We start from the raw sequence: 51403 nt of genomic DNA on the forward strand, positions 1-51403 counted from the left end.
GTGCCTAAGATGGAACTAGAACTCATGATTGTCTGGTTTCTACCTGATGCCTTAACCATGGCACCAAATTGTCCTTTCGTATTTTACATAATTGTATTTTATAAATATCAATCTGGTATTTTAACAATAGGTTGTTATATATTTTTAAAATGAAGTATATGCTTCTCTTGTTCTTAGGTAGTGGAGTTGCTGCATAGAGGCCAACAATCTCCAGAAATGAAAGAGCTAAGACAACTTCTACAAGGTTCTCACTTCAAGGTGAGCATTGGCCCCTGAAATTCTTCAGCATGGAAGAGAAAGGGCTCCAGTAGAAGATCATTTATTATTAGGATTGTTGTTGAAAGCTGAGCATTGGCACTGACCAGTGATTTCATCACTTTGAGATACAGTAAGTGGTTCTGGGAGCCATGTTTTTTTCCATTCCTGAAGAACATTTTAGCAAAGTAGAGTCCAAACTGGCTCCTTTTATTGGCTAGAGAAGAAACAGTTGCAGGAAGGCATATTTGTCCTTACTTTGCAAAAGGAACCCTGAATTATTACTGACTTTTCCCATGGGCCTGGAGAGCTGAACCGCAGCACACTTCTATGGAAACACTAGCTCTATCCATCAGCCAAAAGAAGCAGAGCCAAAAATTGAGAGACTGAAAAATTCCAAAAGCCATTTTCAAAACAATTAACAGGAGAAATCTGCCCTTTCCTCAGAAAAGAGACAAGTTTTCTCTCTTTTATATAGAAAGCATGCAAGAAAGAGAAGCAAAATCCTCTCACCCTAATTTGTGTAGTTGTAGGTTTTGTATCTAGAGTAGCTGCCGGAACTCTTGTACTATTACTTTTGAACCCTTCCTCCAGGAGTGAAATGTACTTACCTTCTTTACCGGTTCGGAAGTGCATGTACTGTGCCCGTGTGCTTCGCTCTTGCGCGCGCACACAATATGCGCAGGTAGACCTTCTGCACATGCGCAAAACCTTCTGCGCATGCGCAGAAGGTAAAAAACACATTACCTCCTGGTTAAAACCAGGAAGTAATGACTCCCTGGGTGGGTGAGCAGAACTTTGCTCCACCATCGCTACCAGATTGCCAAACTACCAGCCACGATCGCTACCGGATCACACGATCCGGTCCAATCCGGGAGCATTTCACCCCTGCCTTCCTCTAAATGAAATTTCTAATCAGAACTCCGAAGGATTTGTTCTTATGATTAACCAGTCCAGTTCAGGCTGCTTCCAAAAGCAAATTGCTTCAAAGCAAGAATTACAGGAAGGAATATCAGCTCATCTGAATAGCATATCAGTGCTAGCTTGTTGCTCAGCAGCTTCCTCTGGTTTTGACAAAGGAATCTCTATTCTCTCCCTAACACTTTTGTGTCTTTCTGCTTTAACTTACAAATTCTGTCACCCTTTTAAACTATAACAAGGTTAAATCATAGATTAGAATCATTTAAAGTACGCGAAGCAAAAACTTCTAGAATTTTAAATAGTACATATTAACCTTCACCTGCATTTTTGTCTATTCTGCATAATCAAATTATACAAAGATCATTCAGAAAGCTTTTGGGAAAAAGTTCAGCTTGCCTTCTTCTTGCCAATCTACTTTTTTCTATGTAAGAAGCTTTTCAGAAAGGAGAATCTATATTTTTTTCCATCTGCTCTTTAAAATCATACAGTTCTGTGCTTTCTACTTAATGTTTAAATGAGACCTAAGTATGTTTTGAAAAAAGCTTTTTCACACTCCATATGTTGCAGAAGTTGATTTAGAAGTCGCTATGAAAATCTGTCATTCCCTGTTATAAAATGTGAGAGTCTCTTTTGAGGCTATGAAAATCTTTTAGCATAAGGAATGTTTTTTTTCTAACATAAATCCATCATATTGACATTTGAAAAAGGAAATAATACAATAAAACTGGGAGATCTGTTTTCATAATCCAATGTAAGCGGTCTAATGATATTTGAACTTCGTAAGGTTTGTATGCTAGACAAAAAAAAAAACAACCAACCTCAATTTTTGGGGGGCTAAATGGACATATACCCAGAAATAAAAATAAAAATTAATTGTTAGGTTGAATTTATCTTGTAACTCCATCCCCATTAAAAATGACCTGGCATTTATTTACTCCATCTCTGTGTTTAATCTTTCTCACAGGCCTTGTTATTAGCTCATGATACTGTGGCCCAGAAGGATTTTGAACCTACACTTCCACCCCTGACAGAAAACCTCCCTGAAAATGAAGAGGCCATGAGGATTGTCTGTCTGGTGAAAAATAATCAACCTCTTGTAATGTTCAATTTCACTTTATTTTTATTTATATTCATTCAGTTTGTTTGCTGTGTTTCCCTTTGAGGCGTATCTTCCTACGCCTTCAGGGCAACTGGCCATCTTAGAGTAGGGCAAGTTTACAACTCCACAGGGCAGTTCTTATCCCTTCCCCATTCCTTCCTTCTTAGAATTTTTATTTTACTCATTTATGTTTGTTTTAAAATGTGAAAAACTATAGGACACAAGCATGATGCATTGTTGAATTTACAAGAAGAAAACATTTGAAAAGCAGTCTGCCCTGTTTAATGTTTAGTGTAATTCTTTTTTGAGGAAAATATAATTATGGCTAGCATTCTGTTATCTGAGACTAAGACCATAGGTTCAAACACATTTAAGCAGACTTGCATAACAAACTAGTTAGTCAGATTATATCATTTGATTATGTCACCTAAATCAATCCCATTAGTTCCATGAAATAGGAAAACAAGAAAATTTATGGCAAGCCAATCCCATACAGATAGTCCTTGCTTAATGACCAATCTCTCAATGACTGTTCAATAGATGGTTACAATAGACCCTTCAAAAGCTACTAATGATCCAGTTACAGAGTTCCAACAGCTGCATACAATTGGGTAGTAGTCACATGACTGCATTACGGGCACTTGGCAACTGGCTCGTCTTTATTGCCAATTTCAATGTTCCATGGTTATGTGACCTTGATTTATAACATTTTTTGCCCTTTTCTGGCCTTTTGTGATGATTTTTGGCAAAAACACACATAGAATCTGTGGATTCTTTTAACAACCACAGTGTTTGCTTAAGGGCTACCAGATTTACATAACCATGATGATTGCTTAACCATTGCTACCAAAAAGCTATAAAATCAGATCTAGTCATGTCGGTGCTTCAATTTACATTGACTTTACAAGAATAATTTACAAGAAGTTATGACAGAAATTCTGAGCTCTGTTACAGTTATAAATCAAGAACTACTTGTACTGGAATTAATATCAAAAATGACACTGATGGTCTACTAAGTTCCCAGAGTCAAGTTTAACTTTAAGGCACATGAATGAAGTGGAAACTATAATCTTAATATCTTTAACGCAGGGGTGAAATCTACCTACCTTCCTTACCGGTTTACATGCCGCGCACATAAGCAAGCAAAGCAAGCGCACGTACACGCATCACATGCGTGTGCATACCTGTGCATGTGCAAAACCTTCTGCGCATGCGCAGAAGGTAAAAAACACATTACTTCCTGGTTAAAACCAGGAAGTAATGTCGCTACCAGATCGCCAAACCACCAGCCATGATTGCTACTGGATCGCACGATCTGGACTGAACCAGGAGCATTTCACCCCTGCTCTAACGGGCTGTAACTTCCCATATACCACTACTCAACAAGTGTGCACCTTTTTATTCTTTTGTTCAGTAGGAAGTAACTCTTCCTTTTCTTCCTATTCCTCAGGGTGCCACCATTAAACGCCATGAGCTGACAGGTGATATTACAGTAGCAAGAGTAATCCATGGAGGTCTGGCAGATAAAAGTGGTAAGGTGAATTTAATATGTCTAAAAGTTAAAAAATCATTGGAGAGGGGCAGGGAATCATTTTCAATATGTGTTTTGGAAAGTTCTGTACTTGAATGTTCTGAACATGTTTCTTAGTAAATCTTAGTGAAGGTCTTCTAAATTGTTTTATTATGATTAACTTCCTTCTGCTTATCCCAAAATAGCTTTTATGAAACAGGGATTGGGAGATAGCATAAAAGGTTTGGAAGTACTTCTATTGGAGATTGTGTTCCACAGATAGAGAGATGCATTAGGCCAGTGATGGCGAACCTTCAGCGTTTTCGCATGCCGGCTCGCGTGCCAGAAGTGGCACGCAAAACCATCCTGTGCCGAATGTGTGGCTTCACCAGCTCCCGTTGTGTTCCTGTGCTCAAACGCGCGCCGGTCAGCTGGCCATCGCGCGCGCGGTGCCAGTGACCCCGAAAGTGAGACGTCCATTGCGCATGCGCAAGCCGCCAACCCAGAAGGCCAGGTGCCGGCTTGCGCATGCGTGATGGACTGCCGCACTTCCGGAGTTCCTGGCACCGCATGCATGATGGCCAGCTGACTGGTGCGCATTTGAGCACAGAAACTCGACGGGAGCCAGCAGGGCCGCACATTCGGCACGGGACGGTTTCACGTGCTGCTTCTGGCACGCGTGCCATAGGTTCGCCAAACAGCATTAGGCCAACTGTAGCAGTCAGTTTGTTGTGCTCATCACATTCAGAAAAAAAGGGGCTCCAAACAGTGCATGATCTCCTGTCAGTTGCCTCCATGAGGCCAAAATGGAGGAGGAAAGCTATTGAGCTGAAATTTACTCTTCCTTCTATCTTAAACCCTGATTGAAATGACGTTAGGATAGTCAGATGCATAACTGTCTATAATGAATCGTTTTAAACTTGGGAGAGGAGGAATAAAGTCCAGAGGTTTCTTAGAAATGCAGATATTTTTCTTCTCCAGTTCTCTGACCAACTGCTTAATATCGTTACTGATTTTTGCAGCGTTGTTATATGCTGGAGACAAACTTGTAGAAGTGAACGGAATCCCAGTCGAGGGCTTGGAACCAGAGCAAGTCATACACATTCTGGTAATCACAATCAGCCTTCTACTCTTTAAATACCACTTAATGATAGCATGTAATCAATGCAAAAGTTCATGCTTGGAACATAAAGACATCTTCCAAAGTTATGATTTGAATGGCCTGAAGAAAAAAGCTATAAAGAGGGGATGAACATTTTTTACCATTTTTCATAGACCCCCCTCACAACTGTGAAATGTAGTGCCCACAAATTCGTCAGTTCTATTTTTCCTTCTGCAGACTTTTGTTTTGACTGTACCAAAGAGCAAGGAGGCAAATATTCATATTTCTATTTTTCTAGGAAACACTTTATTTTAATTTCAAGGTGCGTGTGAATATTGTTCCCATCACTATCACCACCGCCATTTTCCCCATCTGCTGCTTCTGCCTGCTGCTTGCATGCTAATTTGGGGAAAAAGAAAACCCTTGTGGCAATCAGAAGTAGGGCCTGTGCAATCTAATTTTTTTTTAATTTAATTTTGTCATAACAGTATACATAAACATTGTCATAAGTAAAAACATATCATGAATATATATATATATATATATATATATATATATATATATATATATATATACTGTATAAGTAAAGAATATGCATTAGCTATATTAATTGGATATAATGAAGAGGAACAATAGGACAGGAATGGTAGGCACCTTTGTGCTCTTATGCACGCCCCTTATAGTCCTCTTAAGAATGGGGTGAGGTCAATAGTAGACAGTTTTTGGTTGAAGATTTTTTGATTTTTTGGTTGAAGATAATTGAAGATTTTTTGGTTGAAGATAATTCCTCCTCAGTTGCGACTAACAGCTGCTGCTTTGTTTTTTAAACATGTTTCCTTACTTTTACACAATTTGATAGCTAAAATTTACAGAAGGACAGGCATGTTCATATACTATACAGATAGCCCTTGACTTATAACAGTCATTTACAAGGGCACTGAAAAAAAGTGACTTATGACCATTTCCCACACTTACAACCACTGCAATATTCTCATGGTCAACTGGTTCATATTTATGACTGTTTCAGTGTCCTGGGGTCATGGGATCACCTTCTGTGATCATCTGACAAGCAAAGTCAATGGGAAAGCCAGATTCACTTAACAACCATGTAACTAACTTAACAACTGCAGTGATTCACTTAGCAACTGTGGCAAGAAAGGTCATCAAATGGGGGCAAAGCTCTCTTAACAACTATGGTATTTAATTTAACTGTGGAAATTTTGGGCTCAGTTGTGGTCATAAATCAAAGACTCTATATATACCAAAAACAATATCATCATGAATTTTATCCTTCCTGCCAAAAGGAATAGCTAGTCATAGAATTATTGTATTGTATTGTATTGATGATCAAATTAAGTTTGCAACAAGAATAGGCAAAGTGCATTAGATACTGTTTTTCTGAATTCTTGCAGGCTCTATCCCAAAGCACCATCATGTTCAAGCTGATTCCAGGTTCTGATCGAATCATCAGCAATCAAACAACAGTAAGATGCAATGCATGGATACATTTCCTTTGCTTCAAATGGTTAATACAGGAATCCCTCAGAGTTAGCATTTAGTTAGGATTAAGTTTCTTCATGAGGAAAGGGTTTTTTTTTACTTTACTCATTCTATTATACCTATTGGATCAAATCAAAGATCCATTTTATTTCCATAGTGATCAGTAAGATGCTATAAGCAAGATATTAGGGCCCCTATTCCACAACAGCTAGTACTAATTGATAAGTACCTTGAAGGACCAATATGATACCAATAAAGGAGAATATTTGTAGCTAAGGGTTGAAATGAGGGGTCCTTGGTGCTCTCTGAGCTTGGCTGGTTTTTTCTTGCAGACGTTTCATTACCCAAACTAGGTAACATTATCAGTGCTAGCGCTAGGATCAATATGAACCACTCCACCAAATTGTTATCAGACAGGAATAAGAAGAGAAAAAATAGTCTTCCATCTCTGCCTAGCCAAAACTCTCCTCAGAAATAATTGTCTTGCCTATAGATTGAAATTTCTTTTTACTGTGCAGCTTCTTGCTTACTTAGCCTACTGATCTCCAAGATCATTTTATGCTCTTAATACTGTTTATCAATTAATACCTATTCCGATGTTTTGACAACAGTTATATCTTGGCTTTTTAAAGCTGACTTTTTATTGTTTGCAATTATGAAACTTTTACAAATGTATTTCCTTGTCTTTGGAGTGTAACTTCTGTGATAAAGCTTAAATTTTCAATGTTGTCCTTCCAGCTCTATGTGCGTGCAATGTGGGATTACTGCCCTCGTCAGGACCCTCTCATTCCATGTGTTGATGCAGGGCTGCCCTTTAAAAAAGGAGAGGTTCTTCAGATTGTAGACCAAAAGGACATCCTGTGGTGGCAGGCAAGGAAAGTCTCCAACCTCAAAGCTTGTGCTGGACTCATCCCTTCCAGTCACCTTATGAAGCGGTATGGGAATTGGAATATATTTATTTTTGCTAATGGGTAAGATGTTAGGACCCAACTTATACAAGATGCCCCTATTGTCGTGTCCCACTCCTCCTCTGACGGCTGGATCGGGGAAGTCCATATCAAGCATGGCTGCAAAGCCTCTGCAGCTTTGCCAAAGTTCTGTCAGAGTTCTCAGGGCAGGCAGGAGACCAGGATGTGACTTCAGCAATCCAAGTTAGACTTTGCCTGACTCAAAGAATGCCAGAAAGCAGATCCTTTATATAGGCCATGGGGTGTGGCTCCATGACTCAGCACTTATCCAGGCCTGCCCCTCCCTTCCTTTTGCTGACGTCGCCTCTCCACTCTCCGGAAGCGTGGGTCCCTCCAGCCTCCAGCTGTCGGCAATTCCAGCTCGTGACTGGCTTCACATTCCCCAGGCTCACATGCTGTGGGGGAGTGGCCCAGCTGCTCTGTTTGTCCGGGCATGGTACCAGGACTGGGGGCTGGAGGCATTCAGGCCATTCGTCTTGCTCGGTCTGTCCAAGCATGGTGCCAGGACTGGGGGCTGGAGGCATGCCAGGACATTCTTCTGTACTATCAGTGTCTGGCAGGAGATGAGAGGGGCCTGGCTGCGGAGAGGGGGGCGAGCGAGGCACAACACCTATTAACACAGAGAAAATCAGTGTTAGCACCTGATGCAGTTAAAATAGAACAAAATTATAGGCAGGTTTTCTACACAATACATTGCTGAATAAAAATAGAAAATGTATCTTTTTGTCCATGCAGAAAAGAGTGAAAAATAAGCAATCCCAGTGAATTAACTAAATAATAGTGAATTCCTCTTACGTGGCTGCGAGAAAAATCTAAAACCCCTTTGCAACAGTGGTCCTCTTCTTCCTATCTATAATTCCTTCATAACCCAATGATAGACAATTAATCCTATTCACCATCTATAGTAGCAGAGTGCATCTACTATCTGACCCAAATAGCCTGGGAAAACAGCCATGTCTTCAATGCCTTATGAAAGGCTGACAGGGTTGAGCCATCCAAATCTCCAGGTGGGTGCTGGTCCACAGGGTCAGTGTTGCCACCGAGAAAGGATCAGGGCTAAATTTAGGGTAAGGCCAAGTGGCACAGGCTTAGGGGGGACCAATACCATATTTCCTTCCAAATCAATGTAAAAATGCTAATCTTTGCATCAGCGAGAGGTGGCACCATCAATCAATATGCCCTAAGTGTGTCATGTACCCTTGAGGCAGCACTGGTTAGGATGCAGAGGAATGCCAGGGAAATTTCAGCAAACGAGCCCATTGCTCAAAGAAGGATTACAATCTTCTTTTCATGAACTCTAATAAACTTGGGATGATGAAGATGATGATGATTGGGATGATGGTGGTGGTGACGTGAAAAGGGGGATGTATAATATCTGGCTCTACACTCAACCAGTCAAATGTTTTAGAAGAGACAGTCTTCCTTTCTCCAGGAAATAATTTCTCTTCTAAGGTTTGTGCCCTAGTTAAGAGTGTACATGTAATGGAAATCTGGTTTTGAATCCCTCCCCAGTCATGAAATTCATCACAAGACCATAGAAATTCCAGATTCTGTTGAAATCTTGTTCTAATTCTATAATTTTAGAAAATTTTCCCTTCTGTCTAGGAAACAGCGAGAATTCTGGTGGACTCCTCCCTTCTATCCCCACTCTTGCCTCCAATCAACAAACTGTGAGTATAATAAATTCCTGATGATAAAGTGTGCATGGAACTGTTTCTGTAATTAATATTATTTCTTTACTCAATTATTTCTACAGAGTACAAATTAGGCTACTTAGATTTAGAGCAAAAATGTTATAGTTTGAATTCCAAACCTGCTAACAATCCTGTCAGTCTAGAAACCGGATTATCTAAAACTATTTAGTCTTAAACACAAGGGGAAATTGTTGGGAAATCATTTACTATGGTTTAGTACAGGGGTCTCCAACCCCTGCTCTAATATACAAAGGTATCAACGTTATCAGAATAAACTGTTTCATTTACTTAGAATTGTTCATTCATGTTCCTGATGATGTGTATATATTTTGTTTTTTATGAATTTCCCCTGATTAGTGAATATTGCAGAAGAAGGTCAGTAATGCTCATTGGATTCCATAAACATGAATGTTTGTGTGTGTTTGTGTGTGCGTGTGTGTATTTTCCAAGGTCTCCAAACGAATTCTACCTAAAATGGTTAATCTCTCTCTGAGATGTACTACTCAGAATCCTATAAGAATGTTGGGATAGAATTTGTCTCATAATTGAATGGTCTCTGTTCAGGTACAGGTAGTCTTCAACTTATGACCACAATCAAGCCCAAAATTTCTGTTGCTAAGCAAGACAGTTGTAAGTTTTGTCCCATTTTAGGACCTTTTTTGCCACAGTTGTTAAGTGAATCACTGCAGTTGTTAAGTTAGCAGTTGCTAATTGGATCTGGCTTTCCCACTGAGTTTGCATGTCATTAGAGCACATGATTACATGACTCCAGGACACAGCAACCGTCAAAAATACAAGCCGGTGGCCAAGCATCTGAATTTTGATCCACTGACCACGGGGATGCTGCTACAGTCTTACAGTATGTGTGACCAATGTCATAAGTCACTTTTTTCAGTGCTGTTGTAACTTCAAACAGTCACTAAGTGAACTGTTATAAGTCGAGGGCTACCTGTATATCACTTGGAGGAATATTCTATATTGTATCAGAAGTTTTAAAATTTAAAATTTTAAATTTTTAGATGAATTTTAAGGGTTTTTAGATTTTAAATGTTTTTACTCTCGGCCAATTATATAATAAGTTTTTTAATTTTTGTTTTAATTGTACATTGCTATTGTTTTTATTTTGGCTGTAAACCGCCCTGAGTCCTTCGGGAGAAGGGCGGTATAAAAATCTAATAAATAATAATAAAAATTTAAAAAAAGTTCATTCTTTGCTCTCTAAACAGTATATATACAGTGGCAACCATGTAATTTCAAAAGAATGAAGCACAATTCAAAAAGAGAAAAAAAATTCTTTTCATATCATTTCCATGAATTCTATGAGATATTTTAAAAACTATAGACTTAAAAACTTTCTACAGCCGTATGGAGAGATTTCAGAATAACAGCTTCCACTTCGACTTTCAATAGAGACTTAAAATACATTAACTTAGAAGGTAATGTTTATGCCTTTTAATAAAATGTGTTAGTCAGAAAAGACGCTGCTAGACTCTTCTGATTTTTTTTGTTACCCTACGCTAAGACAGCTTTCTTCCTGCAATGTCCCGAGTTTACCAGTTGATCTCAATCTATTTTCTGCTAAACCCCTGTGTACTATGTTCTTCTCCCTGTCTATAATCCATTTTAATGTATGGGATCTGTGTGTGTGTACTACTGAACACTTATTTTATTAATATATGCACAAAATAAGTAAGTTTGCTCTCTGTGCATTACCTATTTCATAGTGTCTTAACATCCCTGAAACTGATAAGAATGCATATTCAAACCCAAAATGTTGATTTTAACAATAGTTTTACAGACACATGACATAATTTTATAACAGCTAACAAATATCCAGCATGAAATTAAATGCTTCATCAGGCAGCTTTAGAAATATGAAGTATAAAAAAAATGTATAGCTGTATTATTTTCTCTAGCGTTTTCGAGAGCAAATGGATTTGTCCTCCATATACAGGCAGTTCTTGCTTAATGACTGCTCTGTTTAGTGACTATTCAAAGTTATGCCAGAGCTGAAAAAGTAACTTTATAACTGGTTCATGCACTTATGAACCTGTGGTCTGAGGTCACCATTTGCACACCTCAACTTCCAACAAGCAGAATCAATGAAGAAGCCAATGGTAAAATTGCATGGTGCAGTGATGTAATAATTCACTTAACAATTGTGAATGACTCATTTAACCATAGTGGAAGTGAGGTTGTATGGTCACAGGATCTCTCACTGAACAACATGTTGCTTAGCAATGGAGTTGCTGGCCCCAATTATGGTTGTTAATACACAATCACACATATACACACACAACTGTGTGAAAGTGTCTTTTTACCAGCACTCTTGGACAATATTGTCTGTGAAATGAAGCAACCAAGTAGGCCAAGCCATCCTTATGGTTCTTCCCTCAGTAGCTTCTTTATTCACCCGTAGGACTGCATTTAGCAATACCAAGTTGGAAGTCTTCTTTGACAACAAAATTCCCTCTTGCTGTCTTCCTCCTTCACCATTCTGTCCACCCATCTGCTCTGACACTTCCACTGAAAGAGATCAAGGGAATAGAGGACAAGATAACTCACCTTTTCTAGAAATGGAGAAGCTGAGATTGGCTTATGATGGTAGAGACTGAACATTTTTTTATAACTACCCCAGGGACAACAGATCCCATTGCGCTGCAAGGAGGCATCAACCATCTTCTTTAACCATGGGGCTACTATTATTACATCCAGGCTCATGTAATCAATAAACTGTTCTGGTTCTTCCTTCAACATCTTGGTGAAGGTGCAAAAAAAGTAAGGAAGGTAGAGTAGTTAATACATTTTGCTCCTTTCAGCTTTGGAGTTTTTAAATGGGGATCATTCTGATGATCCTCATTCTGTTTTTGATCTTTTCCATGAAAGAGTTCTTCCACACATATTCCAGCTGACGGCCATCAAAATACAGTAATCTTTGCTTTAATAAAAAGAAAATCATTGTAGAATATTGTATATCATGGTACTATATGAAATAGTAGATAAAATATGATTTAAAAAGTAATGGGGTAGATAAGTTATTGCTTCTATCTTTATATGAGTTCTCTGAAAATTATGAGAGCCTGACATGTATTTCCTTTCCCTTGTCTACAACATACAAGAAGATGACATGCAGATCGATGAGAAGTGCGTAGAAACAGGTAATCACTTCTAGTTTAGATGCATAGAAATTATGTCTTTCGTTACTGCCGTTTGAACTGGCCAAAATCCCAGTATGTGTAACCCAGAGGCCAAAAAGAAGATTCATTTGTAAGAAACGTTGAACAAAATGGCCTCTAGTAACATTGCAAAAATGTTAACATTATGTGTATGTTGAGAGAGCTATAAACACAGGCATAAGTCCAGTCATATCAGCTGTTGCTTCAGCTAGAGAGAATCATCAGTGTAGAAATCTGCATTTGTGTAGTCTGGTTATGCAGTTCCTTCCTTAGACACATTTGATGCTGAATTTAGAGAGCTCACTATGCCACATTTTGACCTAATTCATGGAGCCATTTCCTGCAGTTTTTCTTCTGACTTTTTTTTATCATGATCCTAATTTATGGTTTTAACTTTTATAATTTTGAACAATTTTATTGCTTGGTGTTAGGATTTTTTAATGGAAAGGCTAAAATAAGATATAAATAACAATGTTAAAATCTAGCATTGTGGTTTTTAATTACTTTTGTAACAGTTGCACAAAGAATGTTCTTGAGCTAATAATAAAGCCATTTTTGTAAACACAGTCCTATTTTTCATGTTTCAATAAAAATCTGAAATAAGAAATGCGGAGGAAGTGAATTAGGTCTCCCCTCCTACCAGATGCCTCTGTCATCATCCAGTTTGGAATTCATTCCACGGCACAAATACTTTTAAATAAATACCAAAATCAATCATGGATTTGCCCCATGAATGTGTAATTTGATTTTACAAAAGGAGATTACAAGAGGATCTCATTGTACCTTCCAATTGCTGCCGCAATGGGAAATTGTTTCTGATGTGTTGGATTGTGATTATATTTAACAAAAATATCACTAAAATAAAATTTATTTTTGCTCCCTGGGTGACTTTAAAAGATGAAGAGACTTTTGAGTCTGGTAAGTTCCTGCAATGTCCTTTGCTAATGATAAGAATCTCAGAATTACGTAACATAGAGATTAAAGAAATGCTCCATTTTTGTGTCTGTATGATAGGTATGTGTTTATGATAGATATTTTTTCAGCCTGTCTGTGTATTTTTATAACCAAGTCTAGGAAATGTGAAACAAATTGGCTTCTTTTTCCCAAATAATCATTCAAATTTGAATTACAATAAAAATTGTAGGGCTATGCAAGAGACAGAGAAGACATCTGGAAGTTAATGAGATTACACTGCATAAGCGTAATTGAGTGGCTAATCTACTTTATTATTCTTGATGATTAAGAAGTATCCACGTTGGTGCTTCCTTACCAAGATATTTTTGTATGTTAAAATCCAAAATAGTACAGACCAGAGGCATATCTGTCTGCACCCTGAGAAATTAGCCTTAAAATAGTTTGAAATACCAGCAATAGTTACCTTTTTAAAGAAATTCTTTAAAAAGCAACTGCCTTTCTGTTGTGAATTATCTCTTGAAGATTCCCCCCCACCCTTTCACGTTGTGCAGGTAGATTGAAGTGATGTATGTCAATCATTCTTGTGAATTTTCAGCTTTTGTGTTAGCTCAGGCTGGTAAGAAGCCTGTTATTAGAACACAGCAGCCTGCAATTACTGCAGGTTCAAGCCCGGCCCAAGGTTGACTCAGCCTTCCATCCTTTATAAGGTAGGTAAAATGAGGACCCAGATTGCTGGGGGGGCAATAAGTTGACTTTGTAAATATATAAATAGAATGAGACTATTGCCTTATACACTGTAAGCCGCCCTGAGTCTTCGGAGAAGGGCGGGATATAAATGTAAATAAATTAATTAAAAAACCTCCAAAGGGCTAGCACGAAGGAAAATCTAAATTTCTTAAAAGCTTTGAAATGCCAGAAGATTAAAATTGCTGTAGCTAGCCTTGAAAATGATTAACTTGTTTCAATTTGAAAGGACTTGTGGGGAAAGTTAAGATAAAAAGACTGACTCTTGGTAATGAAGTTATTTTTAAATGCGCAGACCATGGACAAAGAATGAACTGAAATCTGGAATAAAAAGGCATGTATCTGACAGGATGTAAGTTGAGAAGGTCTGCTTGGGCTGATGCTGATGCTTAAGTTGAAGTCCTGGGGAAACCAAAGATGGACGCATGCACTAGTTTTGTAGGCACTTATAAACACGTGTTGAAGTCTCTGCTGAAAATATGGACCGGGACTCGTTATGCACGGTCACTCATGCCCTCGTCACTTCCCGTCTGGATTGCTGCAATGCTCTCTACATGGGGCTCCCCTTGAGGAGCACCCGGAGTCTCCAACTGGTACAGAATGCGGCCGCACGGGGGATTGAGGGAGCTCCCCGTAGCTCCCATGTAACACCTCTCCTGCACAGGCTGCACTGGTTGCCGGTGGTCTTCCGGGTGCATTTCAAGGTGTTGGTTATCACCTTCAAAGCGCTCCATGGCATTGGACCGGGATATTTACGGGACCACCTGCTGCCGCCAGTTACCTCCCATTGTCCGGTGCATCCAATGCGCTCTCACAGGGAGGGCCTTCTTAGGGTGTCGTCAGCTAGCCAATGTCGGCTGGCGGCCCCCAGGGGAAGAGTGTTCTCTGTGGGGGCCCCGGCTCTATGGAATGAGCTGCCGGTGGGACTCCGTCTTCTCCCTGATCTCCGGACCTTTAAATGCGAGCTCAAGACTTTCTTTTTTCACCAAGTGGGGCTGTCCTGATTGATTTTAATATGCGGGGGTTTAGAGGGTTTTTAACAGGGTTTTAGTTTTTGTAAAAAAAATTTAGCTAATATTTTAAGTATATAGCAGTTGAATTAGATTTTTAAACTTGTTATAGTATTTTAATTTGTTTTGGATTTTTGTTGTTTTATTTGCTGTACACCGCCCTGAGTCTTCGGAGAAGGGCGGGATATAAATGTAAATAAATTAATTAAAAAACCTCCAAAGGGCTAGCACGAAGGAAAATCTAAATTTCTTAAAAGCTTTGAAATGCCAGAAGATTAAAATTGCTGTAGCTAGCCTTGAAAATGATTAACTTGTTTCAATTTGAAAGGACTTGTGGGGAAAGTTAAGATAAAAAGACTGACTCTTGGTAATGAAGTTATTTTTAAATGCGCAGACCATGGACAAAGAATGAACTGAAATCTGGAATAAAAAGGCATGTATCTGACAGGATGTAAGTTGAGAAGGTCTGCTTGGGCTGATGCTGATGCTTAAGTTGAAGTCCTGGGGAAACCAAAGATGGACGCATGCACTAGTTTTGTAGGCACTTATAAACACGTGTTGAAGTCTCTGCTGAAAATATGGACCGGGACTCGTTATGCACGGTCACTCATGCCCTCGTCACTTCCTGTCTGGATTACTGCAATGCTCTCTACATGGGGCTCCCCTTGAGGAGCACCCGGAGGCTCCAACTGGTACAGAATGCGGCCACGCAGGGGATTGAGGGAGCTCCCCGTAGCTCCCATGTAACACCTCTCCTGCACAGCCTGCACTGGTTGCCGGTGGTCTTCCGGGTGCGCTTCAAGGTGTTGGTTATCATCTTCAAAGTGCTCCATGGCATTGGACCGGGATATTTACGGGACCGCCTGCTGCCACCAGTTACCTCCCATTGTCCGGTACGTCCAGTGCGCTCTCACAGGGAGGGCCTTCTTAGGGTGCCGTCAGCTAGCCAATGTCGGCTGGTGGCCCCCAGGGGAAGAGCGTTCTCTGTGGGGCCCCGGCTCTATGGAACGAGCTGCCAGTGGGACTCCGTCTCCTCCCTGATCTCCGGACCTTTAAACGCAAGCTCAAGACTTTCTTTTTTCACCAAGCAGGGCTGGCCTGATTGATTTTAATATGGGGAGTTTTAGTGGGTTTTTAACAGGGTTTTAGCTTTTGAAAAATGTTAGCTAATATTTTAAGTATACAGCGGTCGAATTAGATTTTTAAACTTGCTATAGTATTTTAATTTGTTTTGGATTTTTGTTGTTTTATTTGCTGTACACCGCCCTGAGTCTTCGGAGAAGGGCGGTATAAAAATATGAATAAATAATAAATAAATAAATAAAATATTGCAAGCTTTTGAGTTTGAGAAAACCTTCATCAAACTGATTAGAAAAAGAAATGGGGAAGAACTTTTTGAGTGATTGATTGTAGAGCCATCTCTGCAATAGATTGATGTGACAGAGACCTTCAAACCTGTAAATGGAGGTCTCGGCAAATGGAGGTTACTTCTATTCTTAGAAGTAACATGTAAACTCTACAGTATAATAGACATGGCTGCTGGATGATCAGAGAATTCCCCTCTTGGGCTCTCTCTTTTTCTCGGCTACTCATCAGGCAAACTTGCAACTCAAAACCTGACACTGATTTTGTGCAATTCTCCCAATAAGGTTTTTATCATTATAGATTTTATGTCCTCATGCCTATTGCTGCTACTAGTTTTTTGTGTTTGGTTTTTGTAAAAATTGCCAACTTTATGCTGGTCTGATCATACTGAATAATCTGCATGCTTTTCTGCTTTATATCATGAGTGATATAAATTAAAAACTCTTTTAATTTGACATTTCCTATCCTTCCATTTTATGCAATGTAACAGAGGAACTTAAAGAAGGTAGTTTATCTTTTTCTTTTATAGACTTTAAATTATAGGCAAATTCTGGGCTTTTGCACAACGACTAATTAATGTGCTCCTCCAAGCAAAGACAGATGAATATATGCAAATACTTTATAGGATGGACATTAAGACATGTTTGGCAATGAAACCCTATTTGATCATTTATAAACTAAGCAATTATTCTGAATGTAGAATTCTTCATAGGTGCTGAGATGCTACACTTATTTTGATATATCAAAAAGATTTCTTGCTTTGTCCATTAATTACAGAGTGAAGACTGTGCTTATGAGCTTACTTCAGCTTACAACAATCATGCAATATTGATTACCTTTGAGATCTGTAAAACAAAGAAAAACTGAAGTAAGATCATAAGCAGAGTCACAGTTCCAATTGTGGTCATTAAACAGGGACTACATGTAATAAATTAAATCTCTCTACTGCCCGGAAAAGGCAGAAATCATTTGATTAATCAACTTTCTGGACATGCTTGCTTTCCTCCAGGTCATTTCTGGCTTTCATTCAGGCCAATTTATGGAGTTTGAGTCCCTATCGAGAAAGAATATTAATAAACAAAGCTCTATATAATAACAAATTACACAGACTGAAAACTAGTGAACCACCAGGCAGTGTTAACCATTATGGAACTGGCAGATTTATGGCTTTGGAAATCAGTCTCACTCAGGAAGCTTGAGTTCAGTTCTTGGATGAGAAGCTAAATATTTTCAAAGGGAAAAAAACCAAGAAAGTCCAGTTGCCTTTTGAAAAAGCACCTTTAGGACAACCATGACCTGGATATTTCAGAATCTCCATAAATTTTAGAAAGATCATACTGTACTGCCTTTTTCCCCACTTCCTATCCAAATTCAACTGTCATCTTTAGTCTTTGAATCCACATTTATTAAACTAATTTTATAGGCATGCTTACTGCAAATGGCTCCTACATATTGTGTTTCATATATGTTGATCCAATGTATACTTTAGAAAACTATTATTCACTATAACAAACCCAAAGAAAAATCAAAAAAGGATGTTAACTTAATTTGATATCACTGAATAATTTGACAATATTTTGAAAATCAAATGCTTAAGTTTTATAATTGAAGGACCTCTGTTGCTTATGCCTTTTTTTGAATGCCGAGTTCATAAATTAGGCTTTTCCTTTTGCTGGTAGTATTACAAATGAAAATTATATTTCTTGTATATGAAAGTCTTAAGGCTATTGCTACATTTCTTATTCTTTATTTTGTATCTCTATCTCTCATTTCAGAAGAAGAAGAATTCATTGGATCTGGTCAGCCGATGTTCATTAGTACGTAGCCAGTTCTGCAACTGGAGAATTGTGTTCAGGGGCACCAGGCTACTAAATAGTTTGTATCTGATGCATTGTATTGGTGTTTTCTTCTTGACTACTATATTCCTTTACTTACTTCTGCTTTGTTATTGCTATGTAGGCTTCAAAAAAGTCAAATGAAGTACTCTTTTTGAAGTCCTGCATATCCACTTCCTTTAATTCTCACAGTTCCTTCTTATGCATAAAATGTTTGTGACTAACAGTTTAGTTATAAAGACATATGAGTTCAAGGGAAGCCACTGATATATCAAGAAAAATTTATTACTGGCTTGTTTCTAAAACAAAAACAATGGAAATGTAAAAACTGTCAAGTTAGAACCCTTGGAAAATACATTAGTTGAATTGCTAAATCTTAGTTAGATAAATGTAATAGAGGCCAGGGACTCTGAAAAACCATACGAATCAGACAAGTACAGTATGTATCTCATTTCAGAACTTCAGCCTTTTAGTTAGTATCAAATGGTCCAAAAATAAGTCATTCTTTGTGAGGTGAAGTGGTTGGTAATAGCCAGAAACAGATGTAACAGAAGTCCCTTGCTTGTGTGGCATATTTCTGTTGTTCCAAAACAAAAGGAAGAAAGGACAGCTTTAGCAGAGAGAAAAATCAGGCAATAGACAGAATGTCCAAATTGAGGATTGAGGATAAGGGATAAATTTGCTAAACAAAGTTGTTTAGACAGACTTAGCAATATGCATTTTTTATGATGTTGGGATTTTGTGTTTTCATAGAAGGATTTTTTTTTACACTTGTTGAAATAAGCTACAAAATCAAACAATATCCACTTACAACACAGCAGGTGGAAACTTCCATGATTAAATGATCATGGAAACCTTTCTTCCCCTGCAGAAAGATTTATTAGTTCAGAAAAACCCAACTGATGGCAAAATACAGCTCACAAGTATATCTGGCTTCTTTCCAACAATAAAAATATTTAACATCTAACATTTTGCAACCCATTCATAGCACCAAAAAGCTGCTGCCTGAATCTGCCACCAACTTATTCTACTTAATACCCCAAAGTAGCAGACATGGTACTGTATTCCTTGCCTCTTCCAGAGAATTCTTTGCTATTAACCAAATGGAGGGAATAAAGGAATTTTGGGATTTTAGGGAGGATTAGAAAGTCCAAAATTTGGAATGAACTGTGAAAGCGAATATCTGAAATGCCTCAAATATTGCAGGCTATCCATATGATTCAGTTATCAGTTTCTAAGATCTGTACGTGTCTCCATTTTCCAGCTGGGTTCCGGAGAAGTATGCGTCTGTGCCGTAGGAAATGCAATTACAGTCACCTGGCATGTCAGGCACATTGTCTTAACAGTTGCTATGGTGCTGTAGCACCACCTTATGAAGAGGTGGTGAGATATCAAAGGCAACCAGGTGATCGAAACAGATTAATTGTACTAATAGGTAAGTAGCAACAATTAAACTGTTCCTTGTTTAAAAAGTGATTACTGTGGCCAAAAAAAAGAATGCATAAAAGAGAGAAAACTTGCATTAGTTCAAGGAAAAACAATCTCATCGTAGTACAGTTATTTTTAAAAATGCAAGTATATCGCATCTTTGTAGAACTGGGTCATAATTTGGTGACTTCGATCTGTATTTCTTGTCTATTGTCTTCTACGGAAAATGTCGCTATTCTATTGTATGTAATTAAGTGGTATAAATTTTTTATTCAGGGCATTTTTATTCAATAGTTTCTTTCATACTTAGGTCCTTCAGGTGTTGGTGTGAATGAACTACGGAGACAACTTATTGGTATTAATCCTCACCTGTTTCGAAATGCAGTACCACGTATGTATATTTTAAATCTTAAAGCCTACTATTGAAAGGAAATGAAACATTAGAATTTCACTAATTGTGGTCTGCATTTCGTTATTTATAATTACCACTGACTTTTCCCCAAATTAAGAGAGGATTCAGAAGAATCCAGAAGAGAGGATTCATTTTAAGGCTGATTTGGAAACCTAAACACTTTCACACGCCATCGTTCTCAATACCTCCAACCAGTTTAAATCAGTGGTAGCATTCAAATGTTTTTACTACCAGTTCTGTGGGCGTGGCTTGGTGGGTGTGGCAGGGGAAGGATATTACAAAATCTCCATTCCCACCCCTCTCTGGGGCCAGCCAGAGATAGTATTTGCCAGTTCTCCGAACTGCTCAAAATTTCCGCTACCGGTTCTCCAGAACCTGACAGAACCTGCTGGATTTCACCCCTGGTTTAAATCAGTGTAAGATTTTTGTGTGAAAGAAGTTTCTTAATACATCCTAAAGTCAAAATCTTTCTCGTTATGAGATTAGACAGTTATGGTTGCTACCTAAATAAAAAGGAAACATTACACTTTCAGAATTGGAAGCAAATACGATCAGTACATCTTTAAGAAATGCTTGGATGGAATCAGTTACTAGCACAACAACATGTTCATTGTCTTACATTTAAAACAGGACAAATGTGAACACTGATCTGTCATAAAGTTATTATTTATTTATTTATTTATTTATTTATTTTGTCACACAGTATATATAAGCATAAGCATGAAATAACTATAAAATATATAAGCATATATATAAATATGAGTATGTAATAACTAAATTAATCGGATATAACGAAAGGAAACAATAGGACAGAAATGGTAGGCACTCTTGTGCTCTTATGCATGCCCCTTACAGACCTCTTAGGAATGGGGTGAGGTCAATGGTAGATAGTTTTGGGTTGAAGATTTTGGGATTTTGGGAAGAGACCACAGAGTCAGGTAGTTTATTCCAAGCATTAAAAACTCTGTTACTGAAGTCATATTTTCTGCAATCAAGATTGGAGCGGTTAACATTAAGCTTAAATCTATTGTTTGCTCATGTATTGTTGCAATTGAAGCTGAAGTAGTCTTTGACAGGAAGGACATTGTAATAGATGATTCTATGAGTTAAACTCAAGTCATGTCGAAGATGGCGTAGTTCCAAATTTTCTAAATCCAGGATTTCAAGTCTGGTGGCATAAGGTATTGATGTCAGAAATGTGGTATGAGTTTCAGACAGTCGAGCTGTATTCAAGAATTGGTCTAGCAAATGTTTTATATGCTCTGGTTAGTAGTGCAGTGTTTTTGGAGAAGTTATGCAAGATTAAGTTTACAACTCTTAAAAGCTTTTTTTGCGATGTGGTTGCAGTGGGCTTTGGCACCTAGATCATTTGATATGAAAACTCCAAGGTCTTTAACAGGGTGGGGGCCATCTGTAAGGTAATGTCCATCAAGCTTGTACTTAGTGTTTGGGTTCTTTTTTCCAATATGTAAGACTGAACATTTGCTGATAGAAATTTGGAGTTGCCAAGTTTTTGACCATTCCGACATAAAATCAAGGTCTTTTTGAAGGGTAGCTGTATTGTTGGTGGTGTTAAATAGTTTAACATCGTCAGCAAAGAGAACACAATTACTTGTAATTTGTAATGACAGAGATCATTAATGTGTAATATGAAGAGTGTTGGTCCACAAGTTAGCTTAAAAGGAGGCTTCATTTTTTTTCTTGGTGGTCGTTATCTGGAGTAATTTCTAGAGAGTCTGATTCTGGGGGACAGCTTTCTCAGGTATGCACATCAGGATTCACGGATTTGAACTTTACAAAAAGAGGACCCTCTGGAAAGGAATGCCTTTTATTTAAGCATATACCAAATAAGCAGCCCAATATAACATTGAGTATTTAGCTTTACACTAAAAGTATGTTCTAGTAATTATTTAAAAGTATTGCAATAACCATAATTTGTCCTTTTTAAAAACAGATACAACCCGTGCTCAAAAGAGCTATGAAGAGAATGGTCGAGAATATCATTATGTACCAAAGGAAACATTTGAAAATATGGTGTACAATTACAGGTAATTTGTATTTAGATTCACATTTTTTGTTCTTTCATCAAATTTCAAAATTCTGTGCCCAGATACCAGGATAGCCAGTCAGCAGAATTAAAAATGTATTTCTGTCACTCAGTTTTCTTATTTGAAAAATAAAAATGTCCTTTTACACATGAAATATTATTTAATTCACTATGGTAAATATGTAGTGACAAAGGCAAAGCCGAGCATGCTAGGAATTTGAAAATATAGAACATAGAATAGTAGAATTGGAAGGTACTTCAGATGCCTTCTAGTCCAGCCTTCTGTTCGAGCAGAAAACTGTTCCATTTTAGACAAATGGTTGTCCAGTTTCTTTTTGAAAACTTCCAGTGATGGAGCACCCACAACTTCTGAAGGCAAGATATTCCATTGGTTGATTGCTCTCACTGTTAGGAATATTCTCCTTAGTTCAGTGGTGGGTTTCAAATTTTTTTAATACCAGTTCTGTGGGTGTGGCTTGGTGGGCATGGCTTGTCTTGACAGAAGTTGCTGCAATTAAAGAGAGAAAAAAAGTGACAGCACTGATTCCAAATTAGAGCATGGCAGGACTTTTCTCGTCTCCCTAAATATGTAAAAAAGACTGCTGCCCCTTCATATGCTGCTTGAATTGAGGTGCATGCTTTCTCCTGGCATTATTAGAAAGATATTCATTACGTAGCCTCTTTTACAGTCCTTGCTTTGAAATGTGCTCATCTCCCTCTCTACTTACCACATTTACAGAATGTTGGAGTATGGAGAATACAAGGGACACCTCTATGGGACAAGTATTGATGCAGTACATGCGGTGCTTGATGAAGGGAAGATCTGCATAGTGGATTTAGAGCCTTATGTGAGTCACAGAAAACCTATCACATTGAAGGTTTAAGCGATCAATCTTGAGTCCGTCCTTAAATAATTTTTTTTTTTTGGTGCCTTCAAATCAACATTGACTCTGGCAATTGCTAATTTGCTTGATAGTTTTTCTAAATACATGTTGTATAGGCATTAATTGGGCAAATAAATGTATACTGTCAATATGTCAGGAATAGAAATAATAACATTTAAATATTTTAATGTATTAAGTAAATACAATATTTCTAACATGGTAATTAGAATAGTTTCTGAACAAAATATGGGCTAGAAATGATTAGTGACACCATTTTTATCCCAGATATTCTGGAATTTTTACAAATTCTAGTCTGAAGTCTTTATTACTAAAAGTAATCCTATTAAGTCAACATACTAAGCTATTTCTTAATTATAGGTGTTACCTTTTAATCATTTGTTTATTTTTAATACAAAAACTGGGCAGAATAAATATAACTTGTATGATTGTTTTTATTTTTTCTTGCAGAGTATTCAGTTTGTTCGTACTCATGAACTGAAACCCTACATTATATTTATTAAACCACCAAGTGTGAGCTGCATGAAGCAGACTCGGAAAAATGCTAGGATAATCACTGATTATTATGTGAACATGAAATTTAAGGTAAGATTTGAGAGGAGGAAATTAGCAGTGAGATTTAAATGGCTTTAGGTTAGCCATACTCACTACTTCGATGTCTTCACCATATTTCTGGGTGAAAATACTGTCATTTCACTGTTATAAAGGGAAAGTAATTGCAACATTGAATTATTACTTTAATAAGCATAAATTCAGAATAATGCACTGATTTTAAGAGGTTTTGACCTGATTTAGTTGTATAACATATCAAAATCAGCATATAAATTCACTTGCATCTAACTGCAGCACAACTATCACCAGTAACTATTTTCTCTGCTATGTCCTCCTGATGTTCCAATGTGCATTCATGTTTTCTCTTAGTGACAGTTTTGTATCAATCTGACATGCTTTACCAACCATTGGTCCAATAAGGTGACCCTTAGAAAATTAGATTACCAGTATTTAAAGGTAGTCCTTGCTTTACATTGGTATTTAAGACCAGCAATTCCTTCGCTAAGTAATGCGGTCATAACGGGTGACATATGACTTGGCCAATTCACAGCAGTAGCTGCACCAATCCTAGTTGCCATTGTTAGACAAATCCCGCAATCATAGCATCCCACAGTCATGGGATCACCATTGTGACTGCTGCCAGCTTCCCCGTTGTTGGAAGCCAACAGTGAAGGTCACAACTGGCAATCATTTAACCATAGGATGCTGTGACCGTTGTAATAGCAAGCCAGTTGCCAAGCACCTGAATTGTGATCCATGATAATAGGAGGGACATTGCAATGCTGCAACAATGAGGATCTGTCAAAGGTCTCCTTCATTCAGTATTGTTGTAACTTCGGACAGTTGATGAATGGCTGTTCAATGAAGCATACCTGTATTGGCCACTTTAGGCTGGTGCAGCCATACTACCTCCCCTCCAATCTCTGAGAACCACCCAGGGCTATTCAGCTTCAGGCAGCAAAATATTTATTTATTTATTTATTTATTTATTTGATTTCTATACCGCCCTTCTCCCGAAGGACTCAGGAATGAAGCATACCTATATTGGCCACTTTAGGCTGGTGCAGCCATACCACCTCCCCTCCAATCTCTGAGAACCACCCAGGGCTATTCAGCTTCAGGCAGCAAAATATTTATTTATTTATTTATTTATTTATTTGATTTCTATACTGCCCTTCTCCCGAAGGACTCAGGGCGGTGCACAGGCAAAAATAAAACAAACAGTGCAATATATAATTTAAAATGCAATTTAAAAACTTATTTTAAAATTGGCCTGAAAATTAAAATATACAGTGAGCTAAAAACCCCATTTAAAATTAGTTAATAAGAATTTTAAAAATTTGATAAAATTCAATTTAAGACAGCCCCGCGCGAATAAAAAGATGTGTCTTCAGTTCGCGATGGAATGTCCGAAGGTCAGGTATTTGGCGTAAACCCGGGGGAAGTTCGTTCCAGAGTGTGGGAGCCCCCACAGAGAAGGACCTTCCCCTGGGGGCCGCCAGCCAACATTGCTTGGCGGACGGCACCCTGAGAAGTCCCTCTCTGTGAGAGCGTACGGGTCGGTGGGAGGCATGTGGTAACAGCAGGCGGTCCTGTGAGTACCCAGGCCCTAAGCCATGGAGCGCTTTAAAGGTCGTAACCAGCACCTTAAAGTGCACTCGAAAGGCCACAGGCAGCCAGTGCAGTCTGCGCAGGAGCGGTGTTATATGGGAGCTACGCGGAGCTCCCTCTATCACCCGCGCAGCTGCATTCTGGACTAACTGAAGCCTCCGAGTGCACTTCAAGGGGAGCCCCATGTAGAGAGCATTACAATAATCCAAGCGAGAGGTAACGAGCGCATGAGTGACCGTGCACAAGGCATCCCGATCAAGGAAGGCGCAACTGCGAACCAGGCGAACCTGGTGGAAGGCCCCTGGAGACGGCCGTCAAATGATCTTCAAACGACAGCCGTTCATCCAGGAGGACACCTAAGTTCGCACCCTATTCTTTGGGGCCAATAACTCGCCTCAACAGTCAGCGCGGCTGCAGCTGACTGAATCGGGGTGCCGGCATCCACAGCCACTCCGTCTTGGAGGGATTAAGCTTGAGCCTGTTTCTCCCCATCCAGACCCGTACGGCTTCCACGCACCGGGACAGCACTTCAACAGCTTCATTGGGGTGGCCTGGGGTGGAGAAGTACAGCTGGGTGTCATCAGCGTACAGCTGGTATCTCACCCCAAAGCCACTGATGATCTCACCCAACGGCTTCATATAGATGTTGAACAGAAGGGGCGAGAGAATCGACCCCTGCGGCACCCCACAAGTGAGGTCCCTCGCGGTCGACCTCTGCCCCCCTGTCAACACTGTCTGCGACCGGTCAGAGAGATAGGAGGAGAACCACCGATACACGGTGCCTCCCACTCCCAATCCCCCCAACCGGCGCAGCAGGATACCATGGTCGATGGTATCAAAAGCCGCTGAGAGGTCTAATAGGACCAGGGCAGAGGAATAACCCCTGTCCCTGGCCCTCCAGAGATCATCCACCAATGCGACCAAAGCTGTCTCCGTGCTGTACCCGGGTCGGAAGCCGGACTGGAACGGGTCTAGATAGACAGCTTCATCCAGGTATTGGGGTAGCTGTCGCGCCACAGCACTCTCTACAACCTTCGCAACAAAGCGAAGGTTGGAGACTGGACGATAATTACCCAAAATAGCTGGGTCCAGGGAGGGCTTCTTGAGGAGGGGTCTCACCACCACCTCTTTCAAGGCGGCAGGGAAAACCCCTTCCAACAAAGAAGCGTTGATAATCTCCTGGAGCCAGCCTCATGTCACCTCCTGAGTGGCCAGTACCAGCCAGGAAGGACACGGGTCCAGTAAACATGTAGTGGCGTGAAGCCTCCCCAACAGCCTGTCCACGTCCTCGGGAGCCACAGGGTCAAACTCATCCCAAATGGACTCAACAAGACGTGTCTCCTCTCCCTCGCTTGGATCATCCCAATTTCGGTCCAGACCATCCCGGAGCTGAGCGATTTTATCGTATAGATAACCACTAAACTCTTCAGCACGTCCCTGCAACGGGTCATCCCGCACCTCCTGATGAAGGAGGGAGCGGGTCACCCGAAACAGGGCGGCCGGGCGGTTATCTGCCGACGCAATGAGGGTGGAGGCCTATTTTTACTATTCTTGCACGTGCCACATCTCTGGATCAATCTGCAGCTTGAAACCTGGAACAGCCTGAACCGCAACCAACTACGTATTATAGGATGGGGGCTAAACGGAAGTTACCTCCTACCTGATTGCTTCACAGCTTAATTGCTTCATACACACAGTTGTCAAGGCTGTTTTTCAACACAAGTTTAGCACTCCCCCATAAGAGCATAAAATCCAGGTCCAAAAGAAATCAGCTGATAATTAGGCTTTTTGAACATATTGACATTTGCGCAAAACCAGAGCAATTTTAACAGCCTGCCAGTAGAAGCATCTTCCAATGTTTGCCTCCTGCCCCAACACTAGCCCATGTTTAGGGGAATGATTGGTGGATGTTTTTTTTTACTAGCTGGTAACTTTCAATGGAAGGGGAGGGGAAAAAACTTTAGGATCCACCAATCCCTACCCTTAACATGACCTGTTTTCTCTATATGCATTCCAAATAAATAAATGACAGCATTATTTACCAGCATTGTGCCTATAAAAATCCTGTTTCCTGATTGCTTATTTGTAGCCTATGACTATCATTAAGTGTTGCATCATTAAGTGTTAAATTTGTATCCTATGGTTATCATTAAGTGTTGTATCTTATGATTCTTGATGAAGGTATCTTTTCTTTTATGTACACTGAGGGCATATGCACCAAGACAAATTCCTTGTGTGTCCAATTGCACTTGGCCAAAAAAAAAAAAAAAACTATTCTATTCTATTCTATAAGGATTGGTATTATTAATGAGACATTTTTCTGATCCCTCATGATCTTGCAGTAGCCCTTTAACTAACCATGAGGAAGAGACTTACCATATATCTCTTTGCATCTCTTTTGAGTATGAATTGAGAGTTCATCTCTAAAGTCAAAGAACAACAGATCTGGTTTGTTATTGTATAAATATTCCTTTCTTTATCCAGAAAAGACTATTGTGATTCCAGTTCCATTGATGGTTTTCAAGTCTTTCTGTTCTCTTTTTATGGGAGTCAAAATCAGGAATTAGCAGTTTTCTAGGTATTGCTCAACAATAAGTTAATATGATTTCTTTAATAGCTGCAGAGCATGGCTTATTCCCCCCTTCCAGCCCCAAAAAAAGAAGCAAACTGCAGTTCTTTCATGATGTGTAAAGAAACTGTGGCTCAAATAGTCTTCTTTCCTATATTCATGGCTGCTAGCAAGAAAATACAAGATGGAGAAATGAAGCAGTAGGTACAACTATGTCAGCTCATTATTTATTGTGATCTCCCACCAGGAAGAAGATCTACAGGAAATGGAAGAATCAGCTAAAAAAATGGAAACTCAGTTTGGACAATTCTTTGATCAAGTGATTGTGAATGACAATTTACAGGAAGCTTGTCTGCAGCTGGTCTCTGCGGTGCACCAAGCCCAGAATGAGCCACAGTGGGTTCCAGCCACATGGATATGCTCAGGCTCTCAGGACTAGCCCATCATTTCATGGGATGATAGGATAATTGTGTGCAAAATCCAGCATTCTGGGGAAGATCCTCCCAGAGGCATCAGTCCTAGGGGTGGACACTATTTTTCTGGCAATAAATCTTTTGAAACTTTCATTGGGTTTTAAGGCTGAGGTTGCTGAAGATATTAACAGAAGATTAACAAAAGCTATTACAAGGTGCAAGTATGTTGGCTGCATTTGCCTGTCACTTAAGCTAGGCTAGAGTATAGGCTATATTATTTTTTTAAAGAATAATTTTATGGGGGCACATAATTGTGGGAGTAGGCCAGATATTAAAACAGTAGGATCATTTCTTTCCTTTCTTTCCGTCCAGGACAGACACTCCAGGGAATGTTTACAACATCCTTAATGCAAACCTGCCTGCAGAAAACTTTAAAAAGCTAAGAACTAGGTCTCCCCTGCATTAAGCTAGGAACAGTTGTTTAATAAATCACAAAGCATGTAATTTATTTTAATTCCTTCCTAATTCATGTAAGCAGGCAAATAAAGCAGGGAGATTCATTTAGTCCAAACCAGGATTATGATTCATTATGCTCCCGAGGAGCAAGGATTTATGAACCAGCATTAATTCTAGGTTAATATTAATTTGTTAAATCATAATACATGGTTTGCTGTGTCATAAATGCAGCCACACATATGTGGTATTTTTCGCCATTATATATTAAGTAATTAAGTAAGAAACATTCTGATCAGTGGTGGGTTTCAAAAATTTTCACTACCGGTTCAGTGGGCATGGCTAGCTGGGGGCCATGTGATTGAGTGAGCGTGGCCAACTTGACATCACTCACACCCACTCAGTCACATGAACCCACCTAGCCATGCCCACAGGAAAAGATCAGAAAACTTTTGGAATTTCCACCTATCTACCCCCGCTCTCCCTTCTCCAGTTTCCCCCATTTCCCTTCCTTTAGCGGCCCCAGCCCAAGCCCCACTTCCTCCCTCACTACTGCCTCTTTATTAGGCCTTACTTTCCGCGGCAGCTGGTCCAGAGTCCAGAATGGAAGCTGGAGTTTTTGGTGGCTCCCAGCCACCTGCCACTGCTAGAAAGCAGCTGACAAAGAAGCCGCAGGCCACCGAAAAGTACCAGAGGTCGTGGAAAAAGCTGCTGCCGTCACTGCCATGTTCTTCGCACATGGGCATCCCATTGGACTTGCAAGGAAATGGGATGCGCGTGCGCAAAGAACATGGTGGTGACGAACATGGCAGGCGGGGTGAGCAACTGGTGACCCGGTTCAGGGGTGTAGCCAACTGGCCATTGCTACCAGTTCAGCAATCCTGGCCAAATTTCCGCCAACAGTTCGCACAAAACGGTGCAAACCGGCTGAATACCACCTCTGATTCTGATGGTATAATTACAGATGATGTAATAGTTTAAAATGTGTAATTTTGGATATTTTTTCCTTCTTAAGCATAGGAGCCATTGAGGGAATTGCGACAGTTTTTGTCCTACTTTTTGATTATTATTTTTATTTTGTCACAACAGTATATGCAAATATTGACATTAAAAACAACAACACATCATATAAACATATATATAGGCTAAAATATGTATAAATATTAAATATAGGCTAAAATATGTATATATATATATATAAGCAAAAGTATTAATTTGATATAATGAAAGGGAACAATAGGACAGGAACGGTAGGCACTTTTGTGCTCTTATGCACGCCCCTTATAGGCCTCTTAGGAATGGGGTGAGGTCAATAGTGGACAGTTTTTGGTTGAGGATTTTGGGATTTTGAGAAGAGACCAGAGAGTCAGGTAGTATTTATACTACCTGACTCTGATTTATAGCACATTCCTCCAACAAGAATGAAATCTGGAGAAAAGCAACCTGGAATTAAGGAGAAACTAACAGTGAAGACAATTAACTAGTGGAACAGCTTACCTTCAGAAGTTGTGGGTACTTGATCACTGGAGGTTTAAGAAAAGACAGGACAGCCACCTATCTGAAATGGCATAGGGTCTCCTGCTTGAGCAGGGAATTGAACTACAAGACCTCCAAGATCCCTTCCTGCTCTATTATGATTGTCTGAAAGCCCAATCTTAAATGTTCTTTAACTGCCTAAAGTATGGCAATTAGCAAGGGCACTTAGTGAAGAAGCCTCACCAAGGGTGATGGAGGAAGTCAATTCTGAGTAAAAAAAATAGACACAGGAGAAAAAGAACTAGTCTGTGCCATGCCCAATTTTTACCTCATTAACTTTGAGTGAAACTGGAAGTATATTTTGAAGTGAACCTGAAATGAATATAATTGTGCTTTGGGAGTTCTGCTGAACCATCCCAAGGAAAAGCTGCATTTCAGCAGAACCAAACATAGAACATTTTGATTCTACCTTATGGAGAGCATAAGGAAGGACTGGCATACCATTCTCTTCTCCTTCATATGGCATGTGAATTGATAAACCCGTATTTCCAGTGCCTCCTTTTCTATAGCTTCCCTTAGCTGATGGCCCTGGTGATGTCTTTGGCTTTACTTGCTGTTTGTCTCTTCCAGATACAACTTTTTACCTTTTGCTGAACTTTCCTGTTAGCAAACAGCACACTTCTAGCAGCAATCATATAATTACTGTGGTATTATTTAAAATTTTCTCCAGCACCCTCTATCTTTGGTAGCACCATTTTTTAAAAAATGAAGATGCACCTTGTCCTATAAATGTCAGGAAAAGTGTGTTAGTTCAAAATTATTAAGAAGGAACTCTATGTTTAAAATTAATATAATTATAATTAATATAATTAACTTTATATTATGACGGGTGAAGTTTTTGGGAATATGTCACTTCTCAAATTCAGTCTATAATTAGGGCTTCAAGCTTGATTTATTACACCATTGAGTGTTTAAGATATACAGTGATTGTCAGTAAACCAGTGATCCTTAATGATAAAACACTAAAATATTAGCTATATTTAATTTCTTATAAAATTTTAATGGATTATTAATATTGCTTTGGTAATTTGTTTCATTTCGTTTTTATTAGTTTTAAATAAACCTCCAAAGTTAAAAGCAATGTATAAATAAAACTGGCACAGAAAATATCAATCAGGAAGTTTAAATCATCTTGAAAACTTTTAAAAGATGGCTTTTCAACAAGTCTTGGGGATTAATATTCACTTTGCCTACCATCTTAGATATTATATGATTTATAATGAGTGTTATGATGTGCTTTTATTCATTTTTGTAGGTTTGTGAACTCCTAGAAATGTCAATCCTAGTAATACTAGTAATGGAAGATAAATAAAAAGTAAACAAGTGCTTAAGTTTGCTGAGTTGTACACCTTTTCTTCCACCCAGCCTGTAAGCTTTTTATAATTTTTCTTTTGCAATTACACTGGTTTAAACTATACTAGCCACCTTGGAAAGACTGCCATTATTTTCATAAACATATATGATAACATAATAGTTCAAATTTAAATATCCTGTCATTTTATTTCATTACAAATTTCACAATTCCTGGCAATCAAAGCCATAAAATGGGGGGATTGGTAATTTATTACATCTGTAGTTATAACATTGGGGGAGAGTGGTTTAAAAAATAATACAGAACACTTATGATTCTCTTGAATTAGGATAATTGCTACCATTATATAGACTCAGTCTTAGAATTTATAATGCAATTCTATCCCATTGAGAATGCAGTTTCACTACATTCAGTGAATCTGCTTCTCAGCTGTACAAAGGTTTATGGTCTCCATATTTAGGTGTCCTGAACTCACATGGAAATAGATCTGCATTAATCACCGAAGTTGAATTTCTTTTTAGAAATTATTGCTTATAAACTTGTGCAATAAGCTGCCATTAGGTCAAGATGAGAAAGGTACATAAGCAATAAAACTTACAAGAGATAGCATCCATATAAAACTGATTTAACATTCCATTTTTGTACAGACGTGTAGTAAAGAACATAAAGAAATATACAACTTCAAATTTCTTTATCCAGTGCATTCTGCCAGGAGAGTGACTCCCATCCAGTTTGCAAATATTTCACGTAACAAAATATTTGTATTCTCCTTAATAAAGCTTACTCACAATGGTCTTCAAGTGGTTGACATTCTAAATATAAGACACCAGCAAATCCAAAGTTCTGTAAGATTAGTTAAAACCAACACTTTAAAAAAAACTTATCACGTGTAAAATTGTTCGATATAATGATATTATCGCACATGTAGACATAGCTACTCAGGTTCACTGTGTGGTCTACAACAGCTTTCCTTTGATATTGATTGTTTCCTGATTGCTTAATTATAGCCTATGACTATCATTAAGTGTTGTATCATTAAGTGTTAAATTTGTACCCTATGACTATCATTAAGTGTTGTACCTTGATGAAGGTATCTTTTCTTTTATGTACACTGAGAGCATATGCACCAAGACAAATTCCTTGTGTGTCCAATCACACTTGGCCAATAAAAAATTCTATCCATTCTATTCTTTGTCAGAAGTGACAGTTTGCACAAAATCATGTGATCTCAAAAGATGCAAGGTAAGGACTGGGATCGTTAGTTCGATACAGTATATAAAACCTCGTGAAAAGAAAATGATTTCTTTTCCTCGCAGCCTACTATACAGCTCATCAACCACCGCAATCAGAAAGGCGGGAACTCGCAGAGCTCAGCAGCGGGAACGAGGAGCCAAGCGCAGCCTCCCCACCCGGAAATGGCGCCGCTGGCTCCCCTCCTCTTCCCTGGGCGTCTGCAGCAGGAGCCTCTGGGAGAAGGGCGCGCTTTCGGTTGCTGTGGAGAGGTCGCCTCGGGCGCCTAGGCTGCGGGAGAGGATGGAAGGGGTCGGACCGGTGAGGGAGACTGTTCGCTGTCGGAGCCCCCGCGCTATGGCGATCGTGCTGTTCGTGGTGTGGTTCCTGAGGATGCATCCTTGTTTAAATCGGGCTTGGCAGAAAGTGTAATTATAGCATCGCTCAGATTTGTGGTTTTCTTAAACTGGCAGTAGTTGTTGCGGAGGATTGTTGGTGCTCACAATAGCCCCAGTCCCCTTCGAAATAAATGTACGGCAGTGTTTGCATCGTGAAGTTTTTCGTATTATTTGGAAACGTTGTTGCGTGCTTTGTTTGCAAAGCTTGGCCGCCTGTTGTTCTCGACTGGGAGTTATTTTCCGCACGTAGGACTCGCTTTGAAACGTTCGATGAAGAAATCCACCCTGGATAATCCGCACATGGCTGTAAATCTTCATACTTGTAATCCCCCAATAGTCCATTTTACGTTGTTTTCAAAATAATTCGGGTTTGTTAAAACGAAGCCGGGGGGGGGGCGGGGGAATTTGCGCACACCTTAAAGCATCCTCTCTTCTCCTTCAGTTTCTTTAGTCACCCTACCTTGAGCTTACCCTTTGGGTCTCCGGCAACCCAATTCTGTGCCCATTTAATCAGAAGAAACACCCCTGAATTCAGGGTGCACCTCACATCGCAGCAATTTCCTGCACTGTAATATCACCATTGGAAGGAGAAAGCCTCCATCACTTTCCAAAAGTGGGAGAAGTGTTTAGAATTGGGTGTGATACATTACCTTATCAAGAAATTTGGAATCTTGAGTTTTTAGGATTCTTCTAAATTTTACTAAAGCCAGTTAGGAAGGCTGCTTGTTTCAAAAGGCAGCCTGGAAGTTGCTGTTTTGAAGATGAGGGGAAGAAGACCAGTGGCAGACCTTATTCTCATGTTTTCTCCTTTCTTGTTTACCTTGAAGAAGGTTGCCTTATAGTAGTTTTAATGCTCATCCGCTTTAGGGTTTAATTTGTCTCCCTGTCTTTTAGGAATTACTGCTTAAGGGGAAATGCTAAGCACCTTTGGCTGTCAAATAATTCAACAGATCATGTATAAATCTGATAGCAAGTTCAATATAGTGTACAGAATTCCATTTTAGTACAAACTAACCCATGAATTTTTATTTCAGAATGAATACTTTTTTCCAAAAGAAATTAGAAGAGACATGTTAAATTCAATTTTTTACATATTTATTCCATATCTTTCACTAGGAGTGTAACAGACCCTTTATTTTTGAGAAACATGATAGGTTTGTGTAACAGGTGCCATTGAGAACAACTTCTGTAGGGCAATCCATAATAAAATAATGGCTTTTAATGAGTGCACCCTCCAGCCCTAATCTAGGTGGGGCAAAAGTTCATTTCCAACTAATCCTGGGTACTGAAGGTTTATTTTTAGTATAGTCCAGAATTAACAGGAGTCATTGTAGGTATATGTCCTGGTTGCCTTTGTTCATATGTAACCTCACTAAGGGATATGGGGAAGAAACAAGTGGTGAGTCCTGTTTTGAACTGTCATACATTTGTTTTTTAAAAAGAAAGTAAGATAAAAATTATGCCTGCGTCTAGCTTCATTTTTGCTTCATTCATCTTTTGATTTAATTTACACCATGAACAATCTGATTCCAGAACTGTCATTGTTTTCATGGGTGGAGAACAATTCATTTAACAATAAAGGGAATGAATTTTTGACTGCTTTTTAAATGTGTACATCTTGTGAGATATCTAGTTACACATTGATCCAATTGCATTGCTTATTTCAGTGGAGAAATAAGAAAATGATTGTGATTAGGCAGGCCTTTCTAAAAGACTGCCTTAGTTATCAATAGTGCACTGCTCTAAAGTTGATGTTTGTAGTTTTTTAAAAAAAGAACTTGCTGGTTTTGCTTATTATGCATTATGTTATGTACTTTGCTAGAATAGTAGTTTAGAAGCAGAAAGTTAAAAGTAATCATTTTGGAATTCTTCCAGTAATACATTTAAAATCTATACATCTGTTTAAATACTGTAAATGTTTACTGACTCATTTTAAACAAGGTTTAGTCTTGAACATCTACTGATATTCGAAAATAAGTTTTTAGAATATATATATATATTGAGTTGATATTTTTATATATTTCAGCGTCCACCCCGGATTCTTCCTCCAGTACCAAGGTAAAATTCAATTTTCTGCAAAAATACAATGGGCAGATTAAGAAATTTAAAGGAAGCTATTAGTCCTTAACTTTTTTTATAGCTATTACTATTATGTGGGTGAATTTTATTACGTTTTCCAAATTTAGTATTATGTATTGGATTATATATTTCAATATTAACATTTTATTTTATATTTCCAATTTCATGTCACCTTGATTTGGAAAATATTAATCCAAAGTGGAGAACAAGGTGGGTACTATTCATTTTTCCCATTTTTTTTAATTTATTCATTGATTCGTTTGCTGTTCTAACAGAGTCACATGAGATAGGTAGTTATAAGAATTTAATCAAATTAAGTCATCCAATATTTAAAATATATAATTGGTTTTCAGTGGCTAAAAGTAGTATAGTTTTCAAAAACAATAATGGTTGTCTTTATTACAACTTTTTTTTTAGAATATACTTTTAGATATTAGATAGACAGAATTCATTATTTATTATTTATAATTGTAGAGTGTTTGTAGAGTCTTTGGTGCTTTTTATTTGCAGGTATTTCAATATCTAACTAGCTAAAATATCATCAGTGCTAGTGAGTGTGGGGTGTGCCCCTTGATTATATATATTAACTTGCTCTTCCAGTGTTGGCGGGAGAATGGTTTTTTCTTGATAGTGCTTTGATTAAGGTATTGTTTTCTGCCTTACTATTTGTCTGTGTTAATCCCTGCTTATTAGGACTTTGGCTGCTGAAGAGGATGTGTTCTGGTTTTTTTTTTTTACTTCTATCAGACCAAAACAACCAAGAACAACACATGGAGTTATTTATCAGTACGCGTAGTCTTTGACTTACAACAGTTCATTTAGTGACTGAAGCTGAAAAAAATGACTTCCGATGGTTTTTCACACTTAAAACCATTGCAGCATCCCTAAGGTCACGTGATCATAATTCAGACACTTGGCAACTGATTCATATTTACGGCAGTTGCAGTATCCTGGGGTGATGTGACCTTCTGTGACCTTCTGACAAAGTCAATGGAGAAGTCAGATTCACTTAACCTTGTTACTAATTTAACAACTGCAGTTATTCACTTAACAACTGTGAAAAGGAAGGTCATAAAATGGCTTTCACTTAAAACTCACTTAACAACTGTCTCATTTAACAACAAAAATGTTGGGCTCAATTGTGTAAGTTGAAGACTTTCTGTAATTCCTTTATTGTTACTTGCTTATAAACAGAATCTTGCCAGACTCAAGCAATTATCTGTAATAACTATAAATATACCACGTAAATTGCTAGGGAGGGTCCAACTTTGCTCTTTTCCTGCCCACCAGACATTCCAAGCTCCAATGTCTCATTAGCTTCTGAGAAAAGAGCTTCCTGCTCCTGCAACTCCGGACTGCATCTTCTTAGCTTTCTTATTGTCTCTTTTGAATGGTATGTAAATATGGTTAATCTCTATGTGTCTATTGATGGATGAATTGTCTGGATGTCAAGCTTCCAGGAATTTCCTAGTGTTTTTATCAAAGAGTGCCTTGACCATTCAACCCACTATAGCACAACCAGCATAAACTATGAAAAGGATAACACTGCTAAAACCATCTCAGAAACAACCAACAGACTGTGACAACCACATGGTATCACTGTAGCACACAAGCAAATAAAATCATCTAAAACATCATAAGTAAAGCAAAGTCCCAGGAGCTCAAGAAGAAATGTGAGAACTGTAACAGTCCCTAGGTAGGATTGGTAAGCAGAAAACTAGCACAATGCATCCATGAATACCGATTAGCAATCAGAAGATACAATGAAAACTTACTCTCACAATAATTGAGAGACTCACTCAACCATAGTTTCAACTAGGAAACTATGAGCATCCTAGGCAAAGCTGAATCCAAAAACACTAAGGAATTCCTGGAAGCTTGGCATTGAGACAAAGCAGCAATCAACAGGCACATAGAGATGAACTATATTTAACGCCATTCAAAAAGACAGTTAAAAAACTAAGAAGGAAACAAAAAGACAGAACACATTGCCTACATCCAGATACATGATGATTAGTATAATTTGTATAATTAGTATAATTTGTTTTATGTTGGCTGTAAACCGCCCTGAGTCCTTTGGGAGAAGGGCGGTATAAAAATCAAATAAATTAAAATAAAATAAATAAATACATTAGTATCAGACAAACAATCAAGCAGAAAGCAATACCTATTCAAGGAACCACCAAGAAAAAAACCACACCTCACCAACCCTGGCAGGGAAAGCTACTATAGATAAACAGGGAGCAAACCTCATACTAACTCTACAGGTAATCCTCGATTTATAACTATTCATATAATAACCATTCAAAGTTACAACAATCCTAAAAAATGTGATAACCAGCCATCACAAACTTCAGAAACTAGGCAATTAACATGTATTTATGATGGTTGCAGCATCCTTGGATCATCATTTATGACTCACCCAAAGTCAATGGGGGAAACCAGATTGACTTAATGACCATATGATTAATTTAATGACCCCAACAAAACAATCATAAAATTGGATGTCACTCACTTAACTGCTTTGCTTAGCAATGGATATCCTAGTCCCAATTGTGACTATAAGTTGAGGGCTATCTATAATGATGTTACCTAGTCAGCTAATGAAGCATCTGCAAGCAAACCATAAAGCACAGATAGCACCAAGGACTCCACAGTTCAACCCTGAATCTGGAAGCAGCATAGGAATAAAGATAAGGTAACAAAGTAAGAATTGTATAACTAGTGTCATTCCTCAAGGGACTACATTGGACTTAATGCTTTTAACTTATTCATAAATAACCTAGAGTTTAAGGTAGTGAGTTAGCCAAGATTCTGAAATATTTAGGTGGTTAAAATGAAAAGAGGAAGCATGGAATTCCAAACTGGGGGTGAGCATTAAGGTGATTGGACTGTTGTAAATATTCAACTAGATAATGCACATGAAATAGTTTGAATAATGTACCTAAAGCATTTATACAGATAAAAATGTATATTTACTATTATGGAACCAGCTAATTCTTGGCTTTTGGTTTTGCAGATGAAATTCCTCTTAGTCGGCCCAAAAAGAAGAAAGTCAAGAAAAACTCATTAGGTAAGAAGATGATTCAGTTAACAACCAAGCAGGCAAGTTTAGATGAAGAGAATATAGAGAATTTAAAAGTGCAATTTATAAATGGCATTATATCTGTTGACTTCTTAATTATAGTTATTACTTGAGCTCCAGGTACTCTATGAAAGATGCTTCACGTCTTCAAATATTGTTTCATAAATAATAGTAATTTTATGTTTACTGAGACAGTTTATATTACAGCACTAGCAATAGTACTTAGACTTATATACCACCCCTTTACAGAACTCTCTGGGCTGTTTACAATGTACAAGGATTATTTGTATATTGCCCCCAAGAGTCTGGGTCCTTATTTTACTGACCTCGGAAGGATGGAAAGCTAAGTCAATTTTGGGGGCCGTCAGAATCAAACTCCAGCTGTGGGCAGAGTTAGCCTGCAATACTGCATTCTGACGGCTGCATTACCAGCAATATACACACAACCAGCTAAAGGTAGTACAAAAGTAAATCCTAATGGCTACTGGATCACATAATTGTGATTTCTGACATTCCCTGCAAGCTTCCCACAAGCAAAGTCAATGGATAGGTTGGCAAGCGGTCACAAGTTATGGTTTCTTAGCAACCTGCATGTTGCTTGCTTAATGAATTAGCAAAAAAGTTATGTGATGTCATACTTTATAATCATGTCACTTAGCAATAGGAGTTGCAGTCCCAATTACCATCATAATTGTAGGACATCCTAACTTTAATACATTTCGTACTTGCTGGTAAATACTGTGTGAAATATAAAATGTTCCAATAAAGTCTTTGAAGAATTCAGCAAGAGCTAACTAGGATCAAAGTTTTTTTGTGCAGGTCTTCAAAGTCTCGGAAGCATCCTGTGATGCACTGAAACTACCTTTCAGCAGTGCTTCTTAGATAACTTCTGTCTGTTTTTATGGTTACTAACAGTCGACACTGACTTGATGGCACATAATCCATTTTAGATGACATGGGTCAAGTTGCTGTGTCTGAAAGCAATGAGCCTCTGACTTCTGAAGCACAGGATGTCCCACCTCAGAAGAAGCGTAGGAAAAAGAAGGTGCCTCTAGGTATGTGAAGAATTTTGAAAAATAATTTCAGCAGAGAATACAAGCCAAGCCAATACATCATTGTTATTAATTAGGCTGCATAGTTAAAATGTTTTTAAATGGTTTATAATACAAATGACATTTCAGTCTAAGAATATTAAAATGTGGTCTGATCAAAGAAGATATTTTTAGATTTAGAAAGCTAAAAGTCATAGGAGGCTTGAAAGGTAATAACCAGCACTTTGTATCACATCTGGAAATGAAATTGCAGCCAGTATAAAACTTTCCACATAGATACAATATGAAGTTTTTGTGTCCTTGACTTCTGTATTAACAGAAGTCCCGAGCTTGTCCATAGTTAAGACTGAACAATATCAGTGTCTGCAGTACCTTCTTATGTCAATTTTCCCTAAGTAAAATTAAAATTGAAAGTATCAGCCAAAGTTGATAAAATGCTCCAGATTCAGAAGCAGTCAGAAAAGATAATCTAGGAATGTGAAGCACATCTAAAATCATAAACTGTGATTCATTCATACTGAGCAGTTCTGGTTATCCTGTTTCAGTTTGTTATCCTATAGAGCCTATTATTGACTGTAGGCAATCATTCATGTGTGTTCCACCCTTACCTGAAGATGTTGCAATGAAATAAATCAGATGTACTGATCTAAAATGGCTAATGATCTTTCAGTGTATAGACATTGAAAGCACTGGAGATAATATGAAACCCAAGGAACACCATGAATTCCAGTTTTCATGGAGCAACTATGTCCAAGCAACACTATTTTAAGCGCATTAGACAGATAGGAATGAAATCATAGAAAATATTTCAATAAAAATATCTTTAAAGTAATTTAGAAGGAAATCATAGTTGATGGTAGTGAAAATTAATGAGAAGTTAAGGATAGTAAAGTTGGGGATCTCTTTGCCAACCAAAGATCATTTTGTCTACCAAGGCAGGCTTAACCCTGCAGCTTCCTCTGAAACCAGTCAAAATAATCTGCTTAAACTAGAACTCCTTGCAGCAGTTGAAATTGAGAAGCTACTGTTCTACTGATCATCTTTCAGAATTATATGAGATACAAAACAGCCTGTAATTGGTCATCTCCATTAGAGTGCAGTGACTAGAGGAACAGAGTTAATGTGACAGTCACTGTTCAGGCGTAATATAATTTGGAACAAATCAATGTCTCATCCTCTCTTGGCTTAAAGAATTGTAAAGCTGAACGTCTGTTCTGACTATTAGAAGAGAAGCAAGTGATGCTTATTGCAGCTCATTGCTGATGAGATGACTATGCTTACATAACCAGTGTTGTTATTAGTTTCCGAGGAATGCTAAAAATAAAAGGAAAGGCAACCAGCAAAACAGGTACAACTATATTGCTCCCTTACCATTTTTTGCATGACATGGTTATGGAAGTACTCACAATACTTTATGTTTTCTCATAGTGTCTTACAATACTGTATCTCACAGTAAGAATAATCATAAAATCAGCAGTAATACATTTTTGGAATTAATTTTTAATACAGCAAGAATGTTACTGTGTTTTCCCAGTTGAGATATGACTAGGAAGATACAATTCCAATCCAAATTCACTCATAAAACATACTGTTTTGTAAACATGTCTTTGTGTAAATCTACCTCTTAGCACAATCTACCTTACAGAGTTATTTATATTATATCTCACTTTTCATTTGGAACGCAAGGTGATACATGTGGGGTTCCTGCCTGATTTACTCATGAGAAAATTTCTTGGGGAAGAGATGCATGTACTGCTCCTTAATAGAAAGGAGCTCCTTAATACATGCTCCTTTCTATTAAGGAGTAGTACATGCAGCTCTTCTTCACAGGGTTATTTTTGTGAAGAAGAAAAGGAGTTCCATTTATATAAAACCTTATTGGCAAAGGAAGTGCTTGCTCTCTTAGCTATCTCTTCTGAAACTAAGGGTACAAATATTTTTACCCAGCACCAATTTCCTGGTTTTCCATTTGAAATTTTCAGAATCTGAAACATCATTTACAGAACAGAATGGAAATGACATGGATCCTTCACCAGTGGAAGAAACAGTAACTCGTAAACAATGGAAAAGAGTAAAGTGAGACATTCCATTTCGATTTCTATATTCTTTCTGAAGTAACAAGTTTGCAATGTATGTTGTTTGAAAGTAAGCTGATGATCTTTTATCTCAGTTATCTATGTGTGTGATTTGTGTATAGAATTTCAGAATGCTTTTGGGGGGAACCTGACAGATTTACTCAAAGCATGCCAACTCTGCAAGATGAAATTGGCCGGGCAGATGCTAACACAGGCAATTGCTCAAGTGGCCAAGCCCTGTCTCTATTGTTAATCAGAAGTTTTAATTCTTTCCTTCTTTCTTTTACAATGCCAGGATGAAATGCAATATGCCATACTTAACATTGTGTATCATGTTTACATTGATTCCTATAAGTTTCTGATCTGGGAGCATATATTTTGGATAAACTTCTGATTCACTCTAGTTGCCAGGCCCAAAACCAAGAATGTCACATGATTCTTCCAAGCTTTCTTTATTGTTTCATACCTATAGACAAAATCTTGCCAGACTAAGCACTCTACTATCTGCATCTATAATGTGAACTATTAGTCTTCTTCCTCTCATACCAATCTAGACTATATTGCTTTTACTCCTCTGGAATGCACCCTCTTCCATTCTACGAATCCACCTTCTTATTGTATTCCATCACAGTAGAAGAGCACTGATTATCCTTTGAGAAACATAATAGCTCTGTGAATTTGAAGGGAGAAAGAAGATCTGGAAGATTCAACAGTTCCTTAAAACTACTGCATCTTTTTCTGAATCAGAGTTTGCAAATTTAGGAAAAGATGCACTTGATTTAAGCAGGTGCCAGAAGATGTGATGTACTCGCCTCCTCTTTGAATGCAGATTGTGTCACAATCTTAGCAAATATATGGCACAGGTATACCCTGAGTCATTAACATTAAAAAAAGAAACTGTCTTTTTTCTTTGCTACTATAATCTTAGGAAAGCCCGGCCTGCAGAAAGTTCGGGGGAATTGTGTGTGGAGGATGAAGATATAATTGAGGATGAGCAAGTAAAAGGCACAGAACAACGTTCTGTGTTTTCTGTTCCAACTGGGGTTAGCCAACCTATTAGCAAAGTATTTGTTGAAAAAAATCGTAAGTAATTTGTTTTACAATGAAATGTTAGTATATTTGAACAAATAAATGATGATGACAACTCCCATCTCACCTTGTAGGAATTCTTTATCCAGATTATGTCTATTTATTTAATCAATTTCAAGACCATTTAGTAACTCTGGTAGCTTATAATTTTAAATATATATATATATATATTTATTATCTTTGATATATAATCAAAGACACACACACACACACACACACACACACACACACACACATATATCTATATATATATATCTCCAAAGATATTTATGTTATCCAAAGGGGTTTATGTTATCTTATCTCAAGGCTTGAGAGAACAACCAGATTTTTAGTAATTTCTAGAACATCATATGGGGGGGTACATGAATAAATATCCTTTAAGCTGAATTTATAGTACTTCAAAATGTGCAAGCACGTCTTTACTTAAGTATGACTGTTTTGAAACTCATGTCACTTCATTATATCTTATCTCATTTTATTATATTTTATTGTGGCTGACGCTCATGCTTTGATAATGGTCAATTGACTGATCAAAAAAGCATATTGTATTAAAGCTCATATAAAGATTACATGAAGTATCTGTGCCATCGGACAACCCTTGGCATTACTTGATTTTAAAAAGTGCAGGAACTCATCCTAAAAGTCATAGTTGAAAGAAAATTTAAAAATCTGATTTTAGCGAATTTTCCTTTGTGCCATTTCATTTTCTTTTGAAAAAATATGCAGAATTCTTGAGGCATATCCTTCTGCACCTAATGCATTATAATGCTCCTGCTGTTAGAAATAGTATAGTCTGATATCATGAAGCTCTAAAAAATTTGAAGAATATATTGTTTTTGTAAACCATCTAGAGTTACTTATTTTTATTTATATAGAGAAATAATATCTCATATTTAGGATTCTCTCAGAGGTGAGATGGGTGGTGTAGAAATGTAATATAATAAATATTTTTTTTAATGATGGCTGAGATTAGTAGAACCAAAGTGTTAAGAATTTGGTTATTAGGCTGAAAAGAGGGCTTCTGGTGACTGTAGCAAATTAAGTACCACCAGATATTCATCTTGTAAATAGTCAGGTTTCACTGAAGTCAGTGGGGTTTGCTTTCAGATTAAATTCCTGATATACAGTAAGACCAGCAATGAGTTTGTAATAGAAAAGTATGTATATGTGATATTATGTATGTAGTCTCAATTTATACTCTAAACAAAAAATTTCATGAATTTTTATGAACAAGTATAGTAATAGGAAACTGTAACAGTATTTTTCTTACAAGCACTTACATTTCTTTTCTTTTCTAAGGGCGTTTTCAGGCCACAGACCGCAAGGATTTGATTAAAACTACTGAACAGGTTCAAGTGTTTATGGATGTAAAGGCTTCCTGGACTACTAAGGATGTGGCACTTTCAGTTCATCGTAGTTTTAGGTATGAAATTATTCCCATTATTGACATTAAAAATGAACAAGTGATTAAAATGAATAAAATGTCCAATAACGGCTACTCCTGACTTTGGAATCAGATTTTCTCTGTCTTAGTCTCATGCACATGTGAAATGTTGATTCACTAAGATGCAATTATTTACCAAACTCCCTAACATTTCGCTTCATAATGCAGGTAAGCATCTGCTTAGCAATCAATTAACCTTGCTTTAGAGCTATGTGGAGAAAATATGTTTCCCTGCAGGCCCCTCTCTATCATTGTAGCCCAAGCCAAGATGCTGCAGATAGTCTTTAGTTTAACTTTATAATTTTGGCTTGATAACAAAAGCTCTGTTCTAAGTCTTAAAACACACAGATGTATGTGAAGTTTGCAACACAACACTTCACCACAAAGCTTTTTCTATCCATATACAATGTTTCAAACTACTATAGTAGATGTGCTTGCTGACTCTTGGCCTTTAGTGAGCAGGAGTATCTAATAAATTTAAGACTATTTACAAGAAGTTCTGTTTGAGGATATATTAACAGAATTCCATCATAAGAAACACACTTCCACTGCATCTTAATTCATTTGTCCATCTTGGGGTATTTGTCTGGAAGTTTTAATGTGTGATGCTTGCATAATCACTGTAATATTCTGCCTAGTGAGTTCAGTCAAATTAAATAAATGGTCTTCCACAACAATTAACAACCTGGTAATTCCTTCAAAGAATGACAGGAATTGATATAACGATTGGCTTCCACTTGTAATTATTTCTAATAAATATTATTTGCCACCCACAAAAAATATTTGCATAGAGATTATTAACTAAAATATTTTGGTTTTGAGCATTCCCCTCTGTGACTTGAATAACTTGCATACAGATTAATAACTTGGAACCTGAATTCAAAAGTTCCTATTGCATAGATGAAAACTATTACTGACTAGGCAAATTCAAAGGCTAGAATTTGAATTTTATTAATTAAATTCCAAATTTAGGGAATTCTGATTCCAATTACTGTATTTTTTGACTATAACATTGTACTGGACTATAAGATGCATCTAGGTTTAGAGAAGGAAAACAAGAAAAAAAAGTTTTTGGCTCTGCGTGTCCCATTTTTGCCCTCCTTGGCATCGAGAAGCACTCTTCAGTTCAAAAACGGGCCCGTTATTGGCCTGCAGAGTCCTTCTGGATGCCGGGAAGGGACTGTTTTTGGCCTCCCAAACACCCTGTGCGTCCCATTTTTGCCCTCCCCAACCCGCTGAGGCCTCCGGAGGCCAAAAACACCTGCAGAGTGCGTTTGGATGCCAGGGAGGCCAACAACGGGATGCATGGAGGATTTGGAGGCCAAAAGCAGGCCTGTTTTTAGCCTGCAGAGTACTTCTGGATGCTGGGGAGGGCAAAAACACAGGGTTTGGGAGGCCAAAAACAGGCCCGTATTCGCTCTATAAGAAGCACGGACATTTCCACCCACTTTTTTTGATGGGGGGGGAGTGTGTCTTATAATCTGAAAAATACGGTAACTAGAAACTGAATTTAAGATGGTGGACATAATAACAATAAAAGTTATTGTAAATCTGACATTCTGAACATTTAATTCTGTAGGAATTGTACAAATTTAATTTTTATTAATATGCTTTCTTTTATTAGAGTAATTGGATTTTTTACTCATGGCTTTCTCGCTGGCTATGCTGTGTGGAACATCATAGTGATTTATGTTCTGGCAGGAAATCAGTTTTCAACCCTTTCAAACTTGCTACAGCAGTACAGGACTTTGGCATATCCTGCTCAATGCCTCCTTTATTTTCTACTTACAATTAGTACCATTTCAGCTTTTGACAGGTATAAGTATTCGTGCATTCCTCTGTCTTGGTGACAATGCTATGATTCATTGTAAAGTTATCCTATTAATTGGAAAAAATGATTAATAGCTTACTGTCTTAATATTTATAATTGTAGCAGTGCAGTATAAGTTGGCCCATCAGATGTTTTTCTAATGATTTTTAGGATTTAACATCTTAAAACAGTATGAAAACTACTCTCAAGCCAGAACGATTTGCATTGTGTTCTGCTAGTTGCTTATACTTCCTACTTTTGAAATCCTTTATTCTTTTATTATCAATATTTCTGAACTGGGGACATCTAACTTAACCAATGATACCAACGTAGGTTAATTACTCTGATGAAATAATTGGCCCATTAGATCAAGATTTTAAAAGGCATCTTATTTCCTTAACATTAATGAATAATTTCTTATGTGGTATAGAGAACCAAGTCAACCATTTAGTGGCTACTTTTAATTAAATCCATTTCATACTCATTGTTCAGAATCGATTTGGCTAAAGCAGCAGTGGCAGTACGCAGTTTTCTTACATTGGACCCAGCAGCAATTGCCTCTTTCAGTGAGTAAGCAGCATTAGCTGACCAAAAACATTAGCTAATTACTCAAGTTTATGACTTAATTATATTTTCATTCCTGATCTTACTGCCTTGTTCTTTTGTTTTCATATAACTGTTTTTGTTGTGTATTGTAAAAAGGCAACCATTTCCATAAGGACTACCACAATACTTCGTTAAATTAAAATAATGGTAGGAGAGTCTAAGCTGGTTATATAGATATTTATCAAGTAATAATTTGATAATTCTGCAGGTTTGTATCTCACACTAATCTTCTGTATCTGTTCTCTGAATAGACTAAATACCAGTAGCGGCAAGCTTATTTTCTGACATAGGGCAGAAAAAAGTGAACTGGATGCTATCAAAGTGTTTTGTATTTTGGAATTCCTGAAAGGGAAAATCTAGGCAGTGAACAAAGAATTTGGGAGGTTGTGGCAATAGTGTAATCATTTTCACAGTTTTGAAAACCTGATTTATTTATTTATTTATTTCATCAAATACACATTAGCTAATATATATAAGCATAAATTGAAAACATAAAATAAGTACAACTAAAGGAAACAATAGGACAGGAACGGTAGGCACGCTGGTGCTCTTATGCACGCCCCTTACAGACCTCTTAGGAATGGGGTGAGGTCAACAGTAGACAGTTTTGAGTTAAAGATTTGGGGATGAGACCACGGAATCTGGTAGTGCATTCCAGGCATTAACAACTCTGTTACTGAAGTCATATTTTCTACAGTCGAGATTGGAACGGTTCACTTTAAGTTTGAATCTATTGTGTGCTCGTGTATTGTAGTTGAAGCTGAAGTAGTCAGTGACAGGAAGGACATTGTAGCAGATGATTTTATGAGCTAAACTCAGTAAATCCATGCATGGATTTACTGCTTCTTCTGCCTGAATATTTAAAGAAAGTTGGCTGGGATATTTTCTGTGCTGGAAAAGTAATGAATTTGAAGGAAAATTGATGTAAATTAATGATATGTAATTAGCTATTACTATAGATAGACCTTGACTTTTAATGACTGTTCTTGTTGTTACAATGTTGTCACTTGTTACAATGGCACTGAAAAAAGTGACTTATGACAATTTTTCACTTATAACCTTTGTAGCATCCCAGTGATCCTGTGATCAAAATTCAGATGCTTGGCAACTAACTTATACATATGGCCGTTGCTGTATCCCAAAGTCATGTGATTCCTTTTGCAACCTTTTGACAAGCAAAGTTAATGGGGAAGCCAGATTTACTTAACAACCATGTTACTAATTTATCAACTGCAGTGATTCACTTAACTGTGACAAGATACATCATAAAATGGGGCAAAATTCACTTAACAAATGTCTCACTTAACAACATAAACGGGCTCAATTGTGGTCATAAATGAATCTGATGACTCAGATAGATGGAACAAACATAAGGATCAGACAGGTTAATGTGTTGTTAACTCTATTCCAAAAATCGGGAATATCTCAATAATAAACATTATTGGTTTCTTTTAGTGTATTTTGCTGCTCTTATCTTGTCTCTGAGCCAACAAATGACAAGTGACAGGATCAACTTCTACATGCCACCTTTAGAAAATGGTAGCCTTTGGTAAGAATTATGGACTTTTTTCTTTTTAAAAGACAGTTAATTAAAGCATACCTTTACTATATATGGTTCTCCTCTCTCCCACTCCCCATCCCCACCCAGGATTTCAGAGGAAGAAAAAGAGGGTATTCAGCCTTGGATTGTGATTAATCTTGTGATAGCTATTCTTGTTGGGATCTCCTGGTTCTTTTTGTCATTCCGGCCACATTTGGATCATAGTGAAGGTATAGAAGAAGATAGATTATAATCCATCAGAATATGGGCATCTCTTTAATAGATTATCTGAATGGCAAATTGCTGATTCTTCCCTAAACAATTTTAGATCAAGGAAATTACTTGGAAAAGGGAGATAGTATGGCTGTAATTTCAATAATTAGTCACCTGGAAAGGAACAGCAGATAACAGTGTTAAAGAAGAATAAGGGAATATTTGAAGACAAATGACTAGAGAAATTAAACTAAGGGATTGTCCAGCAATAAATAGAATTCAGTATCTCAGCTTGACTGTTCCTATAAAAGTATTTAACAAGTACATATTTTAATCTTGTATTTTATATTTTAAATTTTATCTTGCATAGTATGCTTATTTTAACTGTGATGCTTCTGACACTTAAAACATTTAACATCATTCCCTTGTTAACTGTACTGGCAGATATATTGAGAGTAAAGTGTTAATAACTTTAAGGAACCTTAGGATGCTGAGTGGTATCTTTTTCAGCTTGCAGAAGAGAATTTTATATGTGCAATAATGTGAAGGAGTTACTGTATTTTTCGGACTGTAAGACGCACCTTAGTTTTTGGGGAGGAAAATAAGAAAAAAGCTGATTGGGGTGGATCGGCCTCCTGGAATACCCCCAATCAGCTGTTCCCAGAGGTGGCTTTTAGCAACAGGTTCATTGGTTGTGAGCTCTGCGCCTTGCTTTTTTCTCAGCCTCTGAAACGGAGAGCGGGCTACATTTGGTGTATAAGACGCACCCAAATTTTCACCCTCTTTTAGGAGGGGAAAAGGTACTTATACTCCAAAAAATACAGTACATATGCAAATAGGGAATCCTGTTGTTAAGGTTTCTTTCCCACTTCCAACCTATTCCCCAGCTGTAATATTTTCAGAAGACCATGTACAGGTAGTCCTCAACTTATGACCACAAGAGCCCAAAATTTATTGCTAAGTGAAACATTTATTAAGTGAATTTATGACTTTTCTTACCATAGTTGTTAAGTGAATCATGGCAGTTGTTAAGTTAGTAACAAAGTTGTTACTTGAATCTGGCCTCCCCATTAACTTTGCTTGTCAGAAGGTCGCAAAAGGTGATCACACATGACCCTGGGACACTGCTACTGTCATAAATGTGAGTCAGTTACCAAGGATCTGAATTTTGATCATGATCATAGGGATGCTTTAATGATTGTAAACTTGAAAAAGTGACTTTAAGTCACTTTTTTCAATGCTGTTGTAACTTTGAATGGTCACTAAATGAACTGTTGTAAGTCAAGGACTATCTGTATCCTGGTGGAAGGAGGAAATGGAGGAATTATTTTTATGGGCTTTATTGTACATATATTTTTCAATATATTTTAATCTCCTATGATACTTTGTTTTTTTCTTGTAGAGCTGATGTTTAATGGTGAAGTAGAAGAATATCCCCTCCCGGACAAAGAAGCTAAAGTGACTTCTTAGTATAGGCAACTTCTTCAATTTCATAAGACGCTTCAGTCATTTATACTTGCATGTAATATTTTTTATACTTTTTAAACATTTAATTTGAATGAATTTTGTAATTATACTATTTATATGTTACAGTAATACAAAAACATTTTTCTCAATCAAGTTATTTTCTATGGATTTTATGCAACTTTCAGTGAAGAAGATAAAAAGTAAAAAACATATCGTATTTTTTCATTCCTGATTGTCTATATTTTGATATTCAAAAGTAATTGAACATTGTGGATACCTGTCAGAGGCTAATTTGTCTTTGAATAATTAAATTCAGATTTTGAAAAAAAAATTAACTGCTAATTTAATTTAAGAAATAACTCCTAATTAAACTTTGTAAAATTTATTTCTATAAACTTATCAATTTTTGCTGCTTCATTGTGTCATTAAAGTTTCATGTATTCACAAATTCAAACAGTATTTAAACTCATGTAGTATGTATGTAATGGTGCACTTATATCCACTGTTACAAAAGTGGATTTGTGCAACAAGAATTGATCCTTTTATTCATCTAGTAACATTTTCTTCTTTGTCTTTGCAGAAATATCCCTGAATCCTTTGTAATAGACGTGTAGGGAGACTACATCAAGGGGATATTTTGATTCATTAGCTATCTTGTTGTTTTGCTAGAACAGTCTGGTGTACCATGTAATACATATTAGAAAGCTAGTATTCTGTATGAGGATGCTTGTTAGGTAGGTTTTTTTTAGGATATAGTGCATCTATGTAAAACTAGACAACTTATGGCCTGTTGGCTTATCCTTTCAGAGATATTTCCTCACCAGATTCCTCAGTGACTTCAACAGTAAAGTTTTAATGTACTGCCTTCACTGGAAAAGTTGGAATATTTTTTTTTTTATTAGTCTCTTTAATTTCTTCCCTAAGTTGATCCTTCACACCATGAATATTATTCATAATTTCTTTAAATCGCTCTTCAGAAACTCTATTCTGTTCCTTTAATATATCTTCTAAATTAGTTTCAGACCCCCTTCTCGTCATGGGAGCTTTTGGTGGCTTAGAAGCCATTTTAATTTAAGTAAAGTCTCTAATTAGAATTATAAAATCTCAAAGTCTCAAAAAGTCTCCAATTAAAGTTGTAAAATAAAAACTTTCACCTTGCCTCCTATGGAAAGCTTCTATTCAGCTAAAATCCACAGTTAGATTTTAAAAATTTAATGTATGACTGTTTTGTTTAAGGAACTATACCTTGTGTTTGCTCCGGGAAGTCCGGGGGGGGGAGGGGGGTTTAGGAGGGAGGGGGGGAGGGGGAAAAATTTAATTGTTGTAAAACTTTTTCAATAAAAAAAAAAAAAAAGAAAAGTTGGAATATATTCAGAAATGTATCTTCCTTGATGAACTGTATAGCACAGGGGTGTCAAACTCAAGGCCCGTGGGCCAGATCTGGCCTGTGGGGTGTTTAAATCCAGCCCACAGGGCCAGCCTGGAAATATCAAAGGATCAGCCCGTGGTGCCTCTGGCAGCTAAAATGGGCTGCATGTGCACACACACACACACACACCCTTTTTCACCCTCCATGGCCTTCTGCAGCACCGGTTGAAAACGGCTGGCAGAGTGCTGCAGGAAGCCATGGAGGGTGAACATGAGGAGCAGGGGGGCCGTGCGTAGACTCCTCGTGCCCCATTTTAGCCAGCAGGGTGCTGCAGGAAGCATCCGTCCCGCTGCTGCTGCCGGCTACGGAAACTACAATGCTAATCCGGCCCTCGAAGAAATCCAGTTTGACACCCTTGGTATAGCACAAACATCAACGCAGGAAATGTTTTATGACATTTTGTTCTATGTCATAAACTGTTTTATGTTAATTTTTATTTCATAAAATATTTTATAACATTTGCCAAATTCCAATACTACAGGAGCCATGGATTCCAGATAGCTAATTGACTTGAGATATCAGATTCAAAAATTGTACCCTGTGATGCACATTTCACC

General features: G+C 37.7%; 2 protein-coding genes across 9 annotated transcripts; both read left to right on the forward strand.

Annotated features, from left to right (window-relative positions):
- The first annotated feature begins 201 nt into the window (after nt 1-201).
- On the forward strand, nt 202-28508 carry MPP4 (MAGUK p55 scaffold protein 4). The gene is made up of 18 exons (XM_058187251.1): nt 202-258; nt 2141-2272; nt 3726-3807; nt 4808-4893; nt 6300-6371; nt 7126-7322; nt 8961-9025; nt 9407-9424; nt 12169-12207; nt 13123-13143; nt 16750-16764; nt 18035-18076; nt 19359-19529; nt 19833-19913; nt 21889-21982; nt 22721-22829; nt 23334-23468; nt 27863-28508. The coding sequence occupies exons 1-18, from the start codon at nt 217-219 to the stop codon at nt 28052-28054; spliced, it is 1593 nt and encodes a 530-aa protein (XP_058043234.1). The 5' UTR covers nt 202-216; the 3' UTR covers nt 28055-28508.
- Nucleotides 28509-32802: 4294 nt separating this feature from the next.
- TMEM237 (transmembrane protein 237) lies at nt 32803-50681 on the forward strand. Of its 8 annotated transcripts, none has more exons than XM_058187308.1 (12): nt 32805-32987; nt 34984-35015; nt 38056-38109; nt 39072-39176; nt 41156-41249; nt 42177-42331; nt 43637-43760; nt 45406-45597; nt 46084-46157; nt 47653-47746; nt 47846-47967; nt 49353-50681. In XM_058187308.1, exons 1-12 carry the CDS (start codon nt 32863-32865, stop codon nt 49418-49420), a joined length of 1239 nt encoding a protein of 412 aa, XP_058043291.1. In that variant the 5' UTR covers nt 32805-32862; the 3' UTR covers nt 49421-50681. The 8 variants fall into 8 exon arrangements, with proteins under 8 accessions (XP_058043319.1, XP_058043350.1, XP_058043291.1 ...); XM_058187357.1 differs by lacking the exons at nt 32805-32987; nt 34984-35015 and adding exons at nt 35049-35246; nt 38371-38577; XM_058187336.1 differs by lacking the exon at nt 45406-45597 and having other exon boundaries at nt 32803-32987.
- The last annotated feature ends 722 nt before the right edge of the window (nt 50682-51403 follow it).

This window comes from Ahaetulla prasina, chromosome 1 (genome assembly GCF_028640845.1).
Source record: "Ahaetulla prasina isolate Xishuangbanna chromosome 1, ASM2864084v1, whole genome shotgun sequence".
NCBI lineage: Eukaryota > Metazoa > Chordata > Lepidosauria > Squamata > Colubridae > Ahaetulla > Ahaetulla prasina.

Coding starts and splice junctions, on each gene's coding strand:
- MPP4 (XM_058187251.1), top strand. CDS start 217: ATGAAAGAGCTAAGACAACTTCTACAAGGTTCTCACTTCAAG. Junction 2,273..3,725: donor TGAAAAATAATCAACCTCTT/GTAATGTTCAAT, acceptor CCTATTCCTCAG/GGTGCCACCATTAAACGCCA. Junction 18,077..19,358: donor TGGTCAGCCGATGTTCATTA/GTACGTAGCCAG, acceptor TCCATTTTCCAG/CTGGGTTCCGGAGAAGTATG.
- TMEM237 (XM_058187308.1), top strand. CDS start 32,863: ATGGAAGGGGTCGGACCGGTGAGGGAGACTGTTCGCTGTCGGAGCCCC. Junction 41,250..42,176: donor AAACAATGGAAAAGAGTAAA/GTGAGACATTCC, acceptor CTATAATCTTAG/GAAAGCCCGGCCTGCAGAAA. Junction 43,761..45,405: donor TCAGTTCATCGTAGTTTTAG/GTATGAAATTAT, acceptor TTCTTTTATTAG/AGTAATTGGATTTTTTACTC.